This window comes from Diachasma alloeum, unplaced genomic scaffold (genome assembly GCF_001412515.2).
Source record: "Diachasma alloeum isolate Michigan unplaced genomic scaffold, Dall2.0 Dall_scaffold_00369, whole genome shotgun sequence".
Classification (NCBI taxonomy): Eukaryota; Metazoa; Arthropoda; class Insecta; order Hymenoptera; family Braconidae; genus Diachasma; species Diachasma alloeum.
The window spans coordinates 418,296-490,384 of record NW_021680508.1 but is presented as its reverse complement, the minus strand read 5'-3'; positions in this window follow the sequence as shown (position 1 = coordinate 490,384).

Below are 72,089 nucleotides of genomic sequence, written 5' to 3'. Positions count from 1 at the left end.
GGGGTTGTTCTCAATCTTATCCATGAGAATTTTAGAGTTCTTCTAGAGGTGTGTATCTGTCCGTTTTATGTGTACTGAACAAATTCTTAAATCTCGTGTACACATTATACAGTGATCTACCAGGCAGCCCATGAGCCAGAAACTGAAGGAACTTCTTCCTCTCTTCCATCTGAGGAATATAGTATGCCCCGTTGTGCCTCCACGCAGTGAATGGAAGTGTCAGCTCAGGATTCCAGTCGTGCCTCTTACAGAAATTCCTCCAGTTCTTCAGGATGATCTTGTCCTCCTCACTCTGCCAGACCCCAGTCTTCAGTTTCTCGAATGTTTGGAAATTCCGCTTCTCCTCTGACGTGAGTGCTCGACATCCAGCAGTCATCTAAACGTCGTGTTGCGGTGAAACTGGATGTTTCAAGTTAACAGTCAAGCTCCTCAATTGAATGATCTGTGCCTGACTGAGGGGTTTGGGTTTATTTTTGACATCGTACATCTCGTCCTCATCAGTTGGCTGTCTTGGGGCAACTATTCTGTCCTTTACAGAGACAGGATGAACAAATTCTTGAATCTCGTGTACACATTCAACAGTGATCTACCAGGCAGCCCATGAGCCAGAAACTGAAGGAACTTCTCCCTCTCTTCCTTCCCGCGAATTTACAGAGACAATTAGAAAAGGAAATAGGAGGTCGAACATTCCCCTAGTGAAACAGTTAGGAAAAATCGTCCCTGCCCCAAAAAATTTCAAAAAGAACGGACGGAGGACTCCCCTATGAATTCCCAAGAGAATGGTGATGTGACTAATGCTGAAGCTCCTTCAGAAATTAAAGAGACAGTGTCCAAGGAGACTCTCAGGGATGTTTAGCAGAGTCCAGGCAAGAAGAGTCCCTGGTCGCTTTGTTTCTTTGGGAGGTTCAACAGGTTCTTGACTCTTTTGTTCAGCAGTTTGTTTGGTTTGAAGAGCAGCTTCAGGCGTCAGTTTGGGTTCGACAGACTTAGTTGGGGATTTCTTGGGGCTTAGCTGCTTCACAGGCTCTTTAGTTTCCTCTTCGAATACATCCCGAGGGGCATCAACATATATCTCTGGATCACTGACAACTTCCTTGTGCTCTGTGAAAAGATTTTTATGAGACTTTGAAGACTTTTTGGGGCTCTTCTTACCTGGACTCTGCTGGACATCTCTGAGAGTCTCCTTGGACACTGTCTCTTTAATTTCTGAAGGAGCTTCAGCATCAGTCACATTACCATTCTCTTGGGAATTCATAGGGGAGTCCTCCGTCCGTTCTTTTTGAAATTTTTTGGGGCAGGGACGATTTTTCCTAACTGTTTCACTAGGGGAATGTTCGACCTCCTATTTCCTTTTCTAATTGTCTCTGTAAATTCGCGGGAAGGAAGAGAGGGAGAAGTTCTTTCAGTTTCTGGCTCATGGGCTGCCAGGTAGATCACTGTATAATGTGTACACGAGATTCAAGAATTTGTTCATCCTGTCTCTGTAAAGGACAGAATAGTTGTCCCAAGACAGCCAACTGATGAGGACGAGATGTACGATGTCAAAAATAAACACAAACCTCTCAGTCAGGCACAGATCAGTCGATTGAAGAGCTTGACTGTTAACTTGAAACATCCAGTTTCACTGCAACACGACGTTTAGATGACTGCTGGATGTCGAGCACTCACGTCAGAGGAGGAGCAGAATTTCCAAACATTCGAGAAATTGAGGACTGGGGTCTGGCAGACTGAGAAGGACAAGATCATCCTGAAGAACTGGAGGAATTTCTGTAAGAGGCACGACTGGAATCCTGAGCTGACACTTCCATTCTCTGCATGGAGGCACAAGGGGGCATACTATATTCCTCAGATGGAAGAGAGGAAGAAGTTCCTCCTGTTTCTGACTCATGGGCTGCCTGGTAGATCACTGTATAATGTGTACACGAGATTCAAGAATTTTTTCAGTACACATAAAACGGACAGATACACACCTCTAGAAGATAAAATTCTCGTGGATAAGATTGAGAACAACCCCGATTTGAACAAGCACATGTACCTTGCAGAACTTGCAGCGAAACTGAACAGAACTCGACAATCAATCTGGAGACGCTACAGAATACTAAAAAAGATAGGATCAGGGAAGAAACTCTGTAGAAATAAACTCTCCAGTATTTCATGATACGCCCAGAAGTAATAGGAAAAGACTAGTTAAAAATAAAAAGAAGCGAAATAGATCTAGTGAGGGGAGGAACAATAGAAGTGAGAGTAGTTCCAGGAATAGAGGTTGTGACACATCACTATACAGAAACCAGGATAGGAGAAGAAAGCATCATTCCTTCTATTCTTCTATCCAAACATTCGAGAAACTGAAGACTGGGGTCTGGCAGAGTGAGGAGGACAAGATCATCCTGAAGAACTGGAGGAATTTCTTTAAGTGGCACGACTGGAATCCTGAGCTGACACTTCCATTCACTGCGTGGAGGCACAAGGGGGCATACTATATTCCTCAGATGGAAGAGAGGAAGAAGTTCCTTCAGTTTCTGGCTCATGGGCTGCCTGGTAGATCACTGTATAATGTGTACACGAGATTTAAGAATTTGTTCAGTACACATAAAACGGACAGATACACACCTCTAGAAGATAAAATTCTAATGGATAAGATTGAGAACAACCCCGATTTGGACAAGAACATGTACCTCGCAGAGCTTGCAGCGAAACTGAACAGAACGCGACAATCTATCTGGAGACGCTACAGAATACTAAAAAAGACAGGATCAGGGAAGAAACTCTGTAAAAATATACTCTCCAGTATTTCCTGACATACCCAGAAGTAATAAGAAAAGACTAGTTAAAAATAAAAAGAAGCGAAATAGATCTAGGGAGGAGAGTAACAATAGAAGTAAGAGTAGTTCTAGGAATAGAGGTTATGACACATCACTAAATAGAAACCAGGATAGGAGAAGAAAGCATCATTTCTTCTATTCACCACCAGTCTCCCCAGTTAGGTATCATAGGCATAAAACAGACGGTAGGGGTAAGAAAAGAATTTATCGGTCTCGTAGCCAAACAAGAGCACCACGATCGGAACACTCAAGGACATATAGGTTTGATAGACAAAGTCCATCGTCTAGTCGGTCTCGACATCGAGGATCCTGGAGTCAGGATCCAAATAGAAGTCGAGACGACAAAAAACGGAGTGATTATTCTGAGAGTGGCGATCGATTCAGCAGTAGATCCTATAAGCACAATCGATATGGATCCTCGTCAGAGAGGTACTATAATCGTAGCCATAACGAGAATAAATTTTTGGATCAAGTTCGCAAATGGGGCGTGACCTTTGATGGTAGTAAGAGTATTTTGACTTTCCTTGAAAGAGTAGAAGAATTAAGTTTTGGTTATCACATGGACGACAAAGATTTGATAGAAGCCGTTCCAGTATTATTGAAGGATAAAGCACTCTTACGGTATAGAAACAATAAACGCAACTGGTGCAGTGTTAGGTTGACTGAGAACCAGTGGGTGTTCTACCCCGACCTCCCAATAGTTAGTATTTAGCAAATAAGCCAGTGCCCTTTTTTTTAAACAATCCCAGCCAACTAAATATAATTCGTTTTCTTTTTTCGGGTACAGTAGTCAATAGACAAATTCAGTCCACATGTAATAATGTGGAAAATTATCATATAATATTTACCATGTATATTACGAAACAGAGATCCATATCTGGATAATAGATAAAACTCGAGAGTCACTAATTGGCCATTAGTTTTCTAAAAATACAATACTGAACATCATTTTTTTTAGACTAAGTTTTTATAAATGTAAATACTGTAAATAGATTTTGTTATATGAATAAAAACATTGTTAATGAAAAAAAAAGTAGGAGCACCCGACGCGACATTGGGAGGTCCCGGGTTCGATTCCCGGCTAGGAAGTTACCAATTTTTTCTCTCAAAAAATTAAAATTGATTAATGTCTAATGATGGTATGCGGAGAAACCCTAGTGGAAGAACATAAGGTGGAGGCGTAATCTTCCGTACGGAAATATTCAATTATTTTTCAATTTTTTAATTTTGGTTTTTGTTTGATAAATATTTCATCATTTCTTCAACTAAATGTTTGATAATTTTAATTTTTTATTTTACTCTCTTCTCTTATTTTTGAATCCATTTTTTTTAAGGAAAAATAACATTTCTGCAATATCTGAATCTTCAACTAGAAAAACATACATAAATTCAAACTTGACATTTTTATTTTCTCTCTTATTTTGCTTTCAAGCCACCCAGAATGTAACGATTGAATAAGACGTGAAAGACCCATAAAACCATCCACAATAGCTTCATTGTTCCAAATTTTAACTGCAGTCACAGTTTCCCAATTTTTTTCACTCAAAATTCTCAAATTCACATGGAAAACAAACATTCAATCGTAACCAGCCAAAGTCACGTTCACTTCGAGTGAAAACACATGGCCCTTGTTTTGTGCCTGTTTTCCCAAACCATACAAAAAAAAGCTCAGACCCATTTTCTCACTTTAAACTCAGATACATCCCACTTACCTCCTACTAGTCCAGTCGGAGCGCGCCGGAAAAAGAGGTTTGTTGTCGATTTTTCGTCATAAGTTACCGATTTTGATGATTTTTTTTTAAATGCTCAGAACAACGCGTAGATCAAATGTGATCAGGTCCCAAGGTGTGGTTTTTGATTATTAACAAAATGCCCTTTGGAGTGGTCACTTTGGATTAAAATATCTCGGAAACTATTGAGAAGTGATGGAGACATGCGATGGCAAAGATTTAGATAATTTCGAGACGAACATAATGGTTTCTAACTCATGTCTCTATCACTAATAGTTTTCGAGATATTACCATTTGTTTGTCGAGACGCGCGCAGCACCACGCGCTGCGTTTTAAACAAATGGCTGTAACTCCGCCAAAAATCGATATTTCAACTTTTTTTTTTAATTCAAGACTTTATGTGATTGTCGTGTTCTGAGATTTTTTTTCAATTTTTCACGTCATTTTTCACCAAGTAATGGATGAAAACTGACGTATTTTCTATTTTTGTCTTAAAAAATTTTTTTTTATGACAATAAAAAAATTCTTTTTTATACATCGGTTAATAAAGTGTTGTATTATCAAGAGTCATCAAGTAAATAGGGTAATTTTCCTTGCAATTACCAAAGCAAGTTCGATTTTTCTCTTGGTCTTATGGCAATAGGAGCGACAGAGATATTACGATACGACGCCATGCGCGAGACAGAGACGCTCGGAGTTTTCAAATGGATTTTCTCTCTTTTGTGAGAATAACAGGCTCGAGTGGCAAAATTATCAACTATTACATATTTTTATTACCTTAATCGATTCTAAATCTATCCACATTGCTTCCGATCTTTCTTTTTTACCGCTTCTAACCTTATTCTAATGCATGTGAGTACACGTTATGCAAACGAGTCTTTTTTTTTTAATCACAAAAGTGTTTAAAAAATGTATTACATCCAAAAAATGCATATTGCACGATTTTTTTCTATTAATAGTTATTAAAAAAATAGTAATAATGAAGTAAAAATTGAACAATTCGCATAAAAAAATTAAATAAATGTGAAAATCGTTGGTTATAACCCCTTAATTGAAAATGATCCCAATGAAACAGTGCAATTCATCATTCAGTCAGTGCTGAAAGGTAAGTGAGCAGATTGTAGAAATGATTTGTAGAAACTTGAGAAAATATTGCTTTAAAATTTCAAATTTCCACTGTGCTTTATTTTACCGAGGGACTGGTCACTTAGGAAATCACTGGACCACTCGACTGGAAATCGTGGAAGAAATCACCAGAAATCAATGGAAATCACTGGAAATCAAATAATTTCCATTTTCGGTAGTGATTTCTAAAGATTTCTAGAAATCATCGGAAATTAATCGAAATCGCAAAGAAATCAGGTGATTTCCGAAATCATTAGAAATAATCAATAAGTGTAAAATTTAAATTGATTTTGCAGTTTCAACTTTACAATTTTTGTTATGCTATCGGTGCGTTCGAAATCACCACATCCCAAAATGTGACGCTATGAAGTTTTTGACATCTTTACGAATTGTAACGTCATGCAGAAAACTACCATTATCGACAGATCCCCCACTCTTGTCCCGAAATTATGATTTCTCCAGTGATTTCTTGAAATCAAGAAATCATTAAAATCTCCTAGAAATCATAGAAATCAGAAGAAATCAAAAGAAATCATGATTTCTAATGGTGCAATCACAAAAAATCACAAAAATCATTCGATAAATCACAGAAATCAACAGGAAATCACCGGGAATCATCTAATTCTGAAAATCACTGAGTCACTCGATTGAGGAGTGACCAGCCCCTCGTATTTTAAGTTGCATCGAATCAAAAATATGAAGGGAAAAGTATCTCAACTATCTTGGTATTTCTCATTGAACGGTAGTTTTAGGAACATTGATTGTAAGTAACATTTGATGTGTTCAATATATATATTATCAGTTGAAAAAAAAATCACAGCTAAAAGTTTAGATAAACAATCATGATTGTTGAATAGCAGCTGGGTTTAGCAAAGTATACGTCGTGTTTCCACAAGAGAATCAGATTTTCTTACCGTTCAAAAAATTTGTTTTCATCAGTAACATCAAAAATATACTATAGATTCTTCTTTCACTCCAGTGATAAATGAATAAAAATTCGTTTGCATAAATTATACTCACATGCATTAGAATAAGGTTCGAAGGGTTGGAAAAGAAAGATAAGAAGCAATGTGGATAGATTTTGAAACGATTAAGGTAATAAAAATATGTAATAGTTGATAATTTTGCCACTCGAGCCTGTTATTCTCACAAAAGAGAGAAAATCCATTTGAAAACTCCGAGCGTCTCTGTCTCACGCATGGCGTCGTATCATACTATCTCTGTCGCTCCTATTGCCATAAGACCAAGAGAAAAATCGAAGTTGTTTTGGTAATTGCAAGGAAAATTACCCTATTTTTTTAATGATTCTTGCTAATACAACTCTTTATTAACCGATGTATAAAAAAGAATTTTTTTATTGCCATAAAGAATATTTTTTGTAAACAATAATAGAAAATACGTCAGTTTTCATCCATTACTTGGTGAATAATGACGTGAAAAATCGAACAAAAATCTCAGAGCACGACAATCACATAAAGTCTTGAATTAAAAAAAAAAGTTGAAGTATCGATTTTTGGCTGAGTTACAGCCATTTGTTTAAAACGGAGCGCATGGTGCTGCGCGTGTCTGGACAAATAAATGGTAATATCTCGGAAACTATTAGTGATAGAGACATGAGTCAAAAATCATTCTGTTCGTCTCAAAATTATCTAAATCTATGCTGTTGCATGTGTTGATCACTTCTCAATAGTTTCCGAGATATTTTAATCCAAAGTGACCGCTCCAAGGAGCATTTTGTTAATAATCAAAAACTTGGGACTTGATCACATTTGATCTACGCGTTATTCTGAGCGCTTAAAAAAAAATCATCGAAATCGGCAACTTCTAACGAAAAATCGACAACAAACCTCTTTTTCCGTCGCGCTCCGACTGGACTACTAGTTGTTTGTGAGATATTGCCACCTTTTCTATACAGCTTATTTTGTTGAAACGATTTTTTTATAGAAATTCCTCCCCTCAAATTTTTCAAGTTTTTTGGTTCAATTTTTGGCTCCGAATAGAAGCAATTGAAGAAGCGAAATCCTCGGATTTCATTGATTCCATGTGATTACAATTGAAATCAGTTGCAATCGGTGAACTCTCATGAAATCATGAAATCAGCAATTCATGAGACCCTTTTGAATATCTTGTGACAATCTCGTTGTCACCGGTTCTAATTATTTTTATTTTAAATTCAAATGATTAATTAATTAAATCCTGAGTCTCGGGGGGAGCTCAAGGTCCCTTCCTTTCGATAGAAACCGAGGGAACCATTGGGAAAATTCCAACGAATTGGTATTATTATTAATTATTTGGGAATTATGGTCGAGGAGAGGAATCGTCGAGGAGAGGATTTAGAGAAGAAGAGTACGGCCCTGAGAAAAATCTCTTGGGGTCAACTTGGACCCGCTGACCATCTAGGGACGGACCTGATTTGCTGACCGAGGAGAGGAGCCAACCTGGAGCGGGGGAACTCCGACGTCCGACAAGGACAGAAAATGCCGGAGTCAAGGAAAATCCTGGACGAACTTGGGGAATCATCCCCAGGATGAGGAAGCATCGTGGGAGAAAATCCACTACGATAATAAATTCTGAGAAATTTTTATATTGAGAATTTGAGTCGAAACTAAATTAAATATTGTAACGATTATCCAGTCCAGGTGGCATTTAGTTGAGGATTTGATTTGATTCGTTTGAAGTTATTAGAGAGGGGATAGGCCCTCTGATTGAGTATGATTTTTGGCGAACTGGCCGCGTGGCGTTAGTTCTCTCCGAGACATCGTGGAGTATATTGAGTCGAGTAACAGTTTAAAGTCATAGAGATTTCTCTATGACTTTAAATAGTTGGAGTTGAGTTGAGTAGAGTAAAGTCGAGTTTTGAGTCGTCTTGGAGATCTCGACGGTCTGGAGCAGCTGGAGCGGATTCTGGGGCCCTGGACTGGATGAGTCGAGATAAGTTGTAGTCTTCAGTATTGTTAAACTTTCACGGTCGAGGCTCCAGCCTCGAACCTGTTGAGAATAACTTCTGAGTTATATTAATTTCGTGGAGTAGATTTTGGGAGACCAGTGAGTCTCATTAAATTGTTCTGCTCGTGGTAGAGACGAAATTCATTTAATTAATTTCTATCTTTCACACTGGTTGGGACCAGTGGTCCATCCAGATTTATTTTCATGGTGTAGAAATTCTTATATTTCGTTTCGAAATTATTAATTTCAATTTTTGTGAGTATTAAGAATACATTTGATCTTGTAAGATATAAATTGTGTCGCGTTGTAATTAATTTCCAAAAATCCGAATCCCGATTAAGGGAGTATCGTTCTCCCTCCCCCATGTAATAAAGAGTCCGGGTTGGAGATTTGTTGAGTCTTTTTGAGTATTGTTTAGTGTTGAGAGGAAATTTGAGTTTGGCATTTGTCTATTTGGCCAAGGTGTAGAAATAATTAAAATAGACTGGCGCCTTTTGGGTAATATTTCACGTTGGGTTGTTTTAAAGAGACTTGAGATAGTTTGTGGCGATAATTAAGGAAAATTAAAGTCGTTTTGGTGTTTTTGAGTTTGAAGAACGTCACAACCTAAAAGAGAAAAAAACTTTCTACTTATTTGATGTGTATTCTTCTACATATGCTAATTTACGTGCATCATGGGTATGTGGCCATCGGTCAATATCGCCAGACAATTTCCCCCCTGTGGTTACCAAGAAAGGTTTAGAAATAGATGAAAAGATGTATAAAGAAGTTAATACATGTTTCTAATTCCGAAGTCCGTTCATTACTGATCAAAGTGGACAGTTCATTTCGTTTAGTTGAATATATGAAATGTACGTTGTTCTCTATTTTAATGAATAAAACGATACTATATCCAATGAATGAAAAAAAGATTGTGATTCTCATAGCTTCACCTTGATGGTTTCATCCCTACATTCTTCACCCCTTTCTAACGCCCATGCTTGAGCCTTCTTGCATTAATGTGATGCATTTCTTTCCCTCCGGGTTTTATCCCCATTCCCTCCTACCCCATTACCCCTCCACCACTAAATAAATGAAATCGAAAATTTGAAATCATTTGAAATGACTTGAAATCGTCTGAAATAGCGGAATCACCATAAAATCCCAGGTAATCACATGAAATCAATGATTGCATGAAATCATGGAAATCTCCCTGAAGTCACGTGAAATCAGTAATCACTGTGTCACCGGATTTCTAAGTGAATGGACCCTCGTATTAATGTGAAAATTTAAGAGATAGTCCACTAAAAATATCAAAAATTTGATCAACAACAAAGGATTTACAATTATGTCTATCTTTAGAACTCGTTACTATTAAAATTTCATTGCCAGTGCTATCAAATGTTGATTGTGCTCCTTTAATTCAATTTGGTATCTCAGATGGACATCTTAGTGGTCCAAAACGTTTTCATTAGTCCAAATGGGTTATAACTGTTGAATGACATATTTCTTCTAAGTAATATTAATCTAATTAAATTTCATGAATGCATATTGGCAGGTTAAATACATCCGAGAGCCCTCGAATTTCGAATCCATATGCTCGCCGGCACTGACCAGGGCCAATATTTGTTTAATGGGCTTTCGCCCACTGAATCAATACAAATTCCAATTTCCATCGATCCAAATGCCAACCGTCTAATTGAATATTTGTGTTTAGAATAGATAAATTTACGCATATCGGGTGTATTATTAATTAACTCGAATGGCAATTCATTTTCAATCGCTAACGAGCCACGAAATACCTGTTTTTCGCGTAATCAGTATTCGATAATAATGCGACAGCTACGGCTTTTACCAGTAATACGAGGATAATAGGATGTTTGTACTGGGGATATCGCAACAAATTGTGGTTTACGTAATATGCTGATATGAGAGCACCTCAACCGTAGCCAATAGTCTCCGGCTATGTGCAAAATCATTCATTTTGTTTTCAAATAAATGTGCGACTCTCACTGGGAATATCGCGATAACTATTAAGAATTCATCGAAGGAATTCATGTCATTTTTATAAAGAATAAAATATCTCGATAATTATTGAGAACTCATCCAAGGAATTCAGCATGGAATTCAAAGAATTTTAATTCTAGTCTAGTCACTCTACGCGACCCAGCGGCTTAGTCACCTCCGCGGAAATGTGCCGCTGTGCTATTTAGGTTTTAATCCGCTACGTACGCCGTCGAGACCATGCATTGACCCATAAACTTGTCCTATCGGCCGGGGTCAATGCATAGTATCGACCCTTTCCGTCAACAGTAAAAAATCATTTTCTCGAATTCTAAGACACATATTGACATTTGGAAAAGATATTTGGAAAGTCAATGGAATTGTAACTGCAGTGAACTATTTTTTTAAAAAATGCATTTACAATATTTTTTTCTATGAACGTAAGTTATAGATGAAAATTGTACATCGAACCGATTCAATCATATTAAATCATCTCGTTTATCGATAAAATTTCCCCCAAAAATTTTGAAATTTTTACTGGAAATACTTTAATAATCCTTCTATCGAATGGCAGAAGTTAAATTTCGATTTGTTGAATAATTTATTTGTTGTAAATAAATTTAGGATGTTCGAAGACCTGGGCAACCAATTGTCGGCAAACATTGAAATAGTCAAAAATTACGAAATTCTAGAAAAAAAAAACAGTTCTTAGGGAGCTTATTTCAAAGTTCAATGCAGCCAATGCATTTTATTTCAATTTTTTTCGTTGGACGGTTTTCAAGATATCGTTCATTGAATAACGGAATTGACGCGTCGTAAGTCTCCCGGCCGGTGGGACTAGCCGCATTATAAGGGCGCCGTACGTGAGGGGTTAATGTTGTCAAATTTACTCTACAATGCCCGGGCGCGTTTAGCGAGTTTCTGGCAACCTCGCTTCGCTCGATTAGATCGCGGTTTTCGGGCCCAATGACATAAAATATTGTATGGCACACGGCGATAAAAGTATTATCTGGCGAACGTGGTTTTATAATCCGAGCCGAAGGTAGGCCTTCGGCTCGGATTATAAAGCCACATTCGCCAGATAATCCTTTTATCGCCTGATGACATAATCTACTATTTGAATTAGTTCTTTCTTTTGGGAATTATGTTGTTCTAAAACCATTATAAATACACTTTAATTGAAGAAGTAAATTTGTCTATTTCCAGATCTGAAGGAAGTTATTATAATGACCTCAAAAATGGATTGAGGATATTTCATGATTTCTCCACGTTTTATGACCCGATGAACCCGATCGCGGGTATTCCATTTTTTCAAAAATTATGTTTTCGAACAAAAATGTTCGGAAACCAAAGTTTACATTGCGTCTAAAAAATATTCTTGGTCTATCCTATAAACTCTGAAAAGGATTACCCCCCGAAAAAATTTCCTGAACTACTTGGATATCCTTAATTGAAAAAATTTTGCCTTCGATCTTCGAAACATTTGTCTAGTCACGGTGATAATTATTCACCCCCGGAATTCGCACGTTGGAATGCTCGGCATCTTTGGAGGGTGCCAGCTGAGATATAACTAATTGCTATCGATCATCATCCTTATTACTCCCTAGGAAACGGTTGAGAGATGATGGATATCAGGAACGCGTTTCCTTACTGCGTTATTGGCTTTCCAACGAACCAGTTGTCGAATTCTGTTGAGACGAATAAGAAATGATACCTGGACTCTTTAAGTGCGGGGGATGGAGTTGAGAGGATATCATCAATTTTGTCGGGTCGTTTGCCTCCAGAAAACTTAATTTGCTGAGGGAAAAGAAATCGAAGCGTTCTTGATGGGGAACGGTTATTTTTTAATCCAATGAGTTTGTTCAGACGAACCAATAATTCGAGGATTTATCGGAGTGGAGTGAGGGTGACAGATCGAGTTGTTTTGAAGGTTTTAATGAAAAATGGCATTGGGAGGTATGTGAAAATTTACTTGATATTTTTTTTCATGTCTCTTGAGACGATTAATTACTTTCTATATTGGGAGAAATTGGGGTGTTAATTGATGAAAAAAATCAAGAAAATGTGCACGGAAGATTAAATTGAATTGCATTTCGCTCCACGTTTAACTTTCGCATAGTAAAATGTGCCACGATTTTCTAGGTAATTTTTATCCAACTATTCTCTTCAAGTAGATTTAATGGGTTCTTGAAAATCAGTGACTAGTGATACCACGAGACACGAGAGAAACGAGACGAGACGAGACAAACGAGACAAGAGACACGAGGAGACGAAACGAGAAGAGTCATTCGAGACAATGACAGAAACGAGACGAGACGAGAAAAACCGGTCGACAACGAGAGAAACGAGAGGTGAGACGAGAGTCGAGAGAGCCTCCCCCTCTCTGCCCCTCTGTATATTTTTTTCCGTGAAAATTGAATAATAGAAACGGGATAAGGCGAGACGAGACGAGACGAGAGAATCTCTCAATTCTCGACGAGACGAGAGAAGAAATTGCTCTTGTATTTTGGTACGAGACGAGACGAGAGAATCTCTCAATTCTCGACGAGACGAGAGAAGAAATTGCTCTTGTATTTTGGTACGAGACGAGACGAGAGAATGGTTTCCTGACAACGAGACGAGAGGATGCAGTCTCGTGTCGTCTCACGGTATCACTATCAGTGACATTTCTCTGAAAATGAGTGACGATGTGAGTGGAAGTTGGTAATTGTTGAAATTTTACAATCGCGAATCCCTAAAAATTGTAGATAAATTCTTAAAAATTAGCGAGGGATTACTGAAAAATTAGTGATGCTTCCGTTACTTTACAATTAGAAATTTTGAAGGGATTAGAATTACTTGACCGTTTAATTACCTAGAATATTCAAAGAACTTTGAGAAATTTGATAGAGTGAATGGGAGATGCATTGCTGCTAGTGTAATGCTCCAAAGGTCGTATACGCTTTTTCGGTTGCCTTTCACTAAATTCTCAAGCCCGCCCAATACAAATCCATGTAAAGACTCGAGCTGAAGGTGCAAACACTCTCAGAGGGGAATCAGAATCAGAAGCTTTTAACATTCCTTTTGATCGACGCCAAATTTTGGGCGACTCCACCTCAGCTATCCTCTCGATTCAATCCTGATTGGAGAAAGTCAAAGCGCTCGGGCAATGTCTTTTCAGAATTTCAAGTAATTTATGGAGAAACGGAGGAATATACTAAGCACTGAAATATGGGGATGGAGAGGAATCGGAGGAGGGCATCAACAATCTTTAGAGATTGAGATCACTGGTCTACTTTGGAGGTTGAAAAAACCGCTTCTGAGGTTGCTTTTATCGACGGAGTATTTGAATATGAGCAGGGTCCGTAAGCCGATTTCCATTCCAGTCAACTTCCTAATCCCTCGTGAAAGCTGAGACTAAAAGCTGCCGCAAAGTTCAATTTTTTGAGGGATTGGTGATATCAGGGTAGTTTATACGTATTAGAATACTCCCTCTCAAAATTCATTGGTGGTTTTCTAAAAGGATTTGGTCATTCTGCTCTCAGCGAGGGACTTTATACAATTGCAATCATGGTATCATTCGCTGGTGTGAGCAAATTTTTTGTCACGGTGAAATTATTAAAGTCATTGCAACCACTTCATTTATTCGATAGTGCATTTTGTCAGTCCGGCCATAAGGCGGCGCTTCACGGACACGCAGCCTTCCAAAAAATCCGTTATGGCAAAAAATATCGTTTGTCACATGGTCGGAAAAAACCTTTTTGTGATCGCTGCCTGAAACGTGCAAAAGACGCAATCATGAATGCAAATATGAAAGCGCAGAGGGGATACAATTAAAATAACTGATAATGAGCTTCATCAAATGAGAGCATTCATATGATGAAACCTTCCTTTTCTTTCCTGTTATATATTGTAAACTTCCTGAACGATGTTCCCCTTTTATTCCTGAGCGATGATGACTGAGCTACTTATTGATAATACACATCTTCGTTGATTTATCAAACTGAAGTTACTGAACTCGGTTATCTAGAATGAAGTTGAAGAAGCTCTAAAAGTTATGAAATTTATCATCAACCGAGGGAGAGGTGAAGTCAAGCATGCACTTCCAAATTCTCAATTGATGTAATTATTTATCAAACACACTGTGGATTACTACCCTTACAAAGAGGCGCAATTACAAATACAAATATAAAAGCGCAGAAAAGATACAGTTATAGTAACTCATAATGAGCTTCATCAAATGAGAGCATTCATATTACAACCTTCCTTCTTTCCTGTTACATGTTGTAACTTTCCTGGACGATGTTCTCTTTATATTTCTGAGCGATGACGAGAGAGTTACTTATTGATAAGCCATATATGTTGATTTATCAAATTGCAGTTATTGATCTCGGTTATGTAGAGTGAAGTTGAAGAAGCTCTAACAAAAAGTTATGAAATTTATCATCAACCGAGGGAGAGGTGAAGTCCAAGAGTGCACTTAAATGCACTTCCATATTCTCACTTGATGTAATAATTTATCAAATACTGTAGACTATTATCGTCATAAAGAGGGGCAATCATCAATACAAATATAACAGTGCAGAGAAGATACAATTATAGTTACTCATAATGAGCTTCATGAACCCTCCTGAACTGGCGCGTAGAGCGGCGCGCCGCCGCCAACTACTCAACCTAAGTCAACCTATAGGGTGATGATGAAAGAGTTATTTATTGATAATACATATCTTTGTTGATTTATCAAACTGAAGTTATTAACCTCGGTTGTATAGAGTGAAGTTAAAGCTCTGACAAAAAATTATGAAATTTTTCATGAACCAAGGGAGGATGGAGTCAAAGGGTGCAAATAAATGCACTTCCATGTTGTCAACTTATCTCATAATCGATCGATTTCAACAACCAGATGAGAAGCTTCACCAAACCATTCCACCAAAAGTTGGTGATGCATCTGTAATACAGCAAGCACTTCGGAATTATAAAACGCGACATCCCACGAATCCTGGAATTTTCCACCGACTCATTTTGTTCCACTTCCGTTCAACCCAGAGAGTAAGTAATCAAGGACAACTCCTGACTCGTAGGGACGTATCCTCCGAGTTGATTAGCAACCCCGAGCACGGAGATTCATTAACCTCCCACAGTGAACTACTTCTGTCTCACGTTTACATGGATGCAATGCTGCCGACGTTCGAACTCTGACTCGGCGTCTGACAGCTCTGTTTGTAACCCATCACCCCGCTCAAGCCAGCATCCAGAACTCAATGAGTTTTCTCCTGTTCTGTGTCATGTGTACTCAATAAGCACGACACGTACGGAATTCGAGAAAATTGAACTGATGATTAAAATGAGTGGGATTGATGAATTCAATTTGAGTTCCTTCAGCAAATGCTTTTGAAGTTATTAGAAGTGCATTGTGATATGGAAGCCACAGGTGAAGATGAGTAAAAATAATAGTTTTTGACATACGTGCATGAAAAAATCCACTTTTTTCACTACGTTTCGTGTCTAAAGTGGATCTTTTTGGGAGTATTTCAGTTTAAACAAGCACGGGGCCGAGCCTATTCGGCTGAAGAGATATGATTGTTTCTTTATGCCTTGTTAGTCTTTTTATCTTTCACCTCTACCAATTTCATTGGTAGTAAGCTTCCGATTGGATCCGTTGCAATTCTATTTTTAAAAAATAATAAGAAGAGAAAAATTCTGTTTTGTGGTGACTAAAAAATTTCAGTTTCTGTAAGACACAAATTGTCCGATGTTCTCAATTTTCAAGTAAAACAAGAGGAAACTTCGTGCCAAATTTCAGATTAATATGTCAATTTTTTCCAAAGTTAGATTGCAAAGAAGGATTTTTAGCGAAAAATCGAAAAATTTGAATTTCTCGTGAATTTTGCATGAATCACTTGTCTGAATTGTGCATATTCCAATTGGTTGGAATAGGAGACATTGAGATGAATATTTTGAAAAAAAATTGAAACCAGTTGAGTAGTTTTTGAGATATTCAAGAAAATAGATTTGGATACAAAATCGAATATCTCCTAAACTATCTATCCGATTTAGCCCATCTTCAATATCAAACATTTTAGTGCCAAGAGGAAACTTTGTACCGAATTTCAAGTTAATATGTAAATTTTTAAGAAAACTAGAGTGTTAACAAAAATTTTCAGTGAAACCCCGAAAAATAGAAATATCTCGAAAACTTTGTATGAACGGGTATACATATTTTGATAGATTGCGAAAGAAGACATCAAGACGAGTATTTTGGAAAAAAAAAATTCAAATCGGTTGAGTAGTTTTTGAGATATTCAGCTATAATACCCCAAGACCTTCAAAATTATCGGATATTTCCCGAATGTTTTGTTGCATAGCAACGAGAGGGATCAGTTTTGCAGATTAAAATCCCGAGCGCGTAGCGCGAGGGATTTTATTGTAAAGCTGATCCCGATCGTTGATATGCAGGAAAACTTGAGGGAAATATCCGATGAATTTTGAAGGTCGAGGGGTATTCGGAGGACAATTTCTTCAATTCTGATTTTGGCCGATCAGGGTGCAGTGTTCGGGGTTACGGGACACATCTCACCAAAATGTAAGGAATATCTGTCAAATTCGCAGAAAACAATTGACAGGTTACAGAGAAATTATCAGTCTGATAATTTCCCTGCAGTCGGGGAAATTATCAGTGTGAAACGCGTCACGTGACTCCGAATACTGCACTCTGATTGGTCAAAATCAGAATTGAGGAAATTGTCAAGAAAAAATATTCGGATAAAAAGTCGAATATCTCCTAAACTATCCATCCAATTTAGCCCATCTTCAATACCAAACATTTTAGTGCCAAGAGGAAACTTTGTACCAAATTTCAAGTTAATTAAATTATGTACGTTGTATATCATACGGTACTTTGATTATAATTACACATATTATGTTCTTAAATATTTTTTATTTTTCTTGAAATTGATATTGATATATTGATATTTTCCTATTTAAATCAATTTGAAGAAACTTCCAATTACAGCTATTCAAAAAATAAAATTTCGTCTGTATTTGCAGTGTTTCTCGTATCGAGTATTTTTTTTTTAATTTAATCAATTCCTTTACGTTTAAATCCGCATAAATATTTTATAAACTCCAACATAATTTGCATAATTTTTGTACTTGAATTCAGGTACATAACTAGCAGAAAACTAGTAATAGTAGTAATAGTAGCAACAGTAAAGTAGAATTTAGGTCGAGACTCGAATTGCAATCGCAATTCAAATTCAGGAAAGAGCGTGAATTCGGCTGTCGAGCTAGATTCAGGTCTGAACTCAAGTTTGGATCGAGGCTAGAGGGAAGATCTCGACTTCAATTGAGATCTAGACTTGGAGTCAGGTTGGGACTTCAAGTCCTAAGTCTAGATTTGAATTCAGGTAGTACCTAAATTCAGGTTTAAAATAAAATTCGGTTTGGGACTATAATTTAGGTTTAAACTTCAACTCAGATCTGGATAAAATTTAGGTCGTGCCGTCGAATGAGGTTGGGCTTGAAATTGAAATCTGAATTTAAGTCCTAAGTCGCAACCTCAATGTAGATCACAATTTTAATTCAGGTCCGGGTCTTAACCCCTCACGTACGGCATCGACCTAAATGGGGATTGCTATGCATCGACCCACATGGGGAGAAAAATTCCATAAAAATTACCAGAAAAAAAACGTAAAAATTATGTTTCGAAACGTAATCCGCGAGTGAAGTAAAATTCCATAAAAAGTGTGAGTCGGAACGGAAATTGTACGAATCGCCACGTAAATTCTACGACTTGTCCGGTAGAAATTAACCACCCCTCTGATGACTCACCGCTGTGGGGACAAGTCGTTCCATAATTTTTCCCCAACGATTGTGAAATTTTACGGAACGGAACGTAGAAATAACTCACCAGATTCATAAAAATTGTTGAACGTTCAAGAATTTTTGATTTTGGAGGCATAATAAGTCGGCAAGTTTCTGTAAGATTTTACTTCTTCGGGAAAAATTACGTGACAATTCGGTGATGAACCTGAGAATTCACTGAACGTTTCAGATTAATTTTCTTCCATTCCTATAAAAATTGCCGGAAAACGATTCCCTATTGCGGATTACGTGAATTGTTCCGTAATTTTTATTGAATATTTCTGTCCGTGCATGAAAATATAAATGACTCTCTTTAACATTAATTATTTTCCAAACTATGGAATTTAACTCAACCAAATAAATAAGAACGAAAAAAGTAATATTGTAGCTTCAATTGCGTACCGGTTTCATACTTTTCCGTTGATGAGAAGTCATCATTTTTTACTTCTATCGAGCGTACTCCGCGCTTGGAAACAAAAGGGCCCCGTCCGTGAGGGGTTAATTTAGGTCTGAACTGCAGGAGAGATCAAGATCGTAGTTCATATTGCGACCTAAATTGAAGTTAGGATTTGAATTCAGGTTTGGATCTAATTTGAGGGATCAAATTTTTTGGACATGAATTTCGACATAACCTAGCATTAGACCTGTACAAATAGTAATTAATTCATGGACTGCATGACGGACAAATGAAGTTTGATGATTTTGACTCGTCCCCAAATATAAATAACTGGAAAGGATGTTAATTACATCTCCACATCGAACACAAATTGAATCCCTCCAATATTTAATTACCGAAGAGTTGATTGTCGACCGAATGACAATTGATGAATTAGTCAATGGTACAAAGGACACTCGAACTATCAAATTCACGGGGTAAAGGTGAAATTGAATAGGTTAATACGTACGTATATGGGGAACATGTGAAATGGGATTTGGTAACAGAAAGGAGGGGGAGGGATGGGGGAGACGTAGAAGGGGAGAATTGAACAACGTTGGCTTCAAGCTGTTGCATGACGAACGGACTGCACCGGCCGATAGTGACATTCTGACCATATAATTGCATTGCTGTGTGCGTTCCATGCGATTCTCGCCATTTCTCGAATCTGCGAGGTAGACAGAAATTTGTGTACAATAGGACTCAATATTTATTTTCCAGCACAGTGAATTGGTTGGATTTTTTCCTGGATTTTTTGGTTGGATTTTTTTTTATTTCAAGTATTTTTGGGAGATAAGAATGATAACAAAATTATTAAAAAATGAAGACAGGAGCTGAGTGAGCGGTACTGGCCGGATTCAGCTAATACCGCTCAGTACTTAACGTCTAGTCAATAGCTGTAAAAATAAAAATATCTCCGATGGTGGATGATTCAATGAAATGAATGAAATTCTGATTTTATTTGATAAATTGAAATGCATAAAAAAATGATAGTGTGAAACTGTGAGAGTGGTACTGCAATTATTATTTTATATTTTTTTGAGGGAATAATAATAAAATATTACGGCTCTATTTCGCTTGAAAATTTTATTCTCTTTTAGAACAAATTATACATTTGAATATTTATTCGTTATAACTGTTACGGACACGATCAATATTTAAAAGGTTAATTATCCTCAAATGAATACGAATATGAGAGCAAGATTCGTCACTTAGTCACGGTCGTAACTCATACCATTTAATTAAATATTATTTGGGAACGTTTTGCCGTGGTAAAACACTGAAGTGTACCGATGCGTGGGAGAATATCTTTTTTTTTATCGTAATTTTACATCGCTTCGACCCGGTTAGGGTATACTGCGATGATGATCAAGACTTCAAATGGTTAGATCGCACCATTCTACCCGGCCGGGATTTGAACTCGAAACGTTTCGCATGTGAGGTAACGAACTTACCCACTGCGCCAAGCCATCGGGATATGGGAGAATATCGACAAGAGGTAAAATTGGAATAAATGTATCGATTTATTCAAAAAGAATTTGTCCAAATACAATCAAGGTATTCAATTGCAATGATTATTGGAGGAAATGATGTTGAAAATGAATCGTTGACTTACGATTGATTGTTCTGTTAATTTTGGATGTTGATGATTCTTCAGTTGGAGACGAGATGTTGTAGATTGGCTGGATCTGGAAGGGCCCAGTCAGTGGATGATTGAGATGGTTTACCAGATTGCGCAGTGAAGGTGAGAGACAATTCGGTGCTAGTTCTAGAGGTAGCTGAATACTGCTCGGCTCCAAGGGAATTTGACTCTAAGGACCAGACTTCCAGAAATTTTTGAAGAGAATTTCGTACTGACTCTTGGGTTTTTTCAAAGTTGAAGTAAGACTTGGGCAGCAACTGCGTTGGATCAGATTAACGACGTAATACTCCAATTCGTCTTAACCCCGCCTTATAAAGGAGATTCTGACCTCCCCCTTGTGGGTTTCTTCTTCAAATTCGATTGACTTATCAGTCATAAATTATCCCTTTTATTTGGTTCTTAAAAATTCTCGCCTTCATGTCTCACTTAAATTGCCCAGTACCGGAAAATTGAGGTGTTATTCGAATATGATGTTGGCTCTTCATCTGTGCACGTGATTACTGTCCGTTATTGTCGTGAGGTGTTGACTTACTTAGATACCATTCGGTTGTCCTCTGGGTCACCTTATTATAATTCTCTCAGGCATCTCGATCACGTTGTATTTTTCCGTTCCTCTGTTTTATCGCCCTCTATTTAATTCCACAGAGAGTAAATATCGATTTTTGTAGTTTCGTCATTTCGGATGGACTCAGGGCCGTAACATAACCATTCGAACGATTCACTTAACCTCTCCAACAATGTATTGACGGCTTATATAAAATGTAACAGCCATTATCATTTTCAAATTCTTTTTTCATGATCCGAAAATATCTCTTAAAGTAGATTTTCATAAGAGAAATGATTAATTACGTTGTAGGGTAAACAGGTCAATTTCTGGACGGGGGTTAGTTTCTGGACGATTTCAACTTGCATTGAATATTCCACAAATAAAATGAAAATTGTAGTAATTATTTCACCTCTCTATAATATCACTTGCGTATAATTATGTGATCAATTATTTTCTTCTATTGATCAAATTTAATAAATAAAAAAAAATATGACCCAGTCGTCCAGAAATTGGGGGTTTCGGCTACATTCAACTATTTCTCAATCTAATTATTCTTTGTTTTATTTTCATTTTAAACAATTTTTTTCTGCTAATGAAAACATTCTTGAAGGTATGGAAGCCATCATATCCCCATTTAGGTGATTCTTTTATTTTAGATCCTACCATGAAACTCGAATTTCCTTTAACTGTCCAGCAATTGGCCTGGTCACCCTACTTACGTGATTCTTTCCGGCCACAAACAATTGCATGCGTGAACTGTCAGGCACTGAGCGGTATTGGCGTTAAGGGGTAACGGAACCCGTCGCACGCAGAGGTTAGGGGTCCCCCCTATCGGTATTGCAGGTTCCCGTGGTTTTTTGGATTTTATACGTGCAAAGTACAAAATCCCATAAAATATAAATAAATGGATATTAATAAATAATAATGGTCTGAAAACATTTTACATCATCTTCTGACTCGTTAAAGTACTTCCCTCTTACAATTGATGCCCTGTAAAGGACATGTTACCTCCTGGATACCACCCAAACATCATAAACAAGTTTTTACGAAAATTACGCAACAAAAGTACGTTTTTGTACTCAAAATTTCTGTCCTAGACCCCACTTGATCGCTCTCTTCTCATGAAAATAGCCATCGGCTAAGAAAAATCTACAAAAAATCGGTTTTTCTACCATGACTTGGCAGATTCCTACAAATAAAATGGCGTCGGCCTTGCCCTGGTCCTTGCCGTTAAATAATTTGGAATTTTTTTTTGTATAAATAAGAAAAGCATGAGAAGAGAGCGATGCGTTCCGCTACTCTCAATACGGGGAAAAAGTTTCATTGATTCTCATTGCATAGAATCCAAGAAAACTTGTTTTTGGTAAACGTCTTTTTGGTCGGTTCCGTTACCCCTTAAACCGAGAGATATTAGCCACACTGGCTGAGCGGTATTGGCGACATCACTCGAATTTGAGAAAACATTCTCTAATTATTATTGAAAGATGGAAAAAAGTAAATTGTGGTGTCAAACGATGTGAAATAGAATTACAGAGCGATTGATCATAATTTTCTGTGATAATAATGCTATTATTAGAGTTAAAAACTTTACGTACTGGTCCAGAGAAATGACATCGTAAGGCCCTGAAAATCATGGAGTGCTATTTTTGTCATTTAAAGGGGTGTAAAAACGAAAATTTTCGCGAAGATTAAATACTGATAGTAGAGTTCTCAGATTGAGTGAGAGATAGTGTGCGAAAAATAAGTGGTTGTGAAGAAAATCAGATGAGCGGTACAGGCATCGCCTCCCCTATTCAATAGGACGTAATATTTATTTTCAAGTATAGAAAATTGATTAGTTTTTTTTTACCATGTCTTTTGGGATCCAAACATTTTTAAGCGATTAGAACCGAGCAATCGCTGTGGCTTGTTTAATACGAAAATGATTACTCACAATATTACAGCAGACAGTGAAAATGGCCAAACTTATTACAAAATTGATCGTTTAGATGATTGCAAATGAGAAAAATATTCTCTATATTGCATTTAAAAAATTGTCTCTCTTCAATGAAAACTGAAACGAATTTATTTATAGAATTCTCCATCGTAAATCGGATTGACGATCAGATTGCAAAAGTCATTATCGAGAGCTTCCATGAAGATGTAATCTCATCAACTCGAGCGACATTTCTTCCTCCCTCGTTTTCATTTGGTAAATAAATGGCTGGAAATGGATGAATAGCATTGCGTCCTGTGAAGAATGGCACAGTCAAGTATTGTGGAAAATTCTATAAATTCATTTACGTGATTACGGAGTCAATTCAGTGTCGGACGCGTACTAAAAATGTCCAAACAATGTACAAAGGAATGCTGGCAACCATTCGTATTGGTTTTACCATATCGATTTACGTAATTCGCTAATGCATTTGATGTTCCAGTGCCAACGATACAGGAATTTTCAACGGAAAATACTCGTTAGCGATATAATTAATATTGCCGGGCTTTTAGTTCACTTGCAAATTGGCTCCTGTGTCTGCCAAAATCGTTATAAAAATATGAGAAAGAGCAGATGAAAAATTTTTGGGACGAGGCGGTGGTGAAAATATGCAAGTGTGATAGCGCCTGTGCTGATTTTTCATCTATGAAAGATGACATTTTTCGGATTTTTCGGTAGGATTTTCTTTTTTTTTTTTTGGAACTGTTGAGTTTCAACTGTCGAGAATGGTTGAGCGGCAAGAAGTGTAGGTTTGAACTTGTTCTTTAATAAACAACACTGGATATTAGGCTGGAGTTAAGTTATAAAGAACAAACGCATTTATCATTCACTTTTGCTTCCGAATGGAAGCATTGTATTCGGCAAATCTAAAATTTCCGTCATTTCGTGGCAGGGTGACTAATTTTGATCTCAGGAGTTCGAACATGCTGTTTTTAGGCTCCCACGTTGGCAGCTTAGTGTGACTGCACCGCTGTGATATATCGGCCTCGGCAACGTATGCTAAAGCACTCAACTTTGAATTAATTGTTAACGTTAAACCATATAAAAATCCAATTTTTTTATTGAATATTACGTTTACAATCCGCAGAACGAGTCGTTAAACTCGAGGGAAATTTGATCAATTTATAAATAAATATATGTGGATGTCCGCATGAAAAGGGACCACTTTGTCAATTTTAGTTTCCCAGATATTCACATAATTGTCTCAACAACTCCTATTTACACCAATATGTTAAATTGTTTTTTTTTTCATCTTCTCCAGCCATGTCATTTTTGGGCGGAATGTTATCAATATAACCAGAGTATACGTATCTCCATATCGACAAAGTTGTCCCTTTTCATGTGAACGTTCACAAACGATTAATTAATTAATTACCCATGATTGTGATGTTGGTTTAACTTAAGCATGCAAATAATCGTTGAGAGGCGAGAGACAACAAAAAAATGTAATTGAGGTTAAATAAAAAAAAACATGTGTCGGATACTGGAACAGACTGCTTTACCAGTATCCCAATGTCCGAAATCGTGATTTTTATTGGTTGTAAATATTTTGGAGTCATTTAGCAGTCTCTACACGTCCCTGACATCATCTTAATCGTATCCACAAGTATTCACTTGGAATATTCACTCACAATTTGCTTTTATGCCTCTAAGGACGGAAAACCGCGATTCTAACCTCGCTTCGCTCGGTTAAATCGCGGTTTTCAGTCCTCGAGGCATAAAATATCATGTGCTACACGGCAGTAAAAGTATTTTCTGACTCATGTGAAAATACTTTTACTCCCTAGGGGCACAATATACTATTTCGCCGACATATAAAACAGGGACTTACCTGTTTAGTTAAGCGACAGTCACTGTAAGTGTCGCATAGACGCAGACCGCCGGAAAAAAAATTATTTTGAAGGTTATTCTACTCATAACAGCAAAAACTCGACGTTTAATCCACAGAAAAAAAGTTTTTCTTCCTATTGACTATTGAAAAAAAATGCTTTTTAGTTGAGAAATACGAAAAAGAAACAAAATATCAAGGAAGGTGGGCTCGAATGTCGGATACTGGTACCTCTACAGTAGATTACATATTCATACAGTGCATGTAATGCATGAAAAAACTCGTTCATTGGCTTAAAAATTGTATTGGATTTCAATCGGATTCATATTAGAAATTTTATTAGTTTCATGAAGCTGTTTTAAGCAAGCTATTCTATAGAAAAGAATTAATAGATTTGGCTCTTTCGATACACCTTATTTCATTGAAATATTTTCTGTAGAAATTCTTCGATATAAATTTTATGAATTTTTTCATGCTTTTTTCCCCTCTCTTCATTGAGACAATTAAACAAGAAAATTAAGGCTGAAGAATTTCTATAAAAAATGTCTGTCAATTTTTTTGAGAGATATTTTCTATTCAACTATTGGAAAAAAATGCACAGAAAAAATGGGAAATTCTTCAATAAGATTGAAACCCCGATAGAATTTTAGATGGATGTCCAGTAAAAATCCAATAGAGTTTCCTAGCGAATGCACTAGATTATTCTATGAAATTTTATAGTACTGGCTGAGCCAATGAATTTAAGCTGTGTTACATTCCACTGATTTCCTTGAAAGAATCTAATGCATGTGATTTCTGCAACCTCATTTTAATCCTCGAATTTTTTCCATTTTTGCTTCCGAATGCAAGCATTGTAATCGTGCTGTTTTCACGTTCTCTAATTTTGATTGGAAATTATGTAGAATGGTTTGAAACGTAAAAATACGAAGTTTGGTGACCATGGCACTTCAGTATTTTTAGAACTTAATTCAGGATCTTGAGTCAGCACTGAGTTAACCTCTAAATTTGCACAGTTTTTTATTACACTGTTACGATCAATATTGTCTGAATCATCATAACTACATTCTGTGTTGGAATTATTGATACACTTCTCAGATTCCTCCTTTAATTTTTTTAGTATTCGATGTTTTTTTTAACGATAATACCTGGACGACATTTTTTAATTTACGACTAAATTGTTTTGTTCAATCGTCCATTTCCAGCCACATATCATACGCAAGAATTCCACGCGGTTGACCACACTGGATCTAGAAATTTTCATGCCTAAACTCTAGTTTTTTTCATTTTTTCATTGACTTAACGAAGCAGTGATAAATCAATTTTTCTGTCCCAGTATTTATGCAATTGATTTAATGTTAGTATAGTATTTGACCGCCAATGATTGGCGACTCTACTCATGTCCTCTTATTATCCAAGCATTGGTGCTCCAATGCTCGGTACGTTCACCTTTGGCCACGTATCGGCCTTATATTAAAACACCAATGCTTGGAGATCCTTCTCTTGGCCAATTTTTGCCCTGACGTTGGAGCGCCAGTGCTCGGTGCATATACAATTGGCCAGCTATTGGCCTAACATTGGAAAACCAATCGTTGGCAGTCCTACTCTTGGCCAATTGTTACCCTAGCATTGAGGCGCCAATGATTGGTGTGATTACCATTGGCCACATATTGGCCCAATATTGAAGCGCCAATGCTTGGTGATCCTTCTCTTGGCCAATTGTTGGCCTAGCGTTGAAGTGCCAATGCTTGGTGCATATACAATTGGCCAGGTATTGGCCAAACATTGAAGCGCCAATCGTTGGCACTCTTACTCCTGGCCAATTCTTGCCCTATCATTGCAGCACCAACCTTTGGCGGTTTTACAGTGGGCCAAATATTGGCCTAGAGATGGCATACCGATGATTGGCTTGTCAATATTGGTCCATGCTATGGTTAGAGATTGGCGTTCAATGTATGGATTTCCATGACTTGGGCCATTCTTTGGCCATCGTTGGGGTCACAATATTATGTACGCCAGATCTCAACCAAGCAATCGTCCAATGATTGACGATTGGCAAATCCTACTTGGGCATGTCTGTCGGTGTCAATGTCCATCGCCACCTTTCCGGTGGTCAATTTTTGGAAAATTGAGTAATTTATTGGCTAAACTTATTCCAAAAGATCTGAAATTTTGTTAGATTATAGACCTTAACAAGGACTAACTCTGTGCAAAGGTTCAGCCCGATTGACCAAATAGTTTTTGATAAAAACCTATTCGTTTTTAAATCGTTTTTCGCTAATATCTTCGAAGCTAGTCAACCGATTTTAATTTTTTTTTCAAAATATTCGTTTTGATGCCTTCTATCCGAATCAATCAAAACATATATACCCGTTCATACAAATTTTTCGAGATATTTCCGTTTTTCTGTTTTTTCATAAAAATCCTTGTAATCACTCTAGCTTGTGCAAAAATTGAGATATCAACTTGAAATTTGTCCAGGATCTTCCTCTCATGATAATAATACTTCCTATTGAAAATGAGCTCAATCGCATAGGTAGTTTCCGAGATATTCGACTTTCTCTGAAAACCTTTTATGTGCAATAGCTAAAAAACTACACACCCGATTTCAATTTTTTTTTTCAAAATATTTATTTCAATGCCTTCTATCCGAGTCAATCAAAACATATACACCCGTCCATACAAAGTTTTCCAGATATTTGCGTTTTTCTGTTTTTTCACAAAAATCCTTGTAATCACTCTACCTTGTGCAAAAATTCCGATATCAATTTGTTATTCTTCTACGCACGATGCCGTGAGCAAAAACCAAGATAGAAAGCTAAAATTTGGTATGATCATAGCTCTCATAATATTGAAGGTCCTTATTTTGAATAGGCGCAATTGGCTCAGTGGTTTGGAAGGTATTAATTTTTTTGTATAAATCCGTTTTATCTAAAGGTTAAATGTAAAAATTTTTTTAAATAAAATGATTTTATGCGTGGTAGAAAACATTGATGGTTCCTCATTCGATTTTCTTATTATTTTTTATGAAGAAAATGAATTGTTTGAACACTTTCGAAAAATTGCCAAGGATATCTAAAATCTTTGAAAAAATTAAAAAAACGTTGTTATATGTCAGGAACTTTGGACCGATCGGGATAAAACAACGCACCAAAGTTATACATACAGACATGACCTTAAAGACATCATTTCTTCGCGTTTCATAACATTCTTGACCATTTGCAATCAAAATTAGAAAAGAGCAAATTCGACCAAAAAAAAATCTACTTTGTGTATATTTTATAAGAAAATGAGTTATTAGTTAAAAAGCATAGAGATAATCAGCACTACCAGATTTAGAAAATTATTAATAGGCCCACTCATCAACCAATCTAGAATCCAGCAATCTAATCTCTAATTTTCAAGGTTAAATTTCTTCAATATCAAGTGTTAGTTAATAATTTCCACATAGAAATAGAATTAATGTGGTTGCATATGTATGCCGGTCTTAGGAACAGGGAAGCGGTACGGATTCATTCGGAAGCTTATTACCAATGGAATTGGTAGAAATAAAAGAAAGAAAAGGACTAATAAGACAAAAAGTAACGGTCGCATGCCTTCTGTCGAATAGGCTTGAACCCCTGCATGTTTTCTTTAACAAGTCACACTCTCGCCTCAATACCGTATATTAAACCCCCTCCGTAATTTCTCATTCACCTCACCCTGAAAATATCCGAAACCGAGGCGTCGATTTCCTCCGATAAAAACTTTTTGTCCCCTTGAAATGCCTCTTGAGGCCCTTGCGCAGACTCGAGTGTGAGTGGTTTCGAGCGCCGCTGCCAGTTTGTGAACGCGCACAGGAGTCAGCAGTCTCGCGAGGCTGTGGCTCACTGCAACAGTCTCCAGTCGACGGTTTGCCATCGTCAGGTGCCATCGTTGACATGTGCACCGAGCCCAAATCCATCACAATTTCAACGAAATAACCACTATAAATGAAGTGGAATCTCAAACAAAAGACCAAACTCTCAATATTCTCAAAAGTCGACGAAAAAAATTGAAAAAAATTATACCGCTTGCGGATATGACCTCCAGTAATTACATCTAACGACTGATTAATGACCCAGGGCAGTTCATCGATGCCTAATTAATGCAAATGAGCCGAAAAAATCGTGACCAAACGAGTTTTTCTAAAAAAAACTTGAGTTTCGAGTGCATCGACATCGATCTCGCTCCACCGAGTTGGGGACGATGTAAATGAGAACATGATGACAGTGCTGATGGTGATGGAGTGTAATCATGTATGTGACGATGGGAAAGGGCGTTTCACTGTCCCTTTGCTCCGAGAACTGACAAACCAGGGTTGAGAGCCAAATTGTTTATTGGAGCGGTTATAATCGAACAATCAACCCGAATACTCACACACGGTTTCATGGGTATCGAGAGCACGTGTGGTAACAGTTGACCGGTTTGTTTCCAAGCGGACGTGTTTATGTATTGTGTGGGAGGCAAACTTTGAGAAAATATTGGGTTACCGGGGTGAAAAGGGGACTTTCAGATGCTCGGGTTTTGTAAATGAATTTGGAGTATGTGAAATGCTTTGAGCGGGCGGGGGGAAAGGTGACCTCTGGGTGTGTGAAGTGTTGGGTTACGGGTGGATGGTGACAGTGAGGAGATAATTGTGATTGCAGAGTCAGGTGAGTGTTTAGGGGGTGTGGGAGAGAGAGCAATAAGGGGTTTGCTTGATGAATTCGGTGGACTAAGTTTTTTTTTTCAAAAAACTCAATAAATTCTCCGAACATTAACAGTTATAACAGCAAATTAAATAAAAATCAATAAAGGAAAGAATCCAAAGAAAAATAAAACAATTCTTCCACAGTGTTCTTCATTAGAGCATCCATTTATTCTGTAGATAAACAAAAAATTTTTTCCCCATGAAACACTACTAAAAACTAATCCTATTTCACAATCACAGAGTGCACAGAGTTTTTTTTGTTTGAAAGAGGGCAGAGGCTTTTAGATGGTTTTTGAAGTATTGGAGATGAAGAGTTGATAATCTGAAATAAAAAATGAATGGATGAAGCTGAAATTTGCGACAGATACGCCATATCATTTTCATTTAATTTCATTTTCATTTTGTTATTTCATAAAGATCCAACAACGCAATGCCAATTACAGGATCAAATATATCATACATAGTATATACAAACAATGAAAAATTAATTTATTATGGTAACTCATTCGGTCGAAGACGAAACGGAGCCCAGAAAACAGTTGATGCTCATTCGCAGTTGAAAAAAATTATCTCACGTGAGGACCCCTAAATTACACTTTCCAATTACGAATATTCCTTTAGTTTCCGTTTCATTGCAACTGCTCCAGAATTAAATGCTCATGGCGAGTGAACTCTGAAAATGTTTACATCTGTTGCAAATGATTGAATAAATAAACAGAAATTATTTTCAGATTTGTAAATGAAAATTGTTCAAGAGAAGTGATAGAAAAGGAATATTTGGAAGTGAATGAATTAAAAAGACTTCATTATTGTTTTACCTCCCAAAACTATTTACTGAATTTTTAAAGCATCTGGACGATTAGACAAATAATTAAATATATTTTAAACACAAAAATTGCACTTGAAAGATCAAGTGATTTTATCAAATTGATTTGATGTTCCAAAACTGAAGGTTCAGTTATTAAAACTTGTGAAACGAATAATTAATTGAGGAAAATGGTTTTCCACAGATTTCATTGGAGAAGAATGTTGCATAATTCAACCAATTCAATTTACGGAGCGACCCATCAAGCGGACGAAGGAAACAGCAATCAAGGTTAGAGGTTTAAATAACTGACCTAGCACAAATGTATGTCACAGCACTTGTTCGTAATTCCCAGGTCTCTTGAAAATCAACGAAGATATTAATGAATAATTCAGCTTTCCTTGTTTTTTTTTCTCTCATTGAATGAGTAAAACATGCAATAGATTTTAATCCCCGAGATTTATTTCATAACTGTAATGCACCACTTTGTGGTCGAAGAATAGATGGGATCTTCCAGTCCGCGCCATGTGGAATTGGTAACGTCATGCAATTCTCTCGCGGGACCAGTTGAGTTTCCTCTCGTTTGAAATTAAACCTGGGAATAGTGTGTGGAGGATCAATAAGTAGACCAGGCTCTGTGGTGGGCATCTAATGTCTCTGGTTTGAGGTAGGGGGATGCTTCACGCCTCATCACAGACATCACACTCTTTACTACACTGATAGAAAAAATTATTTTATGTCATAGGTGCCCAGAATCCGCGATTCTACCGAGCGAAGCGAGGTTAGAATCGCGTGATTCTGGGCCCTATGACATAAAATAGTATACGAAACTCGTGCGTAATGTACTATTTATTGAGATGTTTCTTTCTTGGAACAAGTATTATATACTGGAGCCAATTTCAAATAAATAAGATCTTACGGTGAATATCAATTATTTCTTCGTGAGATACTTTTACTTGCATTAAATAAAACAGTCCTTGGCGTCAAGTCACACGAATTCACCACAAAAATGGAAAAGTTCTATTTTTTTTAACCCAATATAATCTCTAGTCGAGAAATTTTCTACTTTCATGAATTGATAAAAAATTTGTGCCTAGGAGATGATTACATTGAGATGATCCTGAAGTTATGTGCATATACGTTTTTAATCGATTGTCCATTGATTGTCACTGTATTAACTGTAAAAACTCATAGAAAACCCTAAGAAACCATTGATATTTGCGATTGTACTGTGAGCATCGAGTGGAAAATAGTATATTTCAGCACGTGTGGGGCAATATCGTCTTTAACGTGTGTAGGGTTTACAGCATGAGCCGAAGGCGAGTGATGTAACCACACACGTTAAGGACGAAATTTCCCAACAAGTACTGAACAAAATTTTATGTCACGAAGCCTGAAACCGGCTGAATTAGACACGAGACGCGAAGCGTCGAGTGTGTAATCCAGCCGGTTTCAGGCATGAGTGGCATAAATAATCCTGCCACTCAGTGAAATTTATTAAGGTGTACCATTTTTTGTATTTGTGGATTTTACTAATTATGCTTGAATCCCGAACTAGAAACCATCAGTCCTCAATGAATATCAAATAAGCTTGACGAGCATTTATTCATTTGTCCATTTTTCAATAATTTGAATGTGCTGTTACATGTTTGATTTTTTGGGCGAGCATATTTCTTGATGTTTTTCGTTTACAAAACAGAAATTCAATTATATTTGATAATGGTGTCATTCCAGATAAAAGCATTTATTAACAATTTTTTTTAAACCATAACCATTTTTTTTTACTAATTTTGGAAATTTTGGTCGCGTATAAAAATCGTCCTGTCACTTGAGGATCGTTGTAAGAGAAAGAAGTTCAATCTTTATCCATTTTTCGAGAAGAACATTTTTCGGGATATTATATTTAGATAATAATGACATTGCATATTGATAAGTCAATAGTTTGCGCGAGTACACCACCACCCATGACCACTATTTCGATATGAAATCTTATCAAAATAACAACCAGACGATTCCTAAGCTGAGCATTTTTTTCTTTTTCTTACATTTTATAATTACAATTACATTTTTCATTATTGAAATTTTTTTTTGCCATTTTCGAATATACACTTATTTTGACCATGTGAAAAATCAAATGTAACTTGGCAGACTTATTCTTGCTGAGTCAAAAAATTTGTGGGATTTGGACTTTGTGGTCCATCGTTTTCAAGAAAACGAACTAGCGCGTCAGCCGATTAATTGAATTAAATTTCCTGTCAATCGTATTCCTTTTCGGGTTTTTACGATTTTTTCCAATCCCACTCTCTGCACAGCATTCGCCATGGACCGCGAAGGAGCCTTACCCTAAGAACAAACCTTTTGGCCAGACACACTTGTCTTTTTTACGAAACTCCTGCTGGACAACAATACTGAGAAGTTGAAGACGCCAGAAAATTGGTGCAGCAGCCGGGAATCGAACCCACGACCCTTGCCCCACCAGCACTAACGCTCTAACCACTCGGCCATCGCGATCTTATTTCACTGATGTTTTTTTAGCTTATTAACCAAAAATCAGAGAATGGTCATCATCAGTAATTGATCAATGTATATAAAATAAAACAAGGGAATGAATTTCTTATAATCCGGAATTAATTCACGAAGATAACCGAAGACTTGTGAAGACCACTTTTTCTACTGTTAGTTGGAAAAAATGGTTGNAGATCAAGTCATTATTCTAAAAAAGACCAAAAAATGAGATTAATTTCCATCTAGACATATGTGATCCATGTTGATGATGAAAATTAAGTGTGATCTGTCGCGTAACTATAAAATGATAAAAATTCTAAAGTCATAGTAGCTACTGTATAGAACAAGGTCGGATTAGAGATTGAGGAATCATAATTCTCAAATTATGGAAAGACTGATGATTGTTTATTAATTTACTTATGATGTATATATTTGTAATTTATGCTAATACGTAAACATTTCTGTGATTTTCAATTGTTCAACGTATAATATAATGTAATTCCTAGAGTAATAATAAATAAAAACCGTTTGTGTTCATGAATGAGAATTTAATTTTTCAAGAATTAAACAATGTTATTTTAATAATGAAATTGGAAAAAATAGAAAATGCTCACCATAAGAATCGTCTAATTGTTATTTTCACTAAGTTTCAGATCGAAATAACGATCATGTGTGGTGTTGTACTCGCCCCAAATATTGAATTATCAATATTTAGTGTAACCGTTATGTTACTGTAATATCTCCAAAAATGCTCTTCCCGAGAAATGTATAAAGATTGCATTTTTTACGTTTACAACAACCCCCAAGTGACAGGACGATGTTTATACATGACTGAAATTTCAAAAATTATTAAAAAAATGATTATTATCATTTTCAAAAGTTGTTGAAAAATGCTCTTCTCNCGTATCGGAACATTTGTATAATTTGGATGAGCTTGATTCGATTCCGATTGATCTTTCTTCCAAGTATTTACGTGTGAGAGTTGTCTGATTGTCTGGAATCAAAGCTAATATCGCAATAAAATTCATTGAATCCCCCCCCAAAAAGGGGCATTCAATGTTACTATCCCGAAAATTCAAAAACATGTCCCAGAATTTTTTTTCCGTTCACTTTAGAAATAAATGAATTGAAAACTAAATTGAATGGCAACATCGATGAAAGTCAAGAAAACAATNGTGGATTTTAGTTTTGCAAACTAAAAAAATCAAGAGATATAGTCGTCCAAAACAATCAAAACTTTAAAAATATCTCCAAATTATTAAAAAATAGACAAATGAATAAATGCTCGTCAAGCTTATTTGATATTCATTGAGGGCTGATGGTTTCTAGTTCGGTATTCAAGCATAATTAGTAAAATCCACAAATACAAAAAATGATTCATCTTAATAAATCTCACCAAGCGGCTGGATTATTTTTTTACTCAATGCTCATGCTGCAAACGCCAATATCAATAGCTTCTTAGGGTTTTCAATGAGTTTTTACAGTTAATAGAGTCACAATCGATGAATAATTGATTAAAAATGTATATGTACATAACTTCAGGATCATTACATTGAGGAATGAATTGAATGTTGTTTTCTTGAATGAAGTCGATGTTTAAATTGAGCTTTCCGCACATCACATTGAGCGATATTTGCGATATCCAAGTTTGTGTAGAATTTCCGTAATCTGTGATTCTGTTATTGTAAACTAAGGCGATTTTTTTAGTCAAGAAATATAAACTTCGTTCAATTCAACGACATCTTACTAATCTTAAAACTTTTTCTGCGTAACAATATTCATCTTAATTCGACATACGAAATGCTCACTTCAATTATAATTTACTTGGAACAGCGTATGATCGTGTTGATTGAGATAACGTATTTAGTGATGAGAATAACTTTGATTTTTGAGGAAACCAACGAATTTGTGGAGTTAGTAAACTTTTGGCTAGAGAGAAATCAAATCAGTAGCGAAGTGGTAAAACGGTATAAGTAAATTTTTACTATTGACCAGTATTCAATGAATATCTCGGAATCTAAGGGAGATAACAAAATTTTTGTTATAACCTTTTTTGTAGAGCCAACTGAGAGCTATAACAAATGTAATTACGTAAATTTTGCTATCTCCCTTAGATTCCAAAATATTCCTCAAAACCTCAACAGGGAGATAAGTCGACTTAAACCGCTTCTCCACTTCGCTACTGAAATAGTCTCATTATTGCGGCAAATAAAAGGCACTTCAATTCTAGAGACGATTTCGCTCAATCAAATGTATTTCAAGAGGAGATATTGGTATGAAATCATGTTTATTTGAAAATTAAGAACCAAATGATAGTTGGTTGAAATAAAATTCTCTTGATAAAATTAATTTTTTCTGTTAGTGTAGAGGAGAAACGCTGCAAAATTCTTGTATCGTAAACCTTAACTCTGAATAAAACAAGTTATCAAAACAAATTATCAATTTAATTCCAAATAAATTATCTTTTTTTTTAATTTTAAGCCTAGTCTACCCACGATCCTGCGACTTGGTCACCTTCGGAGGTGGCCTATTCTCGAGTTGTATGACGATATATATTGGTATAATTTTTTAGAAAGTTTAATTGAAAAAGTCAATTTAACAAAAAAAATTTCGATTACTCTATCAATGGCTATTAGAGAAAAATGACAGGCTGCAGCGTTTCATCATAGTGTCTAATCTAGAGTCAATACTACTTTCTTATAAATTATAAGATAGTAGTAGTTATATTGTTTTCTGGTTTATAAACACCTTATCAAGCGCCTGGAGGCAGAGTAATTTTATGGGAATATTGAAAAAAATTCTATTCCATTCGGACAATTCTAACTAGCTATTCTACACAGTTTAGAAGATAATAAGTAATGAAATGCGGGCTTCTAGAATGCGAGGCATATACGGAGAGAAATGTTCAGTAAAAATTGCGGAACTGAAAATTCGCTCACCGATTACGGAATCGATTCAGAAAATTTAAGTGACGGTATCGTAAGTTTTCACGGGAGATTCAGATAAAAATTACGGAACACTCTGGAAAAATTCCGTGACAGATCCGTAAAATTTCCTACGCGGAGAGAAATTTTTGATAAAAATTATCCTACCATTCTATAAAAGTGTATCGTGAGTCATCGTTTCCTCATTTCTATCCCGAAATTTGGTAAAAATTAATATATGATGATCAAATTTTATTCAACGTTAGAGAAATTTTATTCTGATAAAAATCAAAATTACCGTGCCGGTAGAGTAAAAATTATTGTACCGGTAGGGTAAAATTTACCAACCGTTCTAGAATTTTCGTTATTATCTACATAAAAATCATTGGACTGGAAGAGTAAAATTTATTATGCGTCAGGATAAAATTTCTCTAACGTAGAATAAAATTTGATCATCATATTAATTTTTACTAATTTTAGCGGGATAGAAATGAGGAAATGATGGCTCATAACACACTTTTATAGAACGGTAGGATAATTTTTATCAAAAATTTCTCTTTGTGTACAACCACGTTTCACTCCGGAATTACGGAAAAGACACGTAATTTTTAATGAGTATTTCCCTCATCGGAATCTCGGCCAATAGGAGGGCCGCATTTGATGTCACGTGGTACAATCTACACGGTTTTATATTGGTAAAATTTGGGAAAACCACGGCACATTGCTAAGGGAGAATAAGCAAAATAATTGAAATACGAAAGTGTAGGTTGTAGCACATTGACATCAAATGCTGCCCTCCAGTGACCGAAATTCCGATGGAGGAAATACTTCTCCAAATACCCCTCGAGCTTCAAAATGCATCAGGTATTTCCCTTAACCTTTCCTGCAAACAAACGATCGTGTCAAGTTTTGTAGGAAAATCCCTCGCGCCTCGTGCTCGGGATTTTTAAACCTACAAAACTTGACACTCTCGTTTGTTTGCAACGAAGCTATCGGGAAATACTCGATCATTTTGAAGCTCTCGGGGTATTACTACTGAATATTTCTCTCCGTGTAGGCCAAACGGGGGTCACGGAGAAAAAATTTAATAGAAAAACCTATCGAATTCATTAGAAAATTCTATTGAACTGTTCTATTAGTTTTTGGTCGATTCTATTGAAATGTTCAATAGAAAATATTCAGTAGAAAAAGTCAATAGAATTCAATCTTTCTATTTAACTTATTCTATTGAGATATTTTCTATAGAATTTCCTCGGCTCAAATTTTCCAAGTTTTTTCGTTTGATTTTCTTGATGAGAAGAAAAGAAAAATAGAATGAAAAAAACTTGGAAAATTTGAGTCGAGCAAATTCTATAGAAAATATATGAAAAGCATAAGTTATGTGAGCAGATCCACGCCAAATGCGAAACCCATAAAAGTCAATGTCAGAGATTTTTTTTCTGAAAAGTTGGGCATCAGACGAATATTTTGAAAAAAAAAAGTTAAAAATGTTAATAATTGCGGGACTTATGATTTTTTGAAAATTCCCAGTTTTTCGAATGAAAAATTTTCTTTTCAAATCATCATCAATATGTGAGGCCTCATTAGAGCTATTAAATTTCTTTTCAGCAAACTTAAAGAACATGAAAAAACATTCAAAATGAGACATCATTCGCTACATTTGCTTCGGATTTTCGGGATTTATGCAGCAAAAGGTGTTTTTTGTTCAATCGCGATTTTCTCAAAAACCTAATGTTTCTTAAATCTGAAATTTTCACCAAAAATAGTCGATAAAATGATGAACATTTTGGCGTAAATTTCAGTTAGTCTTTCGGAATAGTTTGACATATAAAATTTTTAAATAAGCAAATTAATAAAAATGATGGAAAATCGCTGTTAATCATCAAATTATCTCACGAATGAGCGCATTTTTAAATTGAACATCGATAAATGGAAAGTTTTAGGCTCTAGAGAAAAGAATCTAGGGAAAAAATTGCTTCCGCCATCACTCCTCGTCGGGATTTTTAGAGATTCATGAGAGAAGATATACGAATAAACTGAAATCATAGTCATTCACTATTGGAAGTAATAACTCCAAATTATTAAGGATGTTTATTAAAAATCACAAGTATTCAAGGAAAGTTAGATTTTTTTTTCAACTGGGTGATTCAGTTATCCCCTTTATTTTCATATAAATTTCAATCCACCAACCGGCGTTTATTATTTAGCAATAAAATTGGCAAAACACACTAAATGCAGGCGCTAACATGTGCTTGTATGAGATAGAATCTTTCGAATATTCCCTCTTTTTGCTACGGTACTCCAGATTTTTTGCGGGGCATTCGATTTAGTATAGTTTTCCATATTACTTCCCATTTTTATTCCTATTTTTATTCCTATTTTTAGAGTCTTAAAGTGGGCGAATTATCGATTTGAACATAAATCCCATAAGATTGCGTGTATAACAAAATTTTTTTTTATTAATTTCTGCTGAGGATATTGTGTTTCATTTTTTTTCAACATCAAAGAAGTTAATTTCATATGTTCTGGTATCAGCGAAAAAAATTACAGAATTTTCTGTGATGATGAAAAAAAAAGTGACATTTACTGACAATTCACCGGCACTGGCTAAGCATCCTTGAACAAAAGTCTTCATTATTTCAAAAATTGTACAATGTTCATACACTTCTCATTAATCTTTCAGTAACCTCTTTTGGTAATTAACAAATTTACGAGAGATCGCATTTTCAACTCGTTTAGGAATAGTGAATATATTGGATTTGGATCTTTTCAAATTAGTAACTTTACATAGAATTTGTTCAAATAGTATAGTCTCAAATTTTGGCACCCTTGGATCTTTATATGATATCGAAGAGCCACAAGGTTCCAATAAAAACGCAGACAATTTGTTGCCATCAAAATTCTTGTCCAAAATAAAACTCATCCACCATTTGTCTTGATAAATAATAATGACTTCAGATTGAACTGACTCGAGTGATAGTAAATCGTCGGCCAATTTGAACGTTTCATGCCGATCTGAAGATGAGAAAGGTTGACCATCATGCTACCAGTTGAAGTCAGTATGTAGCAGTGATAGTCGCGAATCTCTAAGATGCCTTTAACGTTTGCAAATCGTAAATTTCATTTTTTCTACATTCCAAAAATCTCATCTTTTGTCGTATTAATTATAGTGATATTTAAAAGATTTTTTCACGCCCAATCGTAGAGCTCCTGCACATTTCTTATTTTGTCTGTCAGAAGCCATTGGAGACTAGCTTGCTTTGCTGTACGTTTAAACGTTCCACCTATTCCGTCACAAGGGCCTTTCCCATGATATGATATATAGAAGTGCCATTCAGCGACACCATGATTATGTTTATGAAGACAAATGTTGAGGAAATTTCCCTTATTCTTGTATTAACTCATCTGTGTAATATATCATGTTTTTCTAGTTACCCATTTTCAATCAAAAATCCGCTCATTCGTGAGATAATTGGATGATTAACAGCGATTTCCCATCATTTTCAGTAGTTGGCTTATTTGAAAATTTTATATCTACCAAACCATTGTGAAAGACTGACTGAAATTTACATCAAAATGTTCATCATTTTATCGACTATTTTTGGTAAAAATTTCAGATTTCTTAAAAATTAGGTTTTTTAAAAAATTGCGATTGAAAAAAAACACGTTTTGCCGCATAAATCCCGGAAATCTAAAGCGAATGACATCTCATTTTGAAGGTTTTTTCATGTTCTTTAAATGTGCTGAAAATGAATTTAATAGCTCCAATGAGGCCTCAAATATTGATGATGATCTGAAAAGAAAATTTTTTATTGAAAAAAGCCGGAAATTCCCAAAAAATCATAACTCCCGCAATTATTAATATTTTTAATTTATTTTTCTTTCAAAATGTTTGTCTGATGCTCAACTTTTCAGAAAAAAATCGGCAAAAAAATTCCCGACATTGACATTTATGGGGTTCGCATTTGGCGTGGATCTGCTCATATAGAAAAATCGAATTCTATTGACTTTTTCTATTTAATGTTTTCTATTGAACATGTCAATAGAATCAGCCAAAAACTAATAGAAAGTTTTTCTATAGAATTTTTTCGTGCGTGGTTATGTATCCCCCCGAAACTCGATATTTCCACCTTGCTTTTCACGTTAACTTTAATTTATCTTATTATATCTACGTACAACTACGGAGACGATCAATATTATTCAATTTGTCCTATTATATCTACCTACACGCGTACGGACGAGGTAAAGAATCTAAAACTTAAATTTGAACGATTAAAAAGCTTCTATTCGCAAGCAAAACAGCAAAAGTAAAAATCAGTAAAAATGGAAAAATAAACAACGACCTGGTTCATACCTGGACACATACATACAGATTCCATCTAGAAGTCGGATATTTGGAACTTTCGAGACTTATATAGAACAATGACAAAGTTTCCATTCGGAAGAAAATGCCATAACTGCAGAATTAAAAAAATTGTTCTTAATTCTTCTCCTCTGTAACAACCAACGAAGATTTAATAATTGAAGAAATTCTCCAAGCATAAAGAATATGAAATTTATTATCTATCGACATTCATTCCAGTAGTTTACCTCCTAAAACTTTTAATAATTCCAACTTTTTACCATTAATTCACCCCTCACAAATTTAAATAACGCGTTAAAATTGATTCTGTGCTATGAAGCGTGAAGATAGAAGTGAAAATCCTGTTACTGATATTAGAAAGATGAGCTTTATGGTGCGCTGTGTGTAGAAAACCGCAGTGTAAGCAGAAACCGGGAGGGAGAAGTTGACCAAAGTTCTCTTCGTGCTTCAACTTCCTCGCTTTTCAGCGCCAGTGAGAACCCTTAACGATCCTCGGTCTGGCTTTTTTTTTACCCATCAATTTTAATATTAACGCAGTGGTGGAGAGAGTGCACAGGGGTTTCGGTCTGTTGGGAGGGATAAAAGGGTTTTGAGGCTTGAGGTGATTTCTTTGGGGAGGAGAAGAGACTGACGGTTGCTGATAATGAGGGGAGGTTGGAATTATAGGGGGCATGTTCGTGGATTTATTTAGATGTAGCGGAAATAGTGATGATGTAAGGAAAGGCCAGACAAGAATTACGTTTTTCTCGAAGGGCTGGTCACTCCTCAATCGGGTGGTTCAGTGATTTGCAGAATAGGATGATTTCCTGTGATTTCTCAATAATGATTAGAAATCATGATTTCTTTGAATTCTCGAGATGTCGACGATTTCTAGTGGATTTTGATGAATTCTTGATTTCAAGAAATCACTCGCGAAATTATGATATCGGGGCCAAAGTGCACGGTTGAAAATTTTAATCGTGTCCACGCTCCACTGAAATTTCAGAAAATTTTGTCATTGAAAAATGAAATTCCATTGATTTTCTTATTAATAACATACTTGATTTTTCATCACGCTGTGACGAAAAGTGAACTTTTCGGCACGCTCCGCGTGCCTAAAAGTCCAATTTCCGCCACATTGTGATGAAAAATATTGTTCGTAACTCGTGAAAAAATGTTTTTTAGCTCGTGGGATTATATTACTCACCTTCGGCTCGTGATATAAACCTCCCACTCACCAAAAAACACTTTTTTGCACTCGTTACGAAATATACTATTTTGTCACTGCTGCTACGTTCAGCCCGTGTCGAAAAGTGCCTTTTCGTTTACTACGAAAACCGAAAAGTCGAAACTTATAAACGAAAAGACTTTTCGTTTACTAGTAAACGAAAAATGGCACAGTTCGGTACTCGCTGGACGTAACATCACTAACAAAAAATATAGTTCGGATACACGTGCGACGGGGTGTTTTAACTCGTATGATTGGCAGCCCTCGGTTTCGCCTCGGGCTGCCAACTTCACACTCGTTGCCACTCCGTCGCACTTGTATCGAAATATACTATTTCAGTTCAATTATTCTGTGAAAATTCAGAAAAATCAGGAATATTCAGGGAAAAATTGAAAATTCATGTAATTTTGTTTCTGAATATTCATGNTACTCGCTGGACGTAACATCACTAACAAAAAATATAGTTCGGATACACGTGCGACGGGGTGTTTTAACTCGTATGATTGGCAGCCCTCGGTTTCGCCTCGGGCCGCCAACTTCACACTCGTTGCCACTCCGTCGCACTTGTATCGAAATATACTATTTCAGTTCAATTATTCTGTGAAAATTCAGAAAAATCAGGAATATTCAGGGAAAAATTGAAAATTCATGTAATTTTGTTTCTGAATATTCATGTTCCACTGAAAATTCAATCTAGTGAAATTTCCATCTTACTCCCACTGAAAACTCATGAATTTCCATGAATTCTACTTAAAACTTGAAATTTCATAATTATTTTTTACCGATCAATGTCACTCTCATGAAATTTACTAGAATATCTTCCATGAAATTTCAAAAACATTTCTAACAGTGTGGGACATCTGTCGATAATGGTAGTTTTCTATATGACGTTGTCTACAACTTATTCTCTAAAAGTTGTACATTTGTAAAAAAGGAAAACTCAATTTTAAATATAACTCAATTTGGCTCTACGTCCGGATTCATTCCATCAACCTGTTCACCTCCACATACCGATGTCAAAGCAGGTCAAAAACCTCATAAGGTCACATTTTTTCATCATAACCGTGAAGCCTCGAGACAATTATAGGCAGCGAGGATTGTGCCTCGCGATGCTCATACGTCGCAAGGGTCACATCTGGCTAGGGTTAAACGTGGCAAGGGTGAAACCTCGCAAGGTTCAAACGTTACGAGAGCTGGTGTCTGTACCGCTCAGTGAGTAATACCGCCCACCCGTATTAGGGATTAGGGATAAACTTGCCTGTATAAACGATATTTTCATCCTGAAAAGGCACTGTCTTGTATGAATGATCCGCCTCTTGAACCAAATATTTCGTTGTTGTTGAAAGCAGAGCAATTATTCATCTTCATATATTCAAATTCAAACCACCCATTTTTTTTTGGTAATTTTTAACTAACGATTTTTTTGGCCCAAAAAAGATTTGTTTGTTTGTTGGGGTTTAATGTCACATCAACAGCTAAGCTATTAGTGACGGGCTCTCGACTCTTTCTTGTCGTTAGAGCTCACGACTATTTCCTCTGTAACTTATAGGTTACGATGTTATGACAGTATTTCACGTGAATGATCAGAATGAAATCGCACATGATGATCAGAATCAGCTGTAGTCAGTTAGGTTCTTGAGACTCGTGACTTATCAGTACGTAGTCATACACGATGGTGAGAATCAGCTGTAGTCAGGTTCTCGAGACACGTGAAACTGTAGGTAGTATGTACAGGATTCGAACATGCTTTATTCCATTTTCTCGTGGTATTTTAACGTTTTATTTCAAACATTCTTAGTGGTGTCCTTCTATTATTTGACTAAGTCAAATAATCCAGAAATAATTTGCCGCTGCCAGGTTGCGAACCTAGGACCTCTGGCTTTGTAGACGGACACCTTACCGACTCGGCCATATATCCGCCTCCAAGCAAGACTCGTTTGAAAACTTGTTCGTTTCTCTCTCGATGTAGAGAAGAAAATTTTCAAGAAAAAATAATTTCCAATATTGCTTTCTAAAGTCACTCATTATTGAGATTATACATCTCTAACATAATTTGCATTTTGCCATCCTTTAATATCGACGTTTGGACAATCTAAAGAAGCATCACCCCTTGTCAACCCAATTTCTGTTTAACAAGATGTGGAAAATCGACTCATCACTCTACAATTCTTCCCCTTTGAGAGAACTTCATAAAATTTTCCCAATTTCCTCTCAACGTGGACAACAAGAAAAGAAAAATTGTGGACAACTTTAGATTCGATTTGGCTTCTCCGCATTATTCCGAAGATCTCATTTCGTCTTTTCCTCAGTGTTCTCCATTCTCCTCTCTATTCGTATATTTTTTTTCATTTTATCCAGAGGTCTTTTTACGGGGTACAGGACCAGCACCGAGTATTGACTTTTTTTTTGTAACCGCACAAGAGTCAGAGCAGAAGAAAAAAGTTGGAAAAGAAGGCTAGCTGTTACATGGTCACTCGAGGAGAAAAGAAAAAAGGATAAAAGCATGATCGTTATTTGTACTCGAACCTTCTTTGATCTCGTCTTTTCTGCATCATTATTACATAAATTCATTTTTTTAGCGGAAGGTGGGGAAAAAGTGTACTGGTTACATTTTCTGGTTGGGAGATTAATGGCGGTGCTATTATTACAGCGGTGAACTTTAGAGAAGGCCACATTCTGTCTTTATGGCCTTCATTATCATCAGGGAATGAACATCCAGTGGGGCGTTTGTGCGTTGTATACGTACTGATGCCATTACAAACTTAATTTTCTCATTGAATTTATTTGCATACGTTGGGAAGATTGATTGGTATTATTTCATTGAGCGATACATTGAGTGATTATTACATTGGATTATTAGTCTTTGGTGATTTCGTCTGAAATTTCCGGTATACACAGAAAAACATAGACGTAAATTACGTTTTGCTAAATGTAATTTACGCTTAACGGAATTTAAAGGCGTATTTTACGGTCAGAGTAAAAACGTAAATGACGCCCAAACAAAGCGTCTTTTATGTTTCACTAAAAGTATTTTACGCTTTAGAAATCGTAAATTACGATCTTAGTGGAAACGTAGTTTACGATTTACTTATGCGTAATTTACACTGAAAGAAACGAACAAGTTCTCAAACGAGTCTTGTTTCGGTCAACAAAATTCGTTAGTTGAAAATTAGAAAAAAAATAATTGTTTGGTTCAAGAGGCGGATCATTCACGCCAGACATCAGTACCTTTTCAGGATAAAAATATCTTTTTTGACACTGCTGCTACGTTCACCTCGTACCGAAAAATGCCTTTTCGTTTACTTGTAAACAAAAAAGGCATAGTTCGGCCACTCGCTGGACGTAATATCACTGTCAAAAAATATTGTTCGACACATGTGAGATGGGAATTTTTAGCTCGTATGATTGGCAGCCCGCGGCTTCGCCTCGAACCGCTAACTTCACACTTGTCCTCGTTTCATATAATGCGAGCATCGGCATAAAAACGTAAATTACACCCAAACAAAGCGTTTTTTACGGTTCACTAGGAGTATTTTACGCTTAAGAAATCGTAAATTACGATCTTAGTAGACACGCAGTTTGCGATTTACAAATGCGTAATTTACACTGAGAGAAAAACGAACAAGTTCTTAAACGAGTCTTGCTTGGGTCAACAAAATCGTTAGTTGAAAATTAGAAAAAAAATAATTGTTTGTTTCGAATTCGCAAGTCTTAAACATAAATAATTGCTCTGCTTTCAACAACGAAATATTTGACTCAAGAAGCGGATCATTCATACAAGACAGTGCCTATTCAGGATAAAAGTATGTTTTGTAGAGGGAAGTTTAGCAGGAAATATTTTGTTCCCAAGTTACAAGATTGCTGTCATTATTGAAAAACCGAAACGACAAACTTCTATCCCTCGTTTCATATAAAACGAGTATTTGTCTGGAGCAACATACGTATGGCAGTATTGAATAACGAAGAAGTACACTGTTCAAAATTTTCGGCTGAATTTTCCGCGCCAAATTCCGAAAATTTTTATCGTGTTCAAGTTGCACTGAAATTTCAGGAAATCGTGTTATTGAAAAATCAAATATTCCATTGATTTTTTCTTTAAATGATTTGGAAATCAATAAAATACTTGATTTTTTCGCTCAATTATTCTATGAAAATTTAGAAAAATTTGGAAAAGTCAGGGAAAAATTAAAAAATTCATGTCATTTTGTTTCTGAATATTCATGTTCCACTGAAAATTCAATCAAGTTGTGAAATTTCCATCTCACTCCAACTGAAAACTGATGAATTTCCGTGAATTCTACTTAAAACTTGAAATTTCATAACCATTTTTTCCCTAAATTCGATTCAATGTCACTCACTGAGAGAAAAATCTGAAGTTCGATTTACAATAAGAAAATAATTGAGGCATTTTGGTGAACGATACGATTTTTTTTTGTATGCGGCACATAACATTATAGTAACTTCATAAGCGTAATTTTTGCAAATCAAAATGCAGTTAAACTAACCAAAGTTCAAAAGTAACCATGACAAATATATCGTGAGGAGAACTACAAAATAGTTGCAATGACTACATTCCATTGTAGTAATTACTTCTCCGGCCATAGTTACCGTAACTCATGAAAAATTGTTGAGGACTTTTTGACTACAATTCGATGGTGATGGAATATAGTCAGAAGAATTATATTTTTCTCTCAGTGCTCTCATGAGATTTACTATAATATCTTTCATGAAATTTTAAAAAATTTCCAACACTGTACTACTGTAAATGACACTTCTTGCTTGTACAGAGAATAAAATTTGTTTGAAAAGACTAAATCTATTTTCGCAATAAAAATTTTCAATCTCAGCTCACGCTTCGCATGTTTGACACAAAAATGCTTTTTTGATAATTTTAAACAAACAATTTTTTTGGCACATGTAAGTCTTCTTTAATAACTTTGCTGTGTTTCTCTCAGTGTATGAAAAAAACATCGTATTTTGCGCTTGAAATTATTTTTTTCTCGTCGTCTTTAATTACGGATAATATGGAAGAAACGTGAACGTACCCGAGTGGAAATTCTGTTCAGGTCTCGATCAGAAACTGATCAAGTCCGATCCGAAATTCTGATCAAGCATGTTACGTGTGCCACCAAGTGGCTTCTCAGGCTACATATTCGCCTGAGTTATTTAAAAATCAATTGTTTTATGATGAAAAAACTGTGGAATAATTGTTGAGGGTTCAACTCTCTATAAATAAAATCACTCGCGGTTTGATGATTAAAAAACAAGACTAATTTTTATTCAAGTTTGATTACAAGTATCGACTCGGTTGAATAAGAGGTGGAAGACCTATCTCCTCGGCTATTGCTCGTAGACTGACTGAGAGAAGTTTTCTCTTTTGGATTTGTGTTGAAAGTATAAGGGTTTGAAGTTATAAATTTGTAGATTTCATTGATGTATAAAAATTGAAGTATAATCCAGTCGGAGCGCATCAGAAAAAGAGGTTTGTTGTCGATTTTTCGTTATAAGTTACCGATTTCGATGATTTTTTTTTAAATGCTCAGAATAACGCGTAGATCAAATGTGATCAAGTCCCAAGGCGTGGTTTTTGATTATTAACAAAATGCTCCTTGGAGCGGTGACTTTGGATTAAAATATCTCGGAAACTATTGAGAAGCGATCGAGACATACAGCGGCAAAGATTTAGATAATTTCGAGACGAACAGAATGGTTTTTGACTCATGTCTCTATCGCTAATAGTTTTCGAGATATTACCATTTATTTGTTGAGACGCGCGCAGCACCACGCGCTGCGTTTTAAACAAATGGCTGTAACTCGGCCAAAAATCGATATTTCAACTTTTTTTTTTAAATTCATGACTTTATGTAATTGTTGCGCTCTGAGATTTTTTTTCGATTTTTCACGTCATTTTTCACCAGGTAATGGATGAAAACTGACGTATCTTCAATTTTTGTTAAAAAAAAAAAAATTTTTATGACAATAAAAAAATTCTTTTTCATAAATCGGTTAATAAAGTGTTGCATTATCAAGAATCATTAAGAAAATAGGGTAATTTTCCTTGCAATTACCAAAGCAAGTTCGATTTTTCTCTTGGTTTTATGGCAATAGGAACGACAGAGATAGTACGATACGACGCCATGCGCGAGATTTTCTCTCTTTTGTGAGAATGAATTAAAATGCGAGAATACTGCGTTCGATTTTGAACTTTCTGGAGTCGTAAATTCCAGAAATCTGACCTACACAGAACAGTATTTGCAATTTTTGCTACACGCCGAAATAATCTTTGTGTAGCCGTTTTTTTTTAATGAAAGGGGGGAATTCGATGAGAGGAATGTTAAGGGTGAGGAGACTTGGATAATTGGAGACTTGGAATGATTACTCACGTTTTAACAAAGTCGATATTTATTTTTAACAATATTTGGTAGAGAGGTATAATGCACGAGGGTACCTCCGATGAGGTGTTTCTTCCTAGGGATGAAGTTCGTAACTGATTACAAAATATTAAATTTTGGACAAGTTGAATTTTCAAAGTAGAAGGGATGGAAAAGTGGAGGAGGAAAATGGTTTTTCTAAATTTTCAAATGATTGGTCAAAATGACCTGTGATGGGAGGGACAATATTCTGATTGGAGAGGTATCATGGAAAATTCGGAAATGCAGGAAGTAGGGAGAGAGGTAGAAATTGGCGCGCCTTGGGCCTATTCCCCCATAAAGGGCGTCTGGGTGAAAATATTGAGGGACCGTTGAGGGTCGAGGGCAATAAACGGAAAGAAACTATAAAGTAATTTGGAAATACAAATTTTTGAGTTGAATGAAGGGATTAGGACAAATTTTGGCAGTGATTAAATTTCTGAGAAATGTCCTTTACAAACTTGAGGAAATATGAGGATTATTTCAATAAAATAATTCTGAAGGGTCTAAAAGAGATATTTGAGAAATATTTTCGGGTGATTTTATGAGTTTACAATTTTTCTAGAGGACAAAGCTGAGTATAATTAAAATTCTAAGAATTATTTGGGAAAAATACTAAAATAAAAATGGGAAATTTTCAAGGATTGAATTAAATATTTAAAAATAGAAAGATTGTTAATTTCGCGTACTTGATACGCAACAGAGAATAACAGGCTCGAGTGGCAAAATTATCAACTATTACATATTTTTATTATCTTAATCGTTTCAAAATCTATCCACATTGCTTCTTATCTTTCTTTTCCAACCCTTCTAACCTTATTCTAATGCATGTGAGTATACTTTATGCAAACGAATGTTTATTCATTTATCACTGGAGTGAAAGAAGAATCTATAGTATATTTTTAATGTTACTGATGAAAACAAATTTTTTGAACGGTAAGAAAATCTGATTCCCCTGTATAAACACGACGTATACTTTGCTAGACCCAGCTGCTATTCAACAATCATAATTGTTTATCTGAACTTTTAGCTGTGATTTTTTTTTCAACTGATAATATATATATTAAACACATCAAATGTTACCTACAATCAATGTTCCTAGAACTACCGTTCAATGAGAAATACCAAGATAGTTGAGATACTTTTCCCTTCATATTTTTGATTCGATGCAACATAAAATAAGAGGGGCTGGTCACTCCTCAATCGAGTGACTCAGTGATTTTCACAATTAGATGATTTCCGGTGATTTCCTGTTGATTTCTGTGATTTATCGCATGATTTTTGTGATTTTTTGTGATTGCACCATTAGAAATCATGATTTCTTTTTATTTCTTCTGATTTCCATGATTTCTAGGAGATTTCAATGATTTCTTGATTTCAAGAAATCACTGGAGAAATCATGATTTCGGGACCAGAGTGGGGCATCTGTCGATAATGGCAGTTTTCTACATGACGATACAATTCGTAAAGATGTCAAAAACTTCATAGCGTCACATTTTGGGATAGGGTGATTTTGAACGCACCGATACCATAACAAAAATTGTAGAGTTGAAACTGCAAAATCAATTTAGATTTTACACTTATTGATGATTTCTAATGATTTCGGAAATCAGCTGATTTCTTTACGATTTCTATTAATTTCCGATGATTTATAGAAATCTTTAGAAATCACTACCGAAAATGGAAATCATTTGATTTCCAGTGATATCATGGAAGAAATCACCAGAAATCAATGGAAATCCATTGATTCCTGGTGATTTCTTCCATGATATCCAGCCGAGTGGTCCAGTGATTTCCTAAGTGACCAGCCCTTCGGTAAAATAAAGCACAGTGGAAATTTGAAATTTTAAAGTAATATTTTCTCAAGTTTCTACAAATCGTTTCTACAATCTGCTCACTTACCTTTCAGCACCGACTGAATGATGAATTGCACTGTTTCATTGGAATCATTTTCAATTAAGGGGTTATAACCAGCGATTTTCACATTTATTTAATTTTTGCTTCCGGATGGAAGCATTGTAATCGTCAAAATTAAAGTTTCCAATTTTTTTTGTGGGGGTGACTAAATATGGTCTAATTAGTCGAAAAATGTGATTTCTAGACCATGTTCGTATGTATGTATGTATGTATGTATGTGATCGGTCCCTCGAAAGGTTTCATCGACGATTTCCCCATGACAAATGTATCGAATTCCATTTTTTTAAACTAAATGTACACATTCATAAGCGCTATTTAATAACACCAATTGAAAGTTGATCCATAATGTAGTTTTTTAAAGATTAATATTTTTTTGAAAATCGATTTTTCGACGATGGCTCAAAAATTTACCATTTTAATAGATTCAATAATGCATTAAAATATTCCTTTCAATGCCCTCTTCACCGAGTTCGAATATCATGGGATCAGCATAATTCGTTCTTGAATTATTCAATTATAGCGTCAAATAAATCGCAAAAAAATCATCAGTATTGGGGCTTGATTTGAGTATAATGACGGCTTGGTTGGGATTTCATCGGCATTTAGTTAGGATTTAATCGGGACTTAGTCGGGGCTTAATCAAGGCTTAGTCGGACTTTAATCGGAACTTAATCCCTTCAAGTTTTGGAGACTTGAAGTTTTGCACTCTGAGGTTTTGAAAATCAATTTTTCGCCGACAGCTCGGCCTCAGTTAGCTTCGCTCCCTGTTCGCTTCGCTTGCTCAACCCCCCGTGTGAATATTAGAAGATAAAATTGAAAGGAAAAAATCAAAGAAAATAACCAAATATATATTTTATATTTGAATAATAATATTCCAAACATTAAATAAAAATCGCTCTTAACTATAATTAACTTCGAAACAGGTCCATCCGGAAGCAAATTGCTAATTTATTAGCAAAGAGAACTATGTTAAGTTGGAAATAATGCAATGACCCACTTGTTTTTATGCGGATTGTTCAATTTTTACTTTATTATTACTAGCTTTTTAATAACTATCAATAGAAAAAAAACGTACAATATGCATTTTTTCTGGATATAATACATTTTTTAAACGCTTTTGTGATTAAAAAAAAAGACTCGTTTGCATAAATTGTACTCACATGCATTAGAATAAGTTGAGAAGGATTGAAAAAGAAAGATAGGAAGCAATGTGGATAGATGTTGAAACGATTAAGGTAATAAAAATATGTAATAGTTGATAATTTTGCCACTCGAGCCTGTTATTCTCACAAAAGAGAGAAAATCTCGCGCATGGCGTCGTATCGTACTATCTCTGTCGTTCCTATTGCCATAAAACCAAGAGAAAAATTGAACTTGCTTTGGTAATTGCAAGGAAAATTACCCTATTTTCTTAATGATTCTTGATAATGCAACAATTTATTAACCGATGTATGAAAAAAAATTTTTTTATTGTCATAAAAAAATTTTTTTTTAGACAAAAATTGAAGATACGTCACTTTTTATCCATTATCTGGTGAAAAATGACGTAAAAACCCGACAAAAAATCTCAGAGCGCGACAATCACATAAAGTCTTGAATTAAAAAAAAAAGTTGAAATATCGATTTTTGGCTGAGTTACAGCCATTTGTTTAAAACGCAGCGTGCGGTGCTGCGCGCGTCTCGACAAATAAATGGTAATATCTCGAAAACTATTAGCGATAGAGACAAGAGTCAAAAACCATTCTGTTCGTCTCGAAATTATCTAAATCTTTGCTGCTGTATGTCTCGATCACTTCTCAATAGTTTCCGAGATATTTTAATCCAAAGTAACCACTCCAAGGGGCATGTTGTTAATAATCAAAAACCACACCTTGGGTTCGGATCACATTTGATCTACGCGTTATTCTGAGCATTTAAAAAAAAATTTATCGAAATCGGTAACTTATGACGAAAAATCGGCAACAAACCTCTTTTTCCGACGCGCTCCGACTGGACTAGTAGGAGGTAAGTGGGATGTGTCTGAGTTCAAAGTGAGAAAATGGGTCTGAACTTTTTTTTGTATGGTTTGGGAAAACAGGCACAAAACAAGGGCCATGTGTTTTCACTCGAAGTGAACGTGACTTTGGCTGGTTATGATTGAATGTTCGTTTTCCATGTGAATTTGAGAATTTAGAGTAAAAAAATTAAGGGAACTGTGACTGCAGTTAAAATTTGCAACAATGAAACTATTGTGGATGGTTTTATGGATCTTTCACGTCTTATTCAATCGTTATATTCTGGGTGGCTTGAAAGAAAAATAAGAGAGAAAATAAAGATCTCAAGTTTGAATTTATGTATGTTTTTCTAGTCGAAGATTCAGATATTACTGAAATGTAATTTTTCCTACAAAAAAAAATCGATTCAAAAATAAGAGAAGAGAGAAAAATAAAAAATTAAAATTATCAAACATTTAGTTGAAGAAATGATGAAATATTTATCGAACAAAACCAAAATTAAAAAATTAAAAAATACTTGAATATTTCCGTACGGAACATTACGCCTCCACCTTATGTTTTTCCACTAGGGTTTCTCCGCCTACCATCATTAGACATTAATTAAATTTAATTTTTTGAGAGAAAAAATTAGTAACTTCCTAGCCGGGAATAGAACCCGGGACCTCCCAATGTCGCGTCGGGTGCTCCTACTTTTTTTGTCATTAACAATGTTTTTATTCATATAATCAAAATTATTTACTGTATTTAGATTTATAAAAACTTAGTCTAAAAAAATTGAGGTTCAGTATTGTATTTTTAAAAAAATAATGGCCAATTAGTGACTCTCGAGTTTTATCTATTATCGAGATTTGGATCTCTATTTCGTAATATACATGGTAAATATTATATGATAATTTTACACATTATTACATTCGGACTGAATTTGGCTATTGACTACCCGGATAGAAATCACGCCGCTCGAGCTCGGCTCGGAACCCGTATCCCAGCTAGAAATATGCCACTCCGCCCCAGCTTGGGATAAACTCCACGCGCGTCACATGTACTCGAGGTTGAGCCGCGTCACGCGCTCACAGCCCAGCGTTAGACTATTACGCGAAAGGCTTCGCCGGGCTTTAGTTGAATTGCCACTGCTCAACCTCAGGTTCATCTCCAATTACTCAATCCCAGTATACTTAACCTCAATAATGATTTGACAGGTCCGATGGCATCGTGATTTGAGCGAAAAAACAATCGAATAAATGTGAAGATGGCATGCTTTTTCAGATGAACAATCACAAGCTCATCAGAAATAACGTGATATTAACTAATCGAATGGGATTAATCTGAAAATACAAGGTAGAACAATTCACTGAAACGTAGTCAAAACTTTCTTTTTTCTCGCGAATACAACAAACAAAATCAAGAAAAATAATCACTTGAAAAACGTTAACGAACCTTTATTATTAATTATCAACGCTACAGGAGAGGATATTCTTCATTTTTCGATAGGCCTACGAGTTCTAAGAATATTCTACGATTTATTAGGGAAATGTTGAATACAGGTATGCCAAAATAACACGCATGAAAAAATTCAACAAAAAAACCTAGCGCTTTCTATTAAATTTCTATTGGAAATCTATGAGAATTCTCTGGAAGTTCTATTAGAATTCTATTCGTTCCTTGCGCCGATTCTATAGGAGATTATGCAACTTCAGTCTTTTTGTTAAGGTAAAATGTGGTGCATGACAGTAAATAGGTTTTTATGTTCCTATAGATTTTCTTGGGCGTAAGATTTCTAAGTTTTTTCCGCTCGGTTTTTCTTGATTTTCCAAAGTATTCAAATTTTAAATCGATATTCTAAAAATGCATAAATATCATTCTATTCCCCCCTCCACTCGAAACGACACGACTCAATCGGAGCTGAGTTCTAAGCGTTGAGCCACNCTGTGAGTTGGTATGGAGCGGCGTGTCGCGGCGTGAACTCGGGTCAAGCGGCAAGCCGAGGCTGAGCTCGCGCTCACCCGAGTTGCGGCTGAACCCCCGGTTGAATTTCTACCCGGGTACTGTTCCCGAAAAAAGAAAACGAATTATATTTAGTCCGCTGGGATTGTTTAAAAAGAAGGGGACTGGCTTATTTGCTAAATGATAATAAGATGTAATTTTTTAATTACTAATAATAATCCTGGGGATTATAGCAGGTTAATAGGGTTTTATTATTTATGTGTGGAAAGTTATAGATAAAGCCATGTCACGTATCACTGTTCATTTTTTAAGTAACATTTGTTGTGAATATATCCTAATATTATTAATATTATTATCGAGAGGAGGAAAGAAGGAAAAGACAGAAAGAAGAGGAAAAAACAGAAAAAATCTTCTCCCTCCTCCATTCTCACCCTTCTTCCTCTTTCTTTCTCTTTCTAATTTAAATTTTTTTTATTTGTAAATTAGAAATCAGTTTTTACCTATGTGACGATTTAATTTTTGGTATCGAATGATTTTTTTTAAGGAGATCTGAAATTTTGCCTGTTTCGGCGATTTCTTGTTCTATTTTTGTTATGATGATTAGTACTTTCATGACATATATGACGACCGTCAGAACGAACTGATAGAAATTAAATAGGAGAGAATTATCAAACGAATTTAATTAGTAAAGTAAATAAATGAACAGAGGAAATTAAATGAATTTAAGAAAGACAAAAGGGCAGAGGGGAAAGGAGAAGAAAACGAAGAAATATAGGCAAAAGAGAAATAATTTAAATTTAAACAGAAAGGTCGCGCGTTCCGACTAGGTGGGGCCAAGCGTGCGCGGGAACCACAGTTCACTTCGCGCGCAAACGTCAAGGAAGGAGAGTAATTCGCAGAATGGGGGGAGACCAGTTGGCGGGGTTGAACGCCTATAAAAGCAGGCACCTCGCGGCGAATAGTCAGTCTGGCAACGGACTCGTCCTCTACTAGTCGGCGACTCTAACCTAGTAGCATCCCGAACCCCTGACCAAGTGGGTGATTCTACCCTTGATCATCCTTACCTAAATCCAAGTGGGCGATTCTACCCGTGGGTTTTCCTTTCCTAGAGCCGTAACCTAGTGGGCGATCCTACCTTTGGTCATCCCTACCGAAATCCAATTGGGCCATTCTACCCTTGGGTATTCCTCTCCTGGAGCACGGACAGTGGGCGTACTACCCCAGGGGTAATTAAAGATAGGATACCTGTACCGGTGGGGCTCTACCCCGGCACATTGCAGTGTTAGGTTGACTGAAACGCAGTAAGTGTTCTACGCCGGGGACGGTCACATAGGATACTCTGTTCCGGTGGGGTTCTACCCCGGGACGGCGTTAGGAAACTAGAACCGGTGGGTTATGCCCCCGGGGACAGTTTCAGGAGGGTACCAGAAGGCAGCAGAGGTCAAGGAACAGGGAATTATAGGAAGTAACATGAAGAACTGTGAGAGGAAATTTGGCTAGCGTTAGGTCAAAGATAAAAGATAAAGGCTCTGAGATTTCAGCGTAGAAACTGGATTTCAGAGAAGATAAAAAGATGAAAGGCTTTGATACTTCAGTATAGAACTGGATGTCTTAGATAGGAATAGGAGAAAACTATTCCTGAAGTAAAACCCAAAGGTTATGATATTTCAGTCAAAACTGGATTTCATAAATAGATTTCATAAAAGTCATACTTCTTTGACTTGTGTAGGCTAAAACGCCATTGAGTTTTCGAAGCTTGAAGAAGAATTTGAACAATAAAGAGTAGAAAAGGGGAAAATTGGATAACACCCCCCCTAAAGTTACGCAGAAATTGTCAACAATAAGCTAAGGATATAAAAGGGACAAAGTCCGTAAGTTCGTATGTATCAGTATTAGAGTTTAAAGTTGAATAAATATCATTATTATTTTTCGTTTGGACAAACTTTTTTGCAGTGAGTTTTGTATTTCTACCAGTACCCCTCAAATAAGATGAATCCTGGAAATCTCTTGAGCGAAGAGGCATTTCACTGAGGGTATTCCGAGTCATTCGGTCTAGCACTGGTTGAACGCTTGCATTTCAGAAAGACGAGAGGGTCTGAACAAACTTTGGGTTTTAAATTAGGCATGATGCTAAAAGGGAATGCTCCTGATACCTTATCGATTGTAGCTGTTGATACCTTGTCGATGTTTGGTGTGGGTCCAGGGTTTAAGCCCTGTTCGGGTGCCAAAGTTTATATTTGTAACGAACCACTTGCTTTCGCCTTCTTGAAATACAAGCGTTCAACCAGTGCCAGACCGAATGAATCGGAATACCCTCGGCGAAATCTATTTATGAAATCCAGTTTTAACTGAAATATCATAACCTTTGGGTTTTACTTCAGGAATAGTTTTCCCCTATTCTTATTTAAGACATCCAGTTCCATAATGAAGTATCAAAGCCTATTATTTTTTTATCTTCTCTGAAATCTAGTTTCTACACAGAAATATCAGAGCCGTTAGCTCTTATCTTTGACCTAACCCTAGCCAAATTTTCTCTTACAGTTCTTCATGTTACTTCCTATAGTTCCCAGTTCCTAGACCTCTGCTGCCTTCTGGTATCCTCCTGAAACTGTCCCCGGGGGCATAACCCACCGGTTCTAGGTTCCTAACGCCATCCCGGGATAGAACTCCACCTGAACAGAGTATCCTACGTGACCGTCCCCGGGGTAGAACACACACTGGTTCTCAGTCAACCTAACACTGCACCATTTGCGTTTGTTTCTATACTATAAGAGTGCTTTGTCTTTCAATAATACTGGAATGGCTTCTATCAAACCTTTGTCGTCCATGTGATAACCAAGACTTAATTCTTATACTCTTTCAAGGAAAGTCAAAATCCTCTTACTACCATCAAAGGTCACGCCCCATTTGCGAACTTGATCCAACAATTTATTCTCGTTATGGCTACGATTATAGTATCTCTCTGACGAGGATCCATATCGATGGTGCCTATAGGATCTACTGTTGAATCGATTGCCACTCTCAGAATAATCACTCCTTCGTCTTTTGTCGTCTCGACTTCTGTTTGGATCCTGACTCCAGGATCCTCGATGTCGAGACAGATTAGACGATGGACGATTTGTCGATCAGACTAGACGATGGACGATTTGTCTATCAGACCTATATGTCCTTGAGTGTTCCAATCGTGGTGTTCTTGTTTGGCTACGAAACGGATGAATTCTTTTCCTACCCCTACCGTCTGTTTTATGCCTCTGATACCTAACTGGGGAGACTGGTGGTGAATAGAAGGAATGATGATTTCTTCTCCTGTCCTGGTTTCTGTCTAATTATGTGTCATAACCTCTATTCCTAAAACTACTCGCACTTCTATTGTTCCTCCCCTCCCTAGATCTATTTCGCTTCTTATTTTTAACTAGTCTTTTCTTATTAGTTCTGGGCGTGTCAGGAAATACTGGAGAGTTTATATCTACACGGTTTCTTCCCTGATCATGTCTTTTTTAGTATTCTGTAGCGTCTCCAGATTGATTGTCGAGTTCTGTTCAGTTTCGCTGCAAGCTCTGCGAGGTACATGTTCTTGTCCAAATCGGGGTTGTTCTCAATCTTATCCATGAGAATTTTATCTTCTAGAGGTGTGTATCTGTTTGTTTTATGTGTACTGAACAAATTCTTGAATCTAGTGTACTCATTATACAGTGATCTACCAGGCAGCCCATGAGCCAGAAAGTGAAGGAACTTCTTCCCCTCTTCCATCAGAGGAATATAGTATGCCCCCTTGTGCCTCCTCGCAGTGAATGGAAGTGTCAGCTCAGGATTCCTGTCATGCCCCTTACAGAAATTCCTCCACTTTTTCAGGATGATCTTGTCCTCCTCAGTCTGCCAGACCCCAGTCCTCAGTTTCTCGAATGTTTGGAAATTCTGCTTCTCCTCTGATGTGAGTGCTCGACATCCAGCAGTCATCTCAACGTCGTTTTGCGGTGACGCTGGATGTTTCAAATTAACAATCAAGCTCCTCAATCGACTGATCTGTTCCTGACTGAGGGGTTTGCGTTTATTTTTGACATCGTACATCTCGTCCTCATCAGCTGGCTGTATTGGGGCAACTATTCTGTCCTTTACAGAGACAGGATGAACAAATTCTTGTGTCTCGTGTGCACATTATACAGTGATCTACCAGGCAGCCCATGAGCCAGAAACTGAAGGAACTTCTTCCTCTCTTCCTTCCCCCGAATTTACAGTGACAATTAGAAAAGGAAATAGGAGGTCGAACATTCCCCTAGTGAAACAGTTAGGAAAAATCGTCCCTGCTCCAAAAAATTTTAAAAAGAACGGACGGAGGAGTCTCCTCTGAATTCCCAAGAGAATAGTGATGTGACTGATGCTGAAGTTCTTTTAGAAATTAAAGAGACAATGTCCAAGGAAACTCTCAGGGTTGTTCAGCAGAGTCCATGCAAGAAGAGCCCCAAAAAGTCTTCAAAGTCTCATAAAAACCTTTTCACAGAGCACGAGGAAGTTTTCAGTGATCCAGAGAGACATGTTGATGCCCCTCAGGATGTATTCGAAGAGGAAGCTAAAGAGCCTGTGAAGCAGCTAAGCCCCAAGTAATCCCCAACTAAGTCTGTCGAACCCAAACTGATGCCTGAAGCTGCTCTTCAAACCAAACAAACTGCTGAACAAAAAAGTCAAGAACCTGTTGAAACTCCCAAAGAAACAAAGCGACCAGGGGCTCTTCTCGCCTGGACCCTGCTGAACATCCCTGAGAGTCTCCTTGGACACTGTCTCTTTAATTTCTGAAGGAGCTTCAGCATCAGTCACATCACTATTCTCTTGGGAATTCAGAGGAGACTCCTCCGTCCGTTCTTTTTTCAATTTTTTGGGGTAGGGACGATTTTTCCCAACTGTTTCACTAGGGGAATGTTCGACCTCCTTTTTCCTTTCCTAATTGTCTCTGTAAATTCTCGGGAAGGAAGAAGTTCCTTCAGTTTCTGGCTCATGGGCTGCCTTGTAGATCACTGTACAATGTGTATACGAGATTCAAGAATTTGTTCATCCTGTCTCTGTAAAGGACAGAATAGTTGCCCCACGACAGCCAACTGATGAGGACGAGATGTACGATGTCAAAAATAAACCCAAACCCCTCTGTCAGGAACAGATCAGTCGATTGAGGAGCTTGACTGTTAACTTGAAACATCCAGTGCCACCGCAACACGACGTTGAAATGACTGCTGGATGCCGAGCACTCACGTCAGAGGAGAAGCAGTATTTTCAAACATTCGAGAAACCGAGGACTGGGGTCTGGCAAACTGAGGAGGACAAGATCATCCTGAAGAACTGGAGGAATTTCTGTAAGAGGCAGGACTGGAATCCTGAGCTCACACTTCCATTCACTGCGTGGAGGCACAAGGGGGCATACTATATTCCTCANCCGAATTTACAGTGACAATTAGAAAAGGAAATAGGAGGTCGAACATTCCCCTAGTGAAACAGTTAGGAAAAATCGTCCCTGCTCCAAAAAATTTTAAAAAGAACGGACGGAGGAGTCTCCTCTGAATTCCCAAGAGAATAGTGATGTGACTGATGCTGAAGTTCTTTTAGAAATTAAAGAGACAATGTCCAAGGAAACTCTCAGGGTTGTTCAGCAGAGTCCATGCAAGAAGAGCCCCAAAAAGTCTTCAAAGTCTCATAAAAACCTTTTCACAGAGCACGAGGAAGTTTTCAGTGATCCAGAGAGACATGTTGATGCCCCTCAGGATGTATTCGAAGAGGAAGCTAAAGAGCCTGTGAAGCAGCTAAGCCCCAAGTAATCCCCAACTAAGTCTGTCGAACCCAAACTGATGCCTGAAGCTGCTCTTCAAACCAAACAAACTGCTGAACAAAAAAGTCAAGAACCTGTTGAAACTCCCAAAGAAACAAAGCGACCAGGGGCTCTTCTCGCCTGGACCCTGCTGAACATCCCTGAGAGTCTCCTTGGACACTGTCTCTTTAATTTCTGAAGGAGCTTCAGCATCAGTCACATCACTATTCTCTTGGGAATTCAGAGGAGACTCCTCCGTCCGTTCTTTTTTCAATTTTTTGGGGTAGGGACGATTTTTCCCAACTGTTTCACTAGGGGAATGTTCGACCTCCTTTTTCCTTTCCTAATTGTCTCTGTAAATTCTCGGGAAGGAAGAAGTTCCTTCAGTTTCTGGCTCATGGGCTGCCTTGTAGATCACTGTACAATGTGTATACGAGATTCAAGAATTTGTTCATCCTGTCTCTGTAAAGGACAGAATAGTTGCCCCACGACAGCCAACTGATGAGGACGAGATGTACGATGTCAAAAATAAACCCAAACCCCTCTGTCAGGAACAGATCAGTCGATTGAGGAGCTTGACTGTTAACTTGAAACATCCAGTGCCACCGCAACACGACGTTGAAATGACTGCTGGATGCCGAGCACTCACGTCAGAGGAGAAGCAGTATTTTCAAACATTCGAGAAACCGAGGACTGGGGTCTGGCAAACTGAGGAGGACAAGATCATCCTGAAGAACTGGAGGAATTTCTGTAAGAGGCAGGACTGGAATCCTGAGCTCACACTTCCATTCACTGCGTGGAGGCACAAGGGGGCATACTATATTCCTCAGATGGAAGAGAGGAAGAAGTTCCTTCAGTTCCTGGTTCATGGGCTGCCTGGGAGATCACTGCATAATGTGTACACGAGATTCAACAATTTGTTCAGTACTCATAAAACGGACAGATACACACCTCTAGAAGATGAAATTCTCATGGCTATGATTGAGAACAACCCCGATTTAGACTAGAACTTGTACCTCGCAGAGCTTGCAGCGAAACTGAACAGAACTCGACAATCAATCTGGAGACGCTACAGAATACTAAAAAAGACAGGATCAGGGAAGAAACCCAGTAGAAATAAACTCTCCAGTATTTCCTGACACGACCAGAAGTAATAGGAAAAGACTAGTTAAAAATAAAAAGAAGCGAAATAGATCTAGGGAGGGGAGGAACAATAGAAGTGAGAGTAGTTCTAGGAATAGAGGTTATGACACATCACTAGACAGAAACCAGGATAGGAGAAGAAAGCATCATTCTTTTTATTCACCACCAGTCTCCTCAGTTAGGTATCAGAGGCATAAACACACGGTAGGGGTAGGAAAAGCATTCATCGGTCTCGTACCCAAACAAGAACACCACGATCGGAACACTCAAGGACATATAGGTCTGATAGACAAAGTCCATCGTCTAGTCGGTCTCGTCATCGACGATCCTGGAGTCAGGATCCAAATAGAAGTCGAGCCGACAAAAGGTGAAGGAGTCATTATTCTGAGAGTGGCGATCGATTCAGCAGTATATCCTATAGGCGCAATCGATATGGATCCTCGTCAGAGAGATACTATAATCGTAGCCATGACGAGAATAAATTGTTGGATCAACTTCGCAAATGGGGCGTGACCTTTGATGGTAGTAAGAGTCTTTTGACTTTCCTTGAAAGAGTAGAAGAATTAAGTCTTGGTTATCACATGGACGACAAAGATACGATAGAAGCCATTCCAGTATTATTGAAAGACAAAGCACTCTTATGGTATAGAAGCAAACACAAATGGTGCAGTTAGGTTAACTGAGAACCAGTGGGTGTTCTACCCCGGGGGCGGTCACGTAGGATACTCTGTTCCGGTGGGGTTCTACCCCGGGACGGCGTTAGGAAACTACAACCGGTGGGTTATGCCCCCGAGGACAGTTTCAGAAGGGTACCAGAAGGCAGCAGAGGTCTAGGAACAGGGAATTGTAGGAAGTAACATGAAGAACTGTGAGAGGAAATTCGGCTAGTATTAGGTCAAAGAAAAAGATAAAGGCTATGATACTTCAGTATAGAACTGGATGTCTTAAATAGGAATAGGAGAAAACTATTCCTGAAGTAAAACCCAAAGGTTATCATATTGCAGTCAAAACTGGATTTCATAAATAGATTTCATAAAATTAATAATTCTTTGACTTGTGTAGGCTAAAACGCCATTGAGTTTTCGAAGCTTAAAGAAGAATTTAAACAATAAAGAGTAGAAAAGGTGAAAATTGGAAACCCCCCCCCCCTAACGTTACGCAGAAATTGTTAACGACAAGCTAAGGATACAAAAGGGACAAAGTCCGTAAGTTCGTTTGCATCAGTATTAGAGTTTAAAGTTGAATAAATATCATTATTATTTTTCGTTTGGACGAACATTTTTGCATTGAGTTTTGTAGTTGTACCAGTATACCTCGAATAAGACGAATCTGGAAATCTCTTGAGCTAAGAGGCATTTCACCGAGGGTATTCCGATTCATCCTGTCTAGCACTGGTTGAACGCTTGCATTTCAGAAAGACGAAAAGCAAGTGGTTCGTTACACATAGTTGATGACGAATTTTGAGTTCTTTCATATATTTGTCTTCATCTGTCAGCCACCTTTCCATTCCTTTTTGACTCTGGTAAAGTCATTTATAACTTTTTCTGGAATTTCTCGAGAGTACTTCAATAATGAATTTTCAAAGCTGTCTATTGGGATGATTTTATTTTTTTTGTGTCTTTTAATATGATACAGGATCGGTCTATTCCATTCGTTCTGGAACAGGCCAATCTTATCATACCCAGTAAAGTATTGGGGTTTTATTTCCCCACATCTAGCTCTACCTCTTGCCCCATCTTCTGGGAAGTCTACTAATGCGTTGATAGTATTATTTTCGATATTTTTGTGTTTGCTATAGTAATTTCTCGCCAAGCGAAGAACAAAATTATCAATTCGTGGAATGTTAGCCTTGTCATAAATATTTTTGTTGCTGACCTGGTGGTATAAATTGCTGTGGGCCGATCTGTACATGAACAGGCAGGCCCTCAGACAATTTCTCTCAAAAACTCTGAGGCGTTCCATTTGATGGGCACGTCGGGTGCTCTTACCATCTGAGCTACCAGGACACTTACGAATTTCACTCAAATTGACTCATTCCCGATTGGAAATTCTGTTCAGGTCTCGATTAGAAACTGATTAAGTCCAATCCGAATTTCTGATCAGGCATGTTACGCCTCCACCTTATGTTCTTCCACTAGGGTAAACGTAAAATACGGAAAAAACATCGTAATTTACGAATACGAAACCGTAAATCACGTTTATGTATTCATAATATGCGACGATATTGATTGTAATTTACGCTTCAACTTCAAGTGTAAAATACGACTTCCTAAACGTAACTTAGGAACCTAGATTTTTCTCTGTGCACAGTTCTTGAAAATTTTTATCAAGTGGCAGGTCCACTGGAATTTCAAGCGATTCCGTCATTGATTCACGAACTCATGGAAAAATCTACGAATACTATAATTTCAGGTCAATCATTGCGTGAAAATTGACGGCGACGCGAAAATCGGCGAAAGAAAGGTCTCGTGCTTTCCGTCTGACTCGCAATCTTATCCCCACTAACTATGGGGGCCGAACTTTTGACGTGGAAGGGCATGAGTAGCTGGCGCGCGAATAGTACCGTAGCACTAAGTGCACGTTTGCACAAAATTCTTAAATGGAATTCATTGGTAGATAGGATGAAACGAATTTATGAACGAAAAGAAGCAATTTAAATTAACACATCTCATTGCCGTCAATCTCGAAATCATGAGCAGGACTTCGATTTTCAAGAAATATTTGCATTGGATAGATCTCAATATTTGAAGACTATTTTCGTTCTAGTTTTTCATCAATTTTTTTGAATGAATGACAATGACAAAGGTCTTTGCTGAAAATTCATCTGGATTCATTTCACAACTTTGAGGTATCTTCCTTTGTTTCACGTATTTACCAGAACCTTCACATACACTTCTCAATGATCTTTCATTCTTTCATTTTTAGGCACTGACTCTTTATCACTGGCATTTTTTCTCTTTTATCTTTCATTATTTGTTATCTATCAAAAGTTCTATTACGTATTACGAGAGAATATGTAGAGGGCCCCAGCAGCGTTACAATACTTACAATAGTCCTGATGCGACAGGAGTGATGGAATAGTCACGTGACCATCTCTCACTAACGCATCGCACGGCGCGCTGTGATTGGCGGCCATCGCACCGATACGGTTTCGTACGGTTTGCAAGTCAGAGGGTTAAAATATTCCTGTACTCAAGTATGATTTTGTCGCGAATGAAGTCACTCCAATCGCGTAGAAAAACGGTCAATCTTCAAGTAGTTATTCTTTTCCTGATTTTTTTATGCACTTCCAATATTTCGATATTCTAATATATTCATCATGTAACGCGGAACGATTGTGATAAATAAGAATTTATCCGAGTTCCGTGAAGCGCAAACATTTAGTCCATGTTCTATGTCCACTGAGCGGTCCATTCATTTTTATTTCGGGAATTTATGTTTTTGGGGGTGCTGAACGCAAATATGAACTTCGTTTTTGCAGGCAATGGTGGCATTTATTTGTTTTTAACAATTTAATTGTTAAAAACGAATTTGTGGCTGAATGGTGGGAGATACGGAAAAAAATCCTTCATAAAATGTCCCCAAAACTAAAAATACATAAATTTTATTTTATAACTTTTTTCCGTATCTTATTATTTAACGAGATATTGCAGTTCCCATGGGGAGCGCAGTGTCTCATCGCGCCTAGTTCGGGTATCGGTAACCGGGCCGACGTCTCATGGAATGAAATATGACAGACTAATGATATAATTTATTTCACTGCGTTTTACATTTTTTCTCGACTTGGCAAGAACAATATGCACAACATGGTATGTTATAAGTTACACATATGCACGTCTTACGTGAACAATTGAAACAATTTGTGCAATTGGATATTAATTCGTCACTTGCAGGATAAATATCAATTATTCGCCTGGGGAGTTATTGATTTTCTTGCACAATGTATCCAAATCTTTCTAAGTCTAGTTCCAGCTCACAGTAGTTGAGTTGGAGGAAAGTAAGCCTTAAGTGGCTTTGGGTCAAAGCTCGGAGCATCTGATATTGATTTTAAGGCATTTTCCGTACGAGTGTTGAGTGAACCTTAAATTATCAAATGTCACACTCGTAGAACCTTTTTCCCATATTTGTACCAAGAATTTCTCTGCCAGATATATCGAATTGTTTATCGCCTCCTCTGTCAAACCGGAGAACGAAAACTATATGAATAAATTCCTTTTGAAAAATCCTCAAATTTCATTGAAAAATATTACCATGGCCGAAGATAGCTAAAAATTCATTCGGCTTGGAAATTAAGGCTTTATGTTTGGTACCAATTCTGCTGGTGTACATGGAACCACTGAGAATTATTGATTTGAAGACTAAATTCAGTTCCTATTATTATCTCCTCTCCTTTTCTACTACGGCAAAACTTGACACTTTTCCTCTCTCTTTTTTAATAATTATCACCTATTTTTAACTATCTCCGAGCACAAGAAAGTCTCATGGAACAAGTCATGTATTTAGGTTTTTTTCTATTAAATAACTAGTAACAATTGCGTGTTAACCGGCCGAAATCCTTTATTGCATTTAGCACAATCGAAAGAAAAACAGGGAGCTCTTACCACCTCAGAGGCTATTGAGCAACTGTTTGGGCACAATATATAGATTTTTACTCGGATTGAAATAATGGAAGAAAAGGAATGAGACAATTCCACGAAAATGAATGCATTTTGTTTTGAAAACGGAGCGTACGAGCTCGAGCTTGCACTCCTCAGAATACCTTCATCGCTCCCGCGCGCGACCGTAGAACTCAATGTGCGCGCGCTCGAAGCTCTAACATTGAAAATATCTTTAAATAATAAAGATATGGAAAAAAATTATAGAATAAAATTTATCTTCTTTTAGTAGAGGAACACTTTTTATTTAGGACTTTTTTACGTATCTCTTACCGTTCAGCCACAAATTCGTTTTTAACAATTAAATTGTTAATAACAAATAGACGCGACCATTACCTGCAAAAACAAATTTCATATTTGCGCTCAGCACCCCCAAAAACATAAATTCCCGAAATAAAAGTGAATGGACCTCTCAGTGAATACAGAACATGGGCTAGCGTATGGACTAATTCTGAGATTTAAGACATTGAAAATAGTTTACTTCTCTCAACTAAATATGGTCTAATTTATTAATATTCGTGTTTTGATTGAAATTTCAAGTATTTTCGGGAAATTTTAGTCATCCTGCGTTCAAATATTTGGAATTCAAGTCCCGACACAGTGTCAATTTCTCCGTTTAGCATCCCTATCGCCTCCGACCATTTTCATATGATCCAGGAAATGAATAAATAAAAAATCTCCCCCTCGATAATCGTAGAAAACCTGCAATTTGTCATTTTGGTTTTTTCTCTGAGTTTCAATAACGGAGAAAACCCCTCTATCACAAATCGAATCAAATATTTCTTCCAATCAAATCCTATTACACTCTCCTGTCTAATACAAAGACTGAAGTCACATAAACTTCAATTTATTTGAAAACATCGGAATATTGCCTCTCCAGGAAGTTTGCTTTTTCAATCACCTCACATTGTTCATTCTTCTCTCTTATTTTTCGTCTGTCTCGCTACTAGAGTGACAACCCATCGTGGAAAATCCAATGGGAAAATGTAAAGAAAAACCCGCCACTCTTTTGAAGAGTAAAAACCCTTGAACTATTTTGCACAAAATCCTTTTATAAGTGACAGCACATTGTATTTAGCTATCGATATTTCTCGTGCCAATGCGATAAACAGGGGGAGGGAAAATGTACACAAAAGGGAGAGAATGTTTTGATGTATACAGAGTGATGTCAATGGGCGGTCGTGTGAGAGAGAGTTGGGACAAGGCGACGACGATTGCGGGAACTTGTTTGACTTGTGTATGAATGAGATGTTTGAAATGGCGCGAGCAGGGAGGGGGCGAGTAGGTGTTGAAATTGTAAAGAGGTAGGAGCGTTTAAGGCACTTGCATGGCACAGAAATTCATGGGTAGATACGTGCGGCAACTAGATTTTGAGAATCTGAAAATGATTGAATTTAAAAAAAAAACCGGTAGAAGTTTGGCACTTTTGAAGGTTGGTAGGGTGAACAGGCCAATTGCTGGACCGTTAAGGGGAGACTACTATGAGTTTTAAAAGTCGCGGGTTATTGGAATATCGATTATATATGTCTAAAAATGAATAATTAGTTAAACAAAATTATTTGTTTATTGTTCGTTTGCTCCGCAGACCCTTAAAATTGAAAAAAAAGTTCAGGGCTTCCCATTTTTGAGCTACAAAGATTTTTTTTTAATAAAAAAAATGTGTACCATAACAATTACGAATTAATTTTTGTAAATTCAACTCCTACACAGCTAATATCGTTATTTTTTTTAAATAAAAAATTGCACTATTCATATAAAATAGCCCTAAGTTTTTTTCTGAAAGAATCTGAAATATGTTTCAAATATTTTAAGGACAATTTTTCTACCTATTTTACATGAATGGCGAAAATATTTATTTTAAACAAAACGAAATTAGCTGTGCAACAGTTGAATTTCAAAAAACTAATTCGTAATTGTTACTGTACAAATTTTTTCCAAAGTTTGAAAAAGAAAATCTGTGTAGCTAAAAAATTAGAGACCCTGGACTATTTTTAACATTTTTAGCGTCTGCGGGGTAAACGAACAATAAGCAATCAATTTTTTTGCACTAATTATTAGTTTTTAGACATAGATAATCAATCTTCAATGCATGAGAAATCTCACTTTAATATTCCACGACTTTTTAAACTCTTAGTAGTCTCCCCTTAAGGGAAATTCAAGTTTCGTGGTAGGATCTAAAATAAAAGCATCACCTAAAAGAGGATATGATGGCTTCCATACCTTCAAGAATATTTTAATTAGCAAAAAAAAATATTTGAAGTGAAAATAACAAAACAAAGAATAATCAAATTAAGAAATAGTAGAATACAGCCGAAACCAATAATTCTGGACGACTGGGCCATATTTTTTTTATTTATTAAATATCGATCCGTAGCAAAAATGATTGATCACATGATTATACACGAGTAATATTATTGAAAGGTGAAATAATCAGTACAATTTTTATTTTATTTATGGAATATTCAACGCAAGTTGAAATCAATGCAAAAACAATGCGATGATCTATTTAACACACAAATAAGTGGTTGTGGATATAATCTAGGGAAAATGGGTTATGTAAAAGGGTTACGTAATAATATAGGGAAAAGCTAAAAACTCCTATATGAGCAAAAAAGGGTTTTTGAAGGTTGAGGATTTGGAATTCAATTTCCTGTGAACTCTCATCACCTCCAGCGATGTAATATTCTTCTTCATAATTCAATTGTCATACAAAACTGAAATAATCCCAAAATAATTGAAACGTCCTCGGAAATTAAGATTAATGTCTCTTGATAATGAAATTTTATATTTCTGTAGGTGTGGCACATGCCAGCAGGGAAATAATAAAAAAAACATACGACAGTTGAGTAATGGAGCAATTAAAATACATTTACGATGTAGGAAATGGACATTTATGCTGACCAATAAATTAGCGTTGGGAATTCTGATCTCTCTCGAGAGGTTTGAATTTCAAGAACAAATCATTTCAATATCTCTCGAATCGGGCGTTTCGAGTCTCCGCTAACAATAAATGGAATTCCAATCTGAGTGGTGGTTGGCGGAGCATTCCCTGGAGCTTTTATGATGCTTTTTTCTGTTCTTTCGCTGCGAGCCAGTCGACCTTATTTAGGGGCACTTAATTTCCGGTGTCTCTTGATACGTCACTCAAACGTTATTTCATGAGGTTTCGGCGATATTCCATAAATGCCGAGTTTTTTGGGGAATTAAATTTCAATTTTGGTTCTGCTTTTCTTTTGGGAATTGAATACAGAGTTCCCCGAGTGGAAATCGCTTCAGGCCCACCTGAAGCATGATCAGAACTTGATCAGGTTTTTGTAAGGTTCGACTGATCCGGTGATTCCTGATGAGAGCCTGACCAAGTTCTGATCCAGCAGATCGGATCCGAAAAACTACAGGCGGTTTCAGATCAAGTTCTGATAAGGTAGACATGATCAGATGATGCTTGATGAGAACCTGACCAAGTTTTGATCCAGCAGATCGGATCCGAAAAACTACAGGTGGGTTCAGATCAAGTTCTGAACAGGTAGACATGATCAGATGATGCCTGATGAGAACCTGACCAAGTTCTTATCCAGCAGATCGGATCCGAAAAACTGCAGGATGATTCCGATCAAGTTCTGATTCGATGTCTTTGATTGGCTTTTGAAAAGACCTAACTCAATTGAAGTCAATTGAAGAGAAAATGATAAGATTCAGATCCGCTCCACCTGACATTAATTTTTATAATTAAGTTTTTCGGATAATTCAATTAACTATTAGTATACTATTCAAATTAAGTTTTATCAACCATTATCAATAATTATTTTCAATCTTTAAAAAGGATCATTATACTATAATTAAAATAAATTAAATTAAATTAATTTAATTTAATGAATTTAATTCAATTAATCAATTTAATTAACAGCCAGCCCTTTTCAAATGTACAGAAGGGAGAAATGATNTAAATTTATTTAATTTAATGAATTTAATTCAATTAATCAATTTAATTAACAGCCAGCCCTTTTCAAATGTACAGAAGGGAGAAATGATGATGCGATAAATACGTACTAGAGAAGTATCAAACTTACGCGCAAATGATCTTGATAAAAAAAATCACTAAATGTCTATTTATTTATTAGAGTTATTGTTATCATCATTATTATTATTCATTAATGAAATGAGTAAAAATTTAATTGAAAATATTTTATCTTTGAGAACACACACGCACATCCGCGAGATCAGAAATAATCGTAAATTCAATGAATACTCCGATATAAATCATATAGGCAATTTACAGTTTACTCAATAGTAATAGCGCGATAGCGTAGTGGTTAGGTCATAGGATTAGCAATCATAGGGTCCCCGGTTCGATCCCCAGTATCGGTAAAAAAATAATAAGCTTTTTCAGAGGTAATAACAGTAGAGATTCATTAAGAGAGGTGGCCTACGGTGAAAGAATTGAATTATTTTTAGTTTTGAATTAATTATCATTGATAATTGTTATTGATACTGACAGACAAGTCATCCGGTTTTCATACAGTTGACTTGATCAAGTTCGAATCCATTCGTCCTGATCAAATCCGGATTGGTCAGATGCGTAACATGTCTGATCAAGACCGGATCCGTCAATTTGATCAATACCTGATCAGTGGTCAGGTCTAACCTGATCCAAACTTGATCAACACCTAACCGGCATTTCCACTCGGGTCTCTAGGGAATATAGAAATTTTTATAATTTTTTATTTTTTATTTCAATATTTTTTTTTTATTTTTTTTTTGAAATTTTTTATATGCTTCTATTCAGAAGCAACAACGGACATATGCCTTCTGTCGGATAGACTCAAACCCTGCTTTTTTTCCTCTAAATCTAATTCAATATTACTCCCCTGAAAATTTCGAGTCAACTGTTCATAAAATTTCACTTTTTTTCTAATAGAACTTTAAAAAAACTGGTCTCTCACTTCTTTTCACAATTTTTACTCTCCCCGATAACGAGATATTATATTTTAGATTATCCACCTCATACTCCCCCGCCTGAAGTGACAAGGTGATACCGCGGAGTGACGTTGAACCCACCACTCTGTCCATGCCATATTACACAATACGAGTAAAATCCCCCATTCCATTCGAGTTGGCAATACAACAGCCATTTGCCGGGCGTGTTAGTTACTTCTCCACATTGCCTCATGTACAAAATAACCGATACCAGTTCATCCCCACTCCATGCCCTCCGCCGAATAAACCCAACAGTCAGGGATAATTGCAATAAAAGCACCGCCAACCCCTGAAATACCTAAATCGCTGCAAATGGCAGACTGTCACGTGATTGAACACTGAAGATATTTTTTTCCCTTTTTCATCGAAAAGTGGCAGATGGAAATGCTTTCGTTGTGGATTGAATTCATGCGAGGAAAAGGTGTTTAATTATGTCAATTGATGTAATTGAAAGTAACTGCCCTCCGTTGATACTTGCAGATATCCAAGGGGAATGATTAACTGGAGAAAATTACATTCTTGAGCTTTTTAATGTATCATGGAGGTACCTAACAAATTAATTCTTTGTAAACCTCAATATTATTCGCGTAGAAAAAAATCAATTTTATATGAAAGTCATGCATCTGTGAATAATAGTAAAAGAAAATTGCCGAGTCGGCCGAAAAGTCAGTACCCGAACGCTCAAATGGCTCTTGAATCAGCACCCGAAGGACCAAAGGCAGTGAACCCGAACGGTGCAGTTTCTTGTGTTCGTATACCATGTTAAATGATTCTGCTAACATACCAAGTTAATTAAAGTCTTTATTTAATTAATTATATATACAATTGTTATATTTTTCTCATAAAGGGTCGTCTTTGGTAGTTGGTAGAGTCTGCTCACTGCTCTAAGCTTTGCCCAGTTTTTATAGCTGCTAGGGCCTTCTCCAACTCCTCTGCACTGTAATTTTGCTCTTTTCTTTCTTTTAATTTTTCCCTATGATAGATCAATCATTAAACAATAAATTTAGTACTCGGAACAATATTTTGATGAAGAAACGGATGATAAGGTGCGGGAAAATTAGTTTGACAGGTGAGGTTAAGTGGATCATTCGAGTATAGTGACGTTCGATTTTTCAATGCGTTAGGACCCGAACACCTATTTTTCTATGTTTTCGCGAGTTTCTTTCCCAATTTTTGGATTTCAATCACTTAATCGAACCTTTTCTTCGCCGTAAATAATGATTTTATTGAGTTGTTACATATGTTTTCCGTTTGACATACGCTACATCGACCAGCGTCTCTAACTAACTCGGTTGAGAGATGGTGCCTGAAGGTGTCGTGTCAGTACAGTCCGTCACAAAATTAAAATTATAAAAAGGTCCCTAATTTAAATCTGACAAATTGAGCTTATATTTTATAGCTTTTATAGCTCATATAGCTTCGCTTTACGCACTCCAATTTTACTTTACGTACGCTTTTGTACTTGACGCATTCGTCTACAACAACAACCACTTTACCTCCACTACCATTTCACCCAGTGAACTCAGCAGTATCACAAAAAATGGGATGTGTTACACATACGTACGAAAAAGTGGATCTTGATGCACTAGTAACACAATATACTATTTCCCAATTTCTGAAATTTCCATGTACGGGAATTACTATGGAAATACGGTTGCTCCTAATCACATTCCTGTTGATTCTCATTGTTTTCCACAGCGTTTATCTTGTTTATTTCCATAATGAATGACCAATGATTGATAAAATTACTATGAGAGAAAAGCACTCAATTTTTTTGGGGAGGATTCATTTTGCTCACCTGGTCCATTTCGCCCTACCTTCTCTTATGTGAATTTAAAAAATAAATATGCAAATGAATAAAAGAAAATTATAATAT